The sequence below is a fragment of the Echinococcus granulosus genome (assembly GCF_000524195.1).
Source record: "Echinococcus granulosus chromosome Unknown EG_S00015, whole genome shotgun sequence".
NCBI lineage: Eukaryota > Metazoa > Platyhelminthes > Cestoda > Cyclophyllidea > Taeniidae > Echinococcus > Echinococcus granulosus.
In genome coordinates this window covers 645,216-716,869 of record NW_020170395.1, presented here as the reverse complement: position 1 = coordinate 716,869, position 71,654 = coordinate 645,216, and the positions used below count along the sequence as shown (strand labels likewise).

The 71,654-nt window shown below is 42.9% G+C and overlaps 4 protein-coding genes across 4 annotated transcripts; 2 read left to right on the top strand and 2 right to left on the bottom strand. All coding sequences in view use genetic code 11, as the record gives it.

Moving 5' to 3' along the window:
* Positions 1–3,853: 3,853 nt before the first annotated feature.
* On the top strand, positions 3,854–5,794 carry EGR_03075 (hypothetical protein; the record flags this gene model as incomplete). The annotated part of the gene is made up of 5 exons (XM_024492324.1): positions 3,854–4,064; positions 4,377–4,518; positions 4,610–4,674; positions 5,620–5,749; positions 5,791–5,794. 5 exons carry the CDS (start codon positions 3,854–3,856, stop codon positions 5,792–5,794), a joined length of 552 nt encoding a protein of 183 aa, XP_024353250.1.
* A 9,640-nt stretch (positions 5,795–15,434) lies between these two features.
* On the bottom strand, positions 15,435–17,321 carry EGR_03074 (hypothetical protein; the record flags this gene model as incomplete). Its single annotated transcript, XM_024492323.1, has 2 exons — positions 15,435–15,522; positions 17,302–17,321. The coding sequence occupies 2 exons, from the start codon at positions 17,319–17,321 to the stop codon at positions 15,435–15,437; spliced, it is 108 nt and encodes a 35-aa protein (XP_024353249.1).
* Positions 17,322–32,172: 14,851 nt separating this feature from the next.
* Positions 32,173–44,703, bottom strand: EGR_03073 (hypothetical protein; the record flags this gene model as incomplete). The annotated part of the gene is made up of 7 exons (XM_024492322.1): positions 32,173–32,412; positions 33,175–33,224; positions 35,336–35,536; positions 37,737–37,860; positions 39,075–39,135; positions 42,433–42,533; positions 44,590–44,703. The coding sequence occupies 7 exons, from the start codon at positions 44,701–44,703 to the stop codon at positions 32,173–32,175; spliced, it is 891 nt and encodes a 296-aa protein (XP_024353248.1).
* A 15,569-nt stretch (positions 44,704–60,272) lies between these two features.
* On the top strand, positions 60,273–65,351 carry EGR_03072 (Tyrosine-protein kinase-like 7; the record flags this gene model as incomplete). Its single annotated transcript, XM_024492321.1, has 8 exons — positions 60,273–60,612; positions 61,523–61,685; positions 62,600–62,808; positions 62,892–63,040; positions 63,463–63,883; positions 63,961–64,359; positions 64,447–64,620; positions 64,696–65,351. The coding sequence occupies 8 exons, from the start codon at positions 60,273–60,275 to the stop codon at positions 65,349–65,351; spliced, it is 2,511 nt and encodes an 836-aa protein (XP_024353247.1).
* Positions 65,352–71,654: the final 6,303 nt, after the last annotated feature.

Sequence of the window (71,654 nt, the reverse complement as noted above, 5' to 3'; positions counted from 1 at the left end):
ACTACGCATTCACTGATAGACGACAGAGGAGAGACGATGAGTTTGCGAAACTGGTCAATTGTTCTTTACTTCGCTTCTATTCGTCTCGTGTCGCTACTTTGACGCATTCCATATCAAACACTGTACAGTTAAGACTGTTTACGCATTGCTTTGTAATGCAAGGCAGCTTTAGAGCTCCAGCATAAAGTAACCGAACAATTCACGCATTAGTGATTCCTAAACAACCCAATCACCAACTTACATTCATTCTGCAAAGTGATTCATGAAAATATCAGCACTTTGGTCAGGATGTAAGGGAGATACGACCCAGTGGGTCCCATTCTACCTCCACCGTATTGCCGTGTTTCACTTTGAGGATATTTTTGGGGGCGCAAAATGGTCATCATTCACCCTCTTGGTATTGGCATTGGCGTTGGCAGTCGACAATCGCAAGGCCACTTGCAAAATGGCGTAGACAGTTGGTTCTACAACAAAAGTGAAATAGAAACAGATGTGGCTGGTGCTAGAGACGAAAGATTTATCACATAGGCCTTTGCGGCTGCTTCGCGTTCAATTGAGGAAGGATGGTAGATTGTATTAGTGCCCGCTGCAATAAAATTGTTTGAGTACTCCTCTGTGAACATTTTACTTGCATTACATAAAGCAGCAAAAAATCCATTTAGTTACGAATGCGAAATTAACCGATTCACCAAAATTAGAGGATGGATTTCTGTATTCTCGATGTGCACTTGATTTCTGTAAATTTTTACGACAATATCACTCTCTAAGGGTTATTGATGCCATTTAAAGCTTATGTAACTTGGCTTGCATCCATTTCCAGATCCACTTCCTGAAATTTACTCCTTTTGTGACTATCTTAGCTTACGTTTTGCAACTTTGGTGCAGTTATCAATGACCACGTCAAAATCACTTTACAGCACTCTACTTAGAGTTTTAGAAATCTTCCACTTTGTGGCCTGCGGTGCGTGAGTGTGTGATGTTATTGCAACAACTTAATTTTGTCTCTCAAACTTTCACTTGGGTTAGATTACAGAGTTTACCCCTCCATGAAGTAAGGTAAGCTGCACTTTAGTTAGCTATTCCACCTTTAAGGGATACCTCAGTGGTGTCAGAAAACGACCGACCAACGTTTTCTTGGATGTGATTGTGCTTGGAATTTTGTTATACATTTGTACTTGCACTTGACCTGGTAATAGTTACTCCATGATTAACATCCTTTGGCGATTTCCCTTAGGCAAATTATAAGAAATCCAGTATGGGAAAAAATATCCAGGCCCTTGTTTTCCTATTCTCTTATCGTCAGTTACTGATCTACACTTTGCTAAGCCCAAGACTGCAAAGAATTGGGGTGTAAACAGATTTTGTCCTCAAGATCTCTGCCTTAAAGTCCTGTGAATCACTCGAAACTTGTGTTACAAGCGCTTCAATGCAATCATTAACGACGAGGAGAACTTTAACCTCCTATGTCAATACCGGCAGCTTTGTGCTCAAAAACACGGTAAAATATTGGCTTGCCCTAGGAGTAATTTATAGGTCCTGTTGCCGTCTTTGCCTGTGTGACAGCCCTCCTGCCAATCCCTGGGGGTTGCAGGTTAACCATGCATAATTAGTCCTATAGTATGTCCGGATACAACCAACTACTGCCCTCTTTCTGCCCACACTGATTTCCAACAAAATTACGAAAGTGTGGGAATATGTTGGCTATTTCCTGTATTTGGAATTTTGGTCGGCAGGTCTTCTACTGACAGGCAATGCCAATTCAGGTGTTTAAAGGGATTCAAAATCTTTTCCAGTGAAATTAGCAGAATCGCCCACATTAATGAGCCAAGTTCGAATTCGTTTCACTTACTACTTTCTTAATGCCTTAATTTGCCATAAATACTCGATCAGTTTCTAGTTGGCCTTCCAAGACATGAATCGAGTATATTCATCCTCCTTTCTCTCCTCCTATAAAATCGCTTTTTGTATAAAAAGCATATTTGATAATGGCTCTTAAACATTAAAGGTTTTTTATAAATCATCCCCTCCGCCAAAATTATTTAAAAAGACTAATAATTCACTCAATTCAACTTTTTCTTTTCGTTATTGTTACTGCCTTTACCAAACAGAATGAAGAACATTTTTAAATCTAGGCGAAATTCTCTCCGAGAATACTATCAACTCAAAATGGCAAGTTTTGTTGATGCGACGGGAAAAAGGGCAGAATTTTTTCTCATTTTCGATGAAGGCTGTCAAATACATCGGTATGAGTCGGTACGTATTTCCTCCGCCAAAGTCGGATGAGCTCCGGTTTTTGCACCAAAATGAAGCCAACTTTGGGGAAGCCATATTCTAATAAACTTGAAGCGTTCCACGTAGATTTCCTTTCCTATCCAGCGGCCTAGTCTGGTAGGTTGTGAGTTATTTGGCCAATTCTGCATACTATATTCCCTTTGTTACCCTTAGGGATGCATTTTTAGCAGTTACGCTAATCAAAGTATTCAATCTGTCACACACTTCACTTGCTTATTGACACTTTAGTTTTGACCGAGAGGCAGGCGTCCTTACACGATTTTATTGGATTTATTTTGATACAGGGTGCTACAGTATTGTTCTATGGCATCATCATCGCCCTGATTCTAGGATTTTAAATCAGGTGGAAGACTGACGATAGTATAACCATAAACACCACCCAATTACAATGAGATGCTCTAATAATATTTTCAGCTGGATTTGAGAGGAGGAACACGAGTAAATAAACGATTTGCAATATTGGTCTGTTACTAATCCTGCTACAGAATTTTGCATGTTATTGGCATTTAATAGGGATTTTTAAGTTAACATTGCACTGCTAATTCCTTTGCCTAATTTCCGACTGAAATTAAACATCCTGGAACGCTGTTGTATCAAGGTCTTTTAACATTGTGCTAGGGCTTCCAAGCTGGTCCGCAACAAACAGAAAGGATGAGAATTTCAAGGTATATTCCCTTGCTTTACACCATCCTTCAATCTCACTTCTCAATCTCAAGCAAATCATAATAAATATTAAGGCCTCCCTTCTTAAAAAGATGAAGAGCCCTGTGGAAATGTTTGTTGAGACAATAGATATATAAAACAACATTTTTTGCTTTAAAATGGTGCATGAGAAATAAAGTAGTGCCGCGTCTATCTTAATGAAATTTTACCTTGCCATGATCTCTTTTCTTATGTTTTTCTGCTTTTTCATATAAGGATACTCACCCTTCCTGTCCAGCTTTAGATGATTCGATAACATTGCGACTGCAAGGCCTGTCAAACCTTGAAATAACTGGTCATCGCGTGTCACTTTGGCCTCAGATCAGATCTTCTGTGTATCGTATTCATGATAAATTTACGAGATGGTAGAAACGAAATCACTTACTGTCCGGACTCATTCGGCAAATACGTCTTGATATTTTAAATGGCCTACGTTTTCATAAGTGATCTTTTATTCGTTATTTTTTCATGGTTTCGTTTAGAGCTAAACTATCAAAATGGGGTAAAAATAATTAATCATTGCCATCCATACATGATGCTGATAATTCCACGACATTTTATCTTTTACTTTGGACTTAAACCCTCCCATGTTAAATATAGACTTCCGGAATCAGACCCTAGACTTATTAAACTAAACTATATTTCATTTTCCAGGAGAATAGCCAGTACTACTTTTATTTCTATTGCGTACCCTAACCCTTTACAAAATATAGTGATGATATTTTACTGCCGTAGTAGAAAGACAAGAAGCCGAAATGTCTATTGTCAACAAATTGCAGTGATTTAGCTCTACTTTAAGTATCTAAATCAGACTATTTTTTCTTTAGAGAAAGTAATTCGCTGACACATTATATAGAATATGACTTCATTGTCTGTACTTTATCGAATGAAAAAGTTTCAAGTTTTCGGTCGTATTTTAACTCCCAAGTCAATTAAGGATTCTCCGTCTGTTACTTTAAACACTACTGATTGGCTTTTATCCATAACCTTTGCCATTATACGCCCCGTCGTCTCCTTACGACCTATTTCCCTTCTGTACCACAATGGTGCAGTGCTTTTAGACCCAGCTAGTAATTGTCATAACATTACAGAACTTCTTTCATTTGGCTGCCTTTGCGTATTTAAGTCGCTGGTACTTACAAAGGGAAAAACCGTGGCACTAAGTTCACAGCATAATTTATTTCACCGAGCCCTGTGAAAATGCACCGAGTCATAAATTGCGCTTCACTTGAAATAGATGTGCTGCACTATTACCAAATTTACCGAGTGGTGGTGGGATCAAGGGGTAAAATATCCCACGATGCAATGACAAGGGAGATGCATTGGCCATGCAACACCCGAAGCTAACTTGATATATAAGCTTTACTGCCCTATTACATCAGTTAGTTTAAAAATCCTTCCATATGCGTTTCAGTTTGGAATAAACCGTGTACCGACGAAAAATAGATTTAGATTTTCCTTTGCGTATTCTGCAGTGACCATGTTTTTGTCATTTATGGGCATTTTTATATTTTTAAACAAATGGTAAGCTTTTTTAATTCATTCGCTCCTGTTAATTTAATGGAGACCTATATGCATTCTCTGGTCATTTTTGAACTACATTTGTATCATATAGCCACCGCAGCACTATTCAATATACCTTACAGCATCCAAGTTTTCTCCAGAGACATTATAAGGCTTGTAAGCCTAAAATAAGCTGTGCTATAAACTTGCAGAAGTGTCCGGGGGCTAGTAACAAAGGTGGTACAAGCAGAGCTTCATGTTAGCGTCATAACAATCGAGTCACTAAAGACTGAAACAGCGTGCAAATGCTATGATATGACTCAAATAAAGTTTATTTTATTACGAATCTTCGGACCACCGCAATAGGTCTTGATATTCCATCTCAAATTTTAACACCTAAACTTTTACAAAACACCCCGACACTAGAAAGCTCACATCACCAGCCAGCTAAACGTCTTAGGTCGGAAACATTTGCGAGGAAAAACAACGGTCAGGAAAATGAATTATGACTGCGACTTCATCCGAGCGAGACGGCAGACGATAAGAGCACCTCCCTCCGTTCTGCCTCTGTCTTTCGCTCTCCTCTGGGGTGTGGCGGAACGCTATTTGTCATGATGTTTCGCTGCTTTGCCGCTTGTCAGTAGTAGCAGCGGCAGCGGCAGCCGAAGCAGTAGAGGAAACAGTAGAAGCAAAAGGAGACGAGACTCTAGTGCTGGCGGAGGGAGAGGAGGAGAAGAAGGGGACGCCATGCCCCTTTGAGGATAGTTGGTGCATACGAGGAACGCTCTGTGAGAAGAATTGCGTGAGGCGGCGGTCTAGATCAGAGCCTTTTCATCCTCTTCCTCTTATTCCTCCTGTTGGTGATTCCGTCACCGCGTGCATGCGCGCGTGTCTCTGTTGAATCACCCTTGATTAACACATTCCATCCTTCTCCCTCCTCTGATTGTTATTTCAAACTAGGGTTATATTTTGCCCTCCTTAAAGAACTCGAAGCTTTTGACGTATGAAAGTTCCAGTCTTCCTCTTTACCACAATTCTTTTCGCCTTCCTCTCTAGTTCGTTACCTCGCTTGCTCATTCACTGGTATTAAAGTATAGTATCTGCATATTCAATAAGACCTAGGTCCAAACAATGCAAGAGAAGAAGCTAACAAACCGTCTCCAGATATGCACAATAACTTCGTATATTATGTTGAGTCAATCAAATCATGTCATTGCTGTTGTCGGTTCTGGACCAAGATTTGCGGCGCAAGGTAATAGCATGCCTCGCCAATCGGATTCTTGCTTCTTTTAGTTAATTAAATCATGCCAAACACCTCCGGGATTGGCCTTATCCCACCCCAAAAATATCTGTGGTACACTAGCATGAAAATTGACTGCCATTAATAAAGTCCTGTCCAGGTGATTAATTTTGGTACACTTTCTTTTCCTCCCTTTTGGGGGTAGGTTGTGATAAACAACTTTGATTTGGAGCATCCTCTGCAACAAACGTTTATAAACTCCAATTCACCATGACTTTTAGCAAAATTTAGAACGCTGAGCAGGTGTATAGGGAGAAAATCTATGCATGTTAGGGAAAGTTAGTAAAATCATCAAAAATTTTATTTAACACGATGATCTCAATTTCTAAACTAAACTTTAATCAGCCTCTCATAGTTTCAATAACAAAAGGCAATTTTCCAATTTTAGAAAAGGATTGGACACCTACATTTTAGTTTTAAAATGCAGACGGCTCAACTGTGCACTTTTTAATCGACCGTCTCGGCAAAGGAATGCGGTAAAAACGCTCAGTAGTGCACAAATAGAAAGGGCGGGATAGAGCACGAGGGAACGGAGGCTTTTTGAGTCTGGTTGAAACTTTTGCTCCCGCCTAGGAGGGATTCTGGTGCTCATCGGAAAGTCACTAACCCCTTCCCCCATCTCCATCCTTTTCCCCTCTACTCCCTCGCCTCCCCCCCGGCCCCTGCCTCCTCCTCCTATGCCGCCGAGGATTTATTTGCCAGAGTGGGTAGGGATAAAAGGGAGGCTCTGGTGGGAGCAAAGAGACCAGCTGACTCAATGCCGACACCGCTCCTGCTTGTGTATGCGTGCGTGTGAGTGCGTCCGAGGGAGGCAGAGGGGAAATTTATGTCAGAAGGCAAAGCGTTTCCGGCAGGACAGAGTACAAAAAGGGAAGACAAAAAGTCACCTGGAGTTTGTACACTCCAAAAGGTAGCAGTGCTCACAGCGTTGGTGGCGGAGTGGCCGCCTCCTGCTATTAGTACAGGTGATTTTTGCCCCAGAAAAATTGTTTTCTCCCTTGCAAGGGCAGAGTGCATAAGTGCGTGCTCTGCAAATAATTATACGCGACAGGTGACGTGACTAACGCGGAAGTAGTACGATTTTTGTCACAGCAATATCTAAATACTATTTTAGCCATTTAAACTAAATTCTAGCATCAATTGGTATAATTAAAGGGAGAAGAATGAGAAGCAAAAAGCCCAAACCAATGACCTTAGCAATCTTAGCCAATCACTTTGTCTCATCAAGGTCGATTGGACACTGAGATAATTTCCTTACCGTGTTATAGGACAACTCGAAAAAGTCATACTCATTTCTGCTCCTTTTATGGACTGCTCGTTTTTTTTTTTGCAGTGAAGATGGCATTATCGCTAATCAGAGGGTAGTGAAGAGGAGTGGCGTATCTTCGGTTCAGGCGTTTTCATTCCTGTACTTTTACGATTTCCAGTGCAAACAAAGTCCATGCGCATTCGGTTACTTTGATTCCCCGTTTCGCTGACAAAGCACATATATCATTTTTTACAGCACTTCACAATTTTGGTTGTGCCGTGATCCGTGTTTAGGCTGTAGAAGAATGCTGCCCCAAAGTGTGTGTTCAGGCAAATCAAACTCTCATTTCTCGTGTTTTCATGCCTCTCGCCGATGCGAAAATGCACTTTGGCACGTTTAAGGCTTTCGATATAAAAACTTGGTTGTTGTCTCACCGCCACACCACTCACTGTCACCTGCCTCCTGACTGTTAAAATAATCGAAGACAAGGTTGGATAATGTAGGTATGGCGATCCAGTGTCAAACTTACTCAAATTTGCCTTTTCCTCAAAAATAAAAAACAGGGCACTATCCTTCCAAACTTGTACTTTTTCGGCAATCCTTCAAATTTTCTAACAAGCAATCCCCTCAGAAATAACTCCAACTTCTGGGAAATTTGGCAGCAAATAAAGGGCATTTGCGTCGCTTCGATGCCTGAGGGCCCAGTGATGACAGTCCTTCTTTGGGAGGTGAGTCTGCAATAAAACTTGAGCATGGGCTAATCAAGTCCTGGACTGGAAGCGATCAACCATGCTCGGATTTGCGAGTGCCTAAGGGTTAATATTACCAGGCCGAAACAGGCGAGAGGTTGGGGACAGTGAAGAGAGAATTCGGACATGACTCATCCTTTAAGTACTTTGGAGCAATCTTGCACCGCCAGCTTTTTCCCCAGTGAGGTTTCCGTCCAAATGTAAAATGTACGTAAATAAATACTCCGCATTTTCTGCTACTTTAGCTGATAGCATCTTTTCCTCTCGCTCTCTCTACCCATTAGTTCCGCCTTGCCAGAAATTATTTTAAATCAGGTAGGCATAAATTTGTAAATCGTCGCCAATACAACCACTGCTTTGGAATGCGATTGACACTTTCAAGGCTGGTCTAGCTCGAAAACGTGGATTTGATTCAAATAATTAGGAAATGGCCCTTGAAACCACTTTAGTGAATTAAGAGTTTCACTTTTCGACAGTGACTTTTATTCTGATTGTGAATGAAACATGTGCGAGATCTGCGACAATATCAAGATGATGGATAATTATGAGCCCGAAGTAGCTGAAAGGATAAAGCACTAGACCTGGACGAGTTTAATGGCACAAATTAAGTTGTAATAGATGGCTTCCTTGCTGACATATTTTGCTACTCAGGTTCTTTGGTCTCCGCGGTTTCTGTCCATGTCTTCGTATCACAGCGGTCTGAATAAAATCAACAACTCTTCCTTACATGCATAACAAAGTTCTTTCTAGAAAGACAGACAGCAGGTTCTACAAAATGACACACAAAAAAGGCAATTCGCAGATATACTGCTTTTTCAAATCATTTAGCTCATCTCAACAATTGTTGCGATTTCAACATCCTGCTAAGATCACTTACGCCCATGCCTTATAATAGACCACTTTCCTTTCGTTCAACATTACTGAGAGGATAATTCCGACCAAGACCAGATGCCATAGAGTCAATAGTCTAATTCTGCGATTGAATTGATGGAATAATATCAATCTCTGTTACTATTTTCTTTCACTGGAGTGGCATGAATTCTCTTTTAAAAGCCGTCAGAAAAACAAACAACAAAATCGGGTCTCTTGCGGTAGGATCAAGGATAAAAAAGCGCTTTGCTTTCTACATCTTCGTTCCTTTCTCACATTGTTAAGCCCAGTGGCCGCAGTGGAATTTATCATCCACTTAACCAACCGACTGACCGACCAACAACCAGCCAATATCCAAAAAAGCCTGTCGGTAGGACTGGGATGCACTTAGCCAAAAAAGTCTTGAATAAATGCCGATCTTCCGCCCTCCTGCTTCACTAGATTTCCTGGCAAATTTCCATAGTGATCTCGTTAAATTCATCTTTTCTTAGATCGTAGCCTGTATAAAGGTGAGTGCTTCTCTGCTACGGTTGGAGTGTATGAATGCAAAGGAGTTACCATTATGACCGATTGGCCTTTTTCCGTAAGTATTTGGTAAAAGCCTCCTTTTATTGTAAGACAAGTGGGGTTTTTAAGCTCTGCCTTGTGAAGAAAAGCGTAATGCGCAGTGTTTTTTTTACTCTCGGGTATGGTAAAGGGCCACTTTTGGGCTCCGCCATTGTACGTATTCCGGGCGGTCTGACCTCCGGACCATGCCAGTGGCCTCCAAGACCTTCCATAAGTTATCAATACATATTCTGCCCAAGTATCACGTCTTCTTTTGCCTTCTGGGAAATCTCGGGACGTTACGAACGTGCTTACAGATTTCAAATATGGGTCCTTTAAATAATGCACAATTTTCGAAATAGCTGTGAAATATACATAACAATATTAAACGTCTTGTTAAATTATCTGCGGTTTTATAATCCTAATAATCTACAATCCTAATAAAAGAATTAATAATGTTAGACTGTGTATGTATTCAGTAAACCTGTTTTTGCAGACAAGGCCGCAATGGATCGTTTCTATGATAAAAACGTTAAGACTACCTCTAATTGGCCTAACCGTTCTACTTCATTCAGTCAGGTGACTGACAGCCACAGTCCGGATGTTGCATTGAACTGGCGGTTTAGCCGTGCCTCAATAACAAAACTGTCATCATTCCCTAAAACAAGAAAATCCCACGTCTATTTTATTTTTCAAACTTAACCAATCTGTCTGCCACACGACTTGGTGTAAATATTTTTCATAAGATCACAAAAAACTTGTTGCACAGGTAAGAGCTTTTTTTCGTACTGCCGTTGCGAGTTAACAAATCAATGTCTTATATTTTTCATTCGCTACATTTGTTGATAGCGCTAGTTTCTTTACGCATCTTACGGACATTTTCAAACACAATTTGACATTACACTCCGTGATGCGAACGTGTTCCTTTCTAGTCTGCGGAATTCATCAGAACATTTATCTTAGTCGTGCAGATTGTTGTTCTGATTTTCAAATGTACCTGATGCAAATGACATTTAAGCACAGAATGAAGTAAAAACAATAACAAAGGGAAGAAGAGGCTCATTGTTGTCTCTGTCAGCTTGTTTCGTGTGTCAGTTAGGCGTTTTCATTAACATTTAATCAAAAAAATTAATTTGAATGGCTTTCCCCTACGCCCCCCCCCCCCCTTCCTGAAGGGGATGGCTCACATGACGCAGTCTGGGAACTTTCGAGACAGACAAAGAAACCGCCCTTCCAATTCTGTCTGTCCGCCAGCCTATCACCTCCACCCAGACGCTTTGGGACGCATCCTTTCTGCTGCCATTTTTTTATTTATGCTGCTGTTTTTTTCCACATTAAAGGGTCGGCATCTCACAGTGCCATTCCGGCAGATCTCCACTTTTTACCGTCACCCCTCCTTCTCCCAACGCGACTGTACGCTCCAACTCCAGTTTGAGCATTTTTTATCCGCCCCAAAGATAAATGTCACACTAGGGTATGGTGTGTTTAACTCAAGTGCGGCTTTCTCCTCTTTTTCTCTCCTCCTCTGCCCCCGCCTTAGCCACCCATCCTTCTGCTACTGCCTTTAGTGTGTTTCTCTGGGAGAATGCGAAACTAACTTTTACGGTAAAAGGGTTTGACGAAAGGGAAATTCTTGCTAAATTGGTCGAGTTTGAATTTCATTCCAGATGGTACCTAGATCACAGACGAATTTACCAGGGTAAATATAATTTTGCAATGCGGAAAAAGGATTGTTTAAAGTCAACGCTAGTATATATGACCAAGTTAGGAGTTCTGCGGAAACCTTTACCCCGCCTTGCGACCTGTATGAGTAAAACACCAAAACATTGTATAATTATTTACTCTATAATGTTAAAAGCTTATTTCCGGTGTCAGTGTATGGCAAGCTGGGATGTTGGATGTCCGGACAATGATAAATACGCCTTCATTAAATAAAAGTTCAGTGTCCGTTACCTTTTACCTCTTTGTAAAGTTATAACAAGTCACCCGAAACTTTTAACACGAATATCCCATGGGTAATGTGATTCGGCATGCTTGCTACCAGCATCGAGGTCATGTAACGACTCGCTTTTTCCCACATAAACCCAATACCGCAACCACAACGTGCGCTCCTTATCCTATCCTCTCATAACAATTGGTTATACCAAATTGTACAACAAGCAAGTTGGTTGAATTTTAAAAAATAGATGTAGGTTCTTTTGGTTTAGAAATAGCAGCACTTATTCTTGTCTTTTAAAGACCAGTTGAAGTGCTCAGTCCTGCATTGCAGGTGTTAATACGGAGAACAGGTTCGTAAAGGTGGGCGTCAAACTTTCCACTCCTTTTATGGAAGAAGTCAGATCTATCCAATGTATAGTACTGCGTCGATGTGTACCTCCGGAGAGATGGCGTGCACATGCGACCAAAAGTCGGCCTAAATCCACTATGCTGTTTGGGGGATTTGAGAAACAACTAAAGAACCATTAGAAGCAAATACCCTCAAGTTAATTGTGAGAATAAATAACTTGCGTGGCATAGTAAAAGGTGCTTTTTTCTTACCAACCTAATATATTTATTACTTGAATATGGCATTTGTGAGATGTGTGTACCACTGAGGCCATTTTCCACCCACAGCTTAACTTTGCATTCACGTGTGAGTCTGTTAAGCTATTTCTTCAACTTATTTAGAATGCTTTAAATCACTTCAACAGAAATTACGGCTGAGCGGTAGTGTCATATTTGTTGATTAAAAAATATGGGATGAGGTGGTCGGTTTGCTTCTGAGACAGGCCCTGGTAGTTGACGTGCTAACAGTCGCATAAAAGTGGTGCAGCAAGGCAAGTGCCCGCCTGTAATACTTGACGCACTGATTACGCAGCTTAAACTAATCCAAACAGAACTAGTCAGTAAATTTAGCCTTAAAGTACACTTGCCTCTCAAGCGGGTACCTATCGATCTGTTGCGTTTTGACATCAAAATGTCATTGGAAATTAAATTGACATCTCAAAGTACTGAGAGTGATTTAACTTAGTACAACCAGTCTTGATCGTCCATGATGCTCTCGAAATGGGGGAGGAAATGGCTCGAAGTCCTGCGCATTCCGTTTGTGTTCGGTGACAGGGCGTGAGTAATGCGTTTCGCGGCAGTGGAATGTGCGGTCGAAAGTCATTTGCAAGCAGAAGGCGAAAAAACTACCACTTTTTTGTCCGCAGCTGTCAGGAGGCGCTAAAAAGCGGTCTGCATCAACTGACTTTGAAATTGCCTCAAAAGACTGGAAAAACCGCCACTTCGTGAAAAGCCTACATCATTTGCTACCAGTTTGTCGCACTACTTCAGTTTACTCTCTGGCCAAAAAGTGGTTTTTTATCCTATTTGAGCTTTGCGCCTGGAGCCACTTCGAACAGATGAAATGTTGATTGAGGTTTAAATCACCTAGACTGGAAAAATATCTGCTTTTGCAGATGGGAAATACAGATTTTATATCAAACGTGTGTAATTCAGCATTTTTTAGTTCTAATTCAGAGTCTTTTTAGGCAGCCACTCCAAATTTTACTCTCAAAGGATAATAAAACTTAGTACTACAATGCAAATATTTACCATTTTTAACGTAGCTTGTTTTTCCATTCACATAAACTGCTATCGGATAGTGTATTGTACAATTACGATGGAAAAAAAGGGTTGCCTTTGCTTTTAAACTGAAGTTCATTTCAGAGCGATAAAATAGGACCAAATTTTGACATTCAAAATACATGATGGTGACATTCTATGCATGGAGGAATTTTGTGGATTTCGTGTTTATTAACGCTTTGCTTGTTTGTTCAACTCTTCGTTCTGATTTTGGGGCCACTTAATGCTCCTCCACTGTACCTCTGCCTAGTGGCCTGACCTTCGAGCCAGGCTGGTAGCCCTTCAGCCCTCCTATACGTGGCCAGTAAGCATAATCTCCCCTAGTAATATGACTTCTTCCTTTTTTTGGAAGGACTCGGGGTGCTACTTTGGTGACAACTACTTTTATTTCTATTGCTAAATGATAAGCCTTAGCGTGATGGAAGATGGTGCATATGCTGCAGATAGAAGAATCTGTGGTGACCCCAACAGAAGGGCTAAAAATGACGTCTACCTTCGGCAACTACCACAGTAGAAACACTGCTTACAAGTGAAGCGATATTAGACGTGAACCATTTAAAAAGGTGCTTTCTGTGGTACCTGTATGAAGATGCCAACTAACAGAACACGCGATACCTCCTCCACATCTCTATTAGCTGAACAGAACCTTGATAGATATGTCTTGGCAACGATGAGGCGAGAACGAAGTGGTAAGAAGGAACAGAGGCGCAATTGTATAGCCCACGAAACTATTTTCAGTTCCGTCTCTTAATCTAAGACTCTACTTTTAGGTCGATGTTCTTACAGATGGTGAGGGACACACGGGCCGGCCAGCACATTTCTCATTTCCCCAACACAATTCCAAAACAGATCAGAGCCCCTTTTCCAGTGAAATTGCCACTAGGGCTTGGTAACATTTTGGTCAAGTATCTTCCCAGTTACATGGAAATTCGCTGACCGACGCGGTTGGCTCGTGGGTGTTTTTATACAGCACCGACTGCGTTGTGATGGCTTTGGTTTTGCAGGCACTCAAGCCGCCTCGAAATGCGCTTTCGCTGAGCGTCATGACATCTGGGCCATACCAGTAACCCCCAAGTCCTTTCGTACGTCGGAAATATGTATTCTGTCTTGGTGGCTACATTTGTTCGACTTCTGACAAGACTCAAGAGGGTACAGTTTGTGTTAAATTTACATTCATAAACATTTAACATCCCAACTGTTGATCAAGTTGTGTCGTTTCATCTCTCTTAACAGACAGGACACTGATCAACCTTAGTTGTCGAAAACCGACAGATAAAAAACAAGATGGAAAATTAACTTGAATGTCCGAAAACAACTGCTTCAGCCATTAATCATGTAAAACCTAGCCCGCATTTGGTGTGGCTTAATTAACACCTACAGAGTGAGGGCAAAAGAGCCCAACACTTCTTTCGTCGCACTTCGATAGCAGATGGAAATTAACAAATTGTGCCGGTTATCATTTTCCCTGACTGATTAAGCTGTGTTTCAGGGCAAGTGAAATAAAGTATGTGTTTCCTAAAAGGCCTTTTATTTCACACAGTCTAACTAGGTGCTGTTACTTCAGTCGATGTAGTCTGCACAAAAGTTGTTTCGACGATAAGAAAAATCCCCGAAACGCGTGACTCACAAGGCTAAATGTCATTCTGTGTCATCCGTATGATAATTTTAAATGTTTTCAAAAATTTTGATTTCGTATTATTTTATATTTACTGCTGCCAGAGAAAGTAGAATTTATTGCTTTCAACAGATGTCGGCTAGGTCTTTTGCAATAAGAAAGTCAAACTTAAGTTCCTAATGTTTATTCATTTTTAAGATGACGTACCAATTCGGTAAAGTAGAAGGATCTAACTAAAATCAGTGGCATTGTAATACTTTGGCTATTTGCTTAACTCTTCGTTTATGTTATGCGGACACTAAATAGCATGGCTACGATACGTTCACCCTGTTGCTTGGCATCCGTGCCCCGCCATGTAGCCACTCAGACCTTCTGTAAGTCAGTAACATAAGTGTAGCCTCCCGAGATTTCCCTGAAGACGAATAAAGATATGGCGTTCGGCCAGAATATGTATTGCCGACGCACAGTAGGGTTTAAGGCTACTGGCATGGTCTGGGGGTTAGGCCTTCCTGCAAGGGTACAGTGGGGGGAGCCAGTTAGTGGCCCGTTATCAAAACAGAGTTTAGCAAACATTAAATGTATTGCACATATTCTGTTTCAGTACTATGCCTTCTTTCGTCTTTGGAAGAGACTCATGGTGCTACAATATGCCATAAATGCCGCTTGTATCAATTAAATATTAACCTGTTTGAAGTCTATACCTCTTGGATTCTATACCACTAGTCATTAATCTGTTAACTGCAAACGATAACTTTTCACTCCTTATAAGTTAGATTTTGTGCTCTGGAGCACTTGTTGGAGTCGCCACATTTTAGAGAAGGAAAAAACGTGAAACAGAAAAATGTTGAAATAATTTTATTGTTCTGCACCTATGATAGGGCAAGCACTTAGTAGCAAACTACTTTTTGCCACAAACGACACCATACCACCTGATTCACGAAAAAAATTGCCACTAGGTGTCATTATCCTGCAAGTTCGTTGAATTGCTAAACAGTTGGGTGGTTAGACGAAAAGTTGCTGATTGCTTTGGTGGTAGAAGACGCCGATAAATTTCTCCGATTCACCGACTATCTTCTCTAGGCCTTTGTGTCTGGAAAGGAGACGGGATGAAAAGGACATGCTGCGGAACATTTTTTACCCCTTTGTTTATTTGCTTAAGTTGTATGTTGATCTATACAGGTTCTTCAATCTAAATATTACCCTGGCGTTCCGTTTGCCTTGCCTCTGCAACCTTTTTTACTTCAGTGCAGCGTCCTGGGTCCAGCATCATAGACATATGCCAAGCATTCCTTCGCCGCTTGAGACAATTAGTTTTATTAGATTTTATTATGTTGTTAAAGCCAAAAGGAGTTGATTTTAAGATTTAATTGAAAGATTTTAAATAAAATTTTAGATTAAAACAGTAAGGTATTCATAAGATGTTCGTCGTCCAAGCAACTGTATTGTTAAGTAGATGGAATGTGAGGAGACAAGCCTTCATTACTAATCACTTGCCATTTGACAATACGAGGGAACTTGGAATATATCCCTTTTATCATCCCTTAAACAGAAAAACCCGATTTTCTTATGCAACACGATTGAAAATAGACCTTTAATTTTCACCCTCGTTATCCCCTTTCCACTAGGAGTGTATTTTAAAAAAACGTCTGATAAAACTGCACCTTAGCAGAACATTGGTACTGTCATTCTTGAAAAAGATAGTCTGTACGCACACCTCGAAACACCTACGAAGTGCTGATTCCCCTCTAGGAACTAAAAAATTACAAGGCCTTTTTTATTAGTTAAGCTGCTTCACAATGACAAGTGTTTCACGTTTTGAAGATGAATCACTTAGAAACTAAAAAAAAAGACTTTTCCTGGCAGTAAGTGTTATACTTCTCATTGAGGAGGTAACAAGGCTAGACTTTGGTTTAGGACCGACTTTTTAATAGTCGAAAGCTATTGGTGTACAAGCGAGGCAGTGCATTTCATTTTTTTCTACAGCCTAATTAGTTCCAAGACAGAATGGGCCCGTCTGTGCGTAAAGGAGACAGTATCATTTCAAAAGGGAGTTGAGTTGGCGTTGCTCCCCTGCCGGCAGGGTCGAGGTAGTTGCAAAGGCAATCACATCCAATGAAAAGTACAGTGAATTTCTCACATGCTGCGCTATCCCTTATTTTTCAGAGGGGGTTAGGGTGTGAAACAAAGAGCAATTCCTCCATTCAGAGGATAATGAAGGAATCACTATAGTAACCCAATGCCTCGAATTGTGGAGGCCCCTATTTATTATTCTCTATTCAATTAAGTTGATAAAATTCTTTATTTTCAAGAACCTTAACTATTAAATTTAAAAGAAATATGCCATCTTAGTATTTTGGAGTAAATTTCGTCAAGGAAAGTATGCATAAATCTTTATTTTATTTTTAGTAATTAACTTAAATTAGACTCAAAAATACTGTGCTTAGGACGCGAAGAAAGCAATTCTACTTCGTTAAAATGTAGTGCCTCGAGACTTCCTTAAAGACGAAAGAAACATTAATACTCGGGCGGAATAGGTATTGCTGACATAGAAAAGGCCCGAGGGCTACGGGTGTGGCCCGGAGGCCTTGCCGCCCAGCGGAATTACGATTGCAGAAAACAAAACGAAGAGTAGAACAGACAGTTGTATTTTGACTGAGAAATTTAGCGATTTTCGTAAAGCAAACTATTATTCCCATTTGTTCATGACAAAATACATAAGTCCCACCTTATCACAGCAGTACAATGGCGCTTCTTAATTTTACTTTGCTATGGCATTTTTATGCAACTTTTCCATAACAGAACCTAATTCTTGATGCCCACCTCTTTTATTTTGAGGTATTTCGTCTTCCTATTCTCAGTATGCGCTTACATTTCAAAGTATTGCGACATATTCGCCATCCACACTGGCAGAGAGCAATAGGCGGTTTACTGATCTGCCTTGCCACCAAGTGTCATGCATCGTTGAGCCCTTTGACGCTGTTCAGATTCAAGAAAGTGTGATAGTTCTCTTTCGAATAAGAAGATCATCCCACATCAGTAACCATTTGAAACTCAACCACTTGGCTAGCAAATGGTTATAATGAAATGATTAGTCCATGTTTTAAAAATTAGTGAAGTTTGGCGTCACATATACGTGACGCTGTTGGCGAACGTGCTTGATGCTCATAAGTCTTGACTACAGTAAGGGTATGCTGATCAACCAATATGTGCCTGTTTGAATGCACCTCTTAGGCGAGGGGTAGTCAGTGAATGCGAACCTCGTGGTGGATGCCATCAGCCTCCTGAACAGGCTTAAATAGCCCTCTCGTTCTAGAGGTACAAGAGCTCAAAAAAGTTAGAAATTTCAGCGAGCAAATGTATTCGTCAAGGTGTAAGGCCCAAAATTAAGGATTGGACGGAGGAAGTCGCCGCACAACAGTCAGAAAGTGGCAATCAACTGTGAATTGTAGTAGCCTCATTTCACCTTATTTCCACTTAACATGATTATTTGGTCAATATTTGAGCAAACCTAGTCATTTTGCAAGTTTAATAACCTAGCCTTTACCCTAGTAGACTTATCTTTCCTGTAAAGCACATTTCCAATTTGCAAACTCTCTTTACAGTGGCTTAATACAACAGACAATTAACTCGTCCGCCGTCAGTATTACACGGAAGTAACACGTGACCTGCAGCATTGGATGGTGCTTCGCTGTACCAAGTCATGTCGCAAACTGTGTTGCATCAGTCCAAAACAGTGAAAAAGGTATAGAATTATCGCACTTTTTTGTTTTTGAGCCATCGTTGGATAGGTTATAACTTCGATGCAAAGCGTTGGTGCCACATTAGAACAATGGAATATTTGGCATGCGGTGGCCGATTTTCTTCAGCAAGCATATTGAGTGTAGGTTGCCGACTTCCACAAGGAGTAAGTCTCAGAATCAGAATTCGTTTTACAAACGCGGAAATGTATCCTTTCAGGCATATATTCAATTTGATTATTTAGTATTTGGAACAGTTGCCTTACTGCAATATTTACAAAATCCATGGGAATTGACGGGAGAAATGCGACCTCACCGAGGTAGTGGGCGATGAATTAGTGAGCTACTTGTTTCACTGGAAGTCTTGCTTCCAAGTGTGTTTGTAGCCTTAAGGGAATGCCGCTCTCTACCATTGGTAAACAAGATAAAAATCTAAAATATTTCAGAACTCATCCGTTAACACTGTTATTTTGGGGACGAATTAAACCCGACTTTACTGAAAATAGGTCAGATATGGTTAAGCAACCAATCTCAACTCAAACTAAATTCCTCATTAGTTGTTTGGGAAATGCATGCTAACATGATTGAGGGTGCGGTATTTTCACCATTAATCATTCCCATTGACTTACCCGACCTTTTGTAAATTCCATTGTACAATACCTTCCTAAAGTACACCCATTCTTGATTAATACAGATAAAAGTGGCAACTGGTGCGCATAAAACCATGAATCGCACCTGACGAAACGGTTCGTTGCATAGACCAGCGTAAAGATGGAACAAAGTCATTCGAAACTAGACTCCTTAATTACTGGTTGAAGTAATCACGCACTTGGGACTATTCTCAAGTTTACTTCACTCATTAAGTGGAAAACTTTTCATATCGCGCCACTTTGTCTCCTTCATTTGGCAAAAATGTGTTTACGCTAATCCCCAACTCTGATTGGTCGAACAGAGGCCCAGGTATTTTTGACACCTTTCAAGGGGATTAGAGGCAAAATTTAGGCGTAAGTTATTATGCATGCAGCCAAATGACACCCAACTGACAAGGCACAAAATTAAAATCACTGACAGCTATGATGCTTGAAAAAGTTGGATATGAATTGAACTTGACAACTTTGTGGCATTGATTGACACACACTCGATGCTCCCTATCGGCACACACAGAAGCTCCCTCCACCTTCAATTCTCAAAACTCAGAAGTTGTAGCAGCAGCAGCTGAAAATGGCTACTAAATATTCTAAAAAATTTAAGACAGTTGAGGCAGAGCGTATCGCGAAGAAACCGGTGTCAAACGTGAATCTCTGTAAATGCGTCTCAAATGTTACTTCTTTGTCAAAATCTGCAATTTTTCATCATCGCGTTTGGTTGATTTGTTGCAGAAGCACTTCAAAGATTGCTTTGCGCAGCGGTACTGCCCATTTGCGTTACTTCCTTTAAAAACGCTTTTAAGAATAGTGATAAGTCCGAATTAAGAAGGAAAGGCAAAACCAAAATGTGAGAAATTACAGGTTCTTATGCCGGTGGTGTCATGGGCTCCATAAATTCGATAAATAGGAGAACACTGCTGTTCTATAGTACAAAATTGCTGTTTTTGCATAAAAAGAATGGATAGATTTCAAGAAGCATAACCGCATTTTCCGATGCAGTTCTCTGATCAACTTCAGCATCCCATAAACACCCAGAAAGCCTAGTATTCTTCGTTCATCGGTGCCTTGACATCCACCGTGTGCTAGCCATTCTCGTGGACATTTGCTTCTTTATCACCCCTTACACAGAAGAATTTGACCCTTGCGCAATTTTAAGATTGATTGCTCGGTTATTATGTAGAATCGAGCCCTTCATGTCTTGTACGTTCTACTAAGAACAGGACAAGTAGGGCTAGGACCATTAATGTCAAACGCAGAGCCGCCCTCCTAGAAGTTTATACCCCTAAATTGCGCAGCTCAGAACGGTTTTAAATCCCGTCGTTGTACTGTACCTTGGATCACCTTTAGACATCCACTTGTTATACGCCTCCGTTTATGCGAAACTTCAGTATCAAATGCTCTTTGGAAGGTTTACCTGTGTCGATATATTACTAATGTACAGCCAGCGATATCTCGCAGTCCCCAAACCATGATAGTATGAAATTACCACCTGGGAATGACCTGAACAAATAGTCAGATAAATGTACTTAGTTCGTCCTCCGACTTTCGGCTACACTGCATCAGCCGCGGTTTCAGACAAGTCACCCGCCCTCACACTCTTGTCATATAGTCATCATGTCTCGCGTGTGTGTTTGTCACATTCACACTATGCTGTTGAGTTGTTGATGTCTCACACAAAGTCGTTTTTTTACAACAGCTTCTAACCGAGTTCTTGTTAAACAAAGCCCGCCCCTCTCTCGCTCGCACACTCACTCACAGTTCGTTTGGATTCTTTTTTACCTGACTCAGACATTCTGGTCCCTTCCTTGTACTAAGTCAGTTGCCGCTCTTCCGTCAAATGCAGGACCCTCACGCACGCACTCACACACGAATTCAATCGTGTGTGTGTGTGATAATTCTTGTTTATCTCTTGATGCTTTCACTTTAAATTTTGGACAGTGACCTCTCATGCTCCTAACAAAGAAGTGGAGGAGGTGATTGGACTAACTGCGAGACGAAACGCGAAGGGGAGAATAAGCCAACGTGCAAACACAACAGATTATCAGCACATCCGGTTCCTTGCTGGTTAAATCTAACCGCTCTCCATGGCGCTCTGTGTGTTAGTCTCCCACCCCCCTCCCCCTCGCTTGACGAGCGCACAATACGACCATTGACAGATGAGGTTCGAACGCGCGTGTGTGTTCTCGGCGTGTTTTCGTCCGAGTATAAATGAGTAATCGCTCCTGATTAGTCAGTCGGTTTAGTCGGCTCTCATTTACGTGAATTAGTCCTACATCAGACAAATTTGGAAGGCTGACTTGCTTTTCTCCGTGCGACAGATTCATCGACTTCAAACGACTATTGCTTTGACTACTGACTTCAGATATTTGACGGATTATTTCGTAAATGATGCAATCGCCTCAGCATAGTTTACCTTGGATACGATTCATAGCAAACATGAACTGTTTCGAAGCAATCTTAACTTTTAAATTGCTCCCTACTTGAGCATTTGTATTACGGTAGCAAATGATACATCGAAATGATATAGATTTTACCAAATGGTTGAATACACTACACATTTAATTCAGCTTTCGGCAAATTTATTTGTGAAAACATCACTTGTCTCGCACAAGAAAAGCATTTAAGTATCGTGACAGGTTCCATTGCATGTTTTCTGTAATAAAAATATTCTCACTTTTATCCCATCGTTCACTGCTTCCGATCCCTTTATCTGCGTTTTCATATTTTGATAAGAAGTGGCTGAATGTTTTAAATCCCTCGCTCCGGAAGCCTGGATTGCTAGATTTACAAAAATCAAATTAATATTGTGAAATAAGCTTTTGTCACGGAAAAAGAGATTCAAACCGTTCATATCTAGCTTTAGTGATGTCTAGCTTTAAAATTGCTAATCAGGGTTTGCTTTGCTCTCCCCAATTTTGCATTCCCCAAGGTTCACTCCTTAACTGTTACAAAAGTGAATGCAAACTCTACCTTGCAAATTTCGTAGTAAATGTTGGCAATTTATCCCTGTTGGAAATATACGGCTGGTTATCCTATCCTATCTCCTCATTTTATCTACATCCAACAGTGTCACTGTGCCGTAGTCCATGGCTCCCAGTACCGATGCTATTCACCTTGCGTATTCACTTGTCTGGGGGTAAAAGGAACATAACTTTGTATTGGAATATGAAAAATGAAATTTTAAATTATAAATCACGACCCATTCCATTCCCTTGCATCCATCTTAGAATTTCTTAGCTAATGGACTGAACCATACCTCGACCAATAAGAGTTGGCGACGTATTCTCACAGGAGGAACACACGATTCACGAATGCTGATAATTGCTACAATTTGCCAAAGCATTATTTGGGGCCGCAGTACTAGCAGTATTTGATGGGATGCAGACAAAGTGGTTTACCCTATGCGACGATTTTTTCATGATCCACCGTCTTCACATAATCAGTTGGACGTTTTTACCACTATACGCTAAGCGCTGTGTCACTTCAGCTAAGATTGCAGGTAAAAAGTAGTGAAGAAATACATTCTCAATGCTAACACCTCAGCAACCATTGTAACGCGACCGAAGTTCGGTAAAAACCTGCATTGACCTTGGCTTCGTGCCAGTCCTACTCCAATAGTACATTCCGGAGGAGCGCTTAAAACGAGCTGCGAGGCGGGACATGCCATGGCAATGGCAGCACTGTTATTGTATCTCCTCCTTCCCCTTCTCTAACCAGCAAATCAGCTCTCACTTTTTCTTTCACGCTTCGATAATTGTGTGCGTGAGTCCCTAATGGTCGTTGTAGATGTAATCTTTATCCGCTTTTAGGTGGATAGGTATCAGTGCCAAATGATGCTGTGATTAGCATTAGAGAACCACCGTTTGCCGCTTCTCTGACATACTGCATTCTTTTAGCCAAATGACTTATCCTTGTCATCTTTTTATTTACTTAACAAAGTCATTTAATACATGTTTACTATTTGGAATTACGAATAAGGGCGCAGCGTAATTCACCAAAAATATGCACTTAAATTACCAACATTCATTTCTGATTTCAGCTACCACATGGTTCATTTTCAAAGGTTAGTATCGCCTGTCAGAAGGAAATTTTTTAATGGACTATGAATTTAATCCATGGCGCCTTAACTGCCAACGTCACAAATGTATGACATGCTTTCCTCATCAGTTTGTGGTAAATCGCTGCCGTAAACAGATCAGTCCCGTTTTAAACCATAACTTAAACAGATTTTCTGTGCAGCAGATGAATTGGTAAACAGTGATTACTGATATTACACTGGAGGTAAAAAGCCCTGGTTGTGGTGGTTAATCTTCCCCGCAGACCTTAATGGCCAGAAATTTTGTCCTAGTTCACTCAACTAATGGGTCGTACTTAAACCTGGCAGATTCTGGGGGCGGATGCTAGATTGAAAAGGGTCCATCTGGCTTGTGCTGGGAGGCGGTTGCGCCTTAACCCGCGTTCGTCCACTGCAAAACATTTAAAAGTGAGTGAATTGCTAAACCTCCCTCTGCTCCACATTTACAACTGTACCTGCCTTCAAATACCCAATGATGGTTTTAGCCAAGATCAAACTACGAGATTAAAAACAACCACTGCACATAAAAAACACGCCGAATTAATGTTTTCAGCCCTCTAATTACTCCTGAATATTTGACCCACGTTTTATCTTGAGTAAACTTTGGAGCATATGGCATAAATTTTTTGTTAATTTTCATAAATCACTTTCATTAGATTTGCATACATGTTTTGGACTCTCCTTCTCCTATGGAGTCTCATTCGTATCACTATAACAGGTGACATTGAAAAGACCGTTGTATCATTTTCCGCCTACTTACTTGCCAAGCTAAGCAGAGCGAAGAGGGAGTTGGAGGGAGAAGGAGAAGTTAATAGAAAACACTCCTAGTGAAAAAGAAGGGATTCTTCAAAAAAGCCCTGCTACTGCGGTCTTGGAGATGGTGGTTTTTGAGTAAACCTCGGAATCCTCCGGTACGCCTTTCCTTTTTTATTTTGCAAAACTTGGCAGTCACAGGCAAGGAGAACTTGCTCGGCTGGGTAAAACTTCCAGCATAAATCCATTTATACAAATTGGAAATAGTACTTTCCCTGCTTGAGGCCAATTTTGTGGTAAGACAATCAACTAGTAGAAGTAAAGTGGCCCAAAATATCCTCTGCTAGTCCCACATCTGGTGGTCCATCGCACCTTGGAATCTAAACGCACAGGAAGAAGGCCATGACATATGCAGATCAAATAGCTCAGTTCAAAGAGGAAAATATATTTACACCTTTATTCATTTTTAACGACCCTTCTCTACCTCTAGCTCTGTTCTTGCCCCTTGGAAATTGGCTTCCCTCCCGACCGACTCTGGTGTTTTACCCAAGTGCCTGGTTGCTTTTGCTGTTATCTATCTGGTAATGTCTTTGCATAAATTTAATGTTGAGGTATGGAGTTTTCTGCCCTAAGGCATTTATTAGCCCTGAGATTAATTTTTTTTAATTTAAAGTCTACTAATAAACTGATATATTTTAATCGCCATTAGATTTACTCATTGACTCTGTTGGTTTAGCATGATGGATGGGGTTGTGAATTCATGGTGGACCTAGGAACTTCCAATCACTCTTAATTAGACGAAGCTAAGCAAACAGGATTTTAGTTGCGGACATCATGTGCGAGGAGTTACTTGGAAATTGCACATGAAAGATATGAAACAACTCCCAGTACAAAAATAGTTATAAGGATTGTGGACATAAATTAAAGCTCTACCTGGTAGTTGCTATATTTCTCTTCCGCAGGAGAAAAACTGGACGCAGGCACTGGACAGCACCAGGCGTCCTGCCTCAGACACTACCTTTTTGGCACAACAAGTCTGTACGCAGGATGCAGACACGCTCACGCACACGCATAAGCACAACTTTAGATAGCACTCGATGTAGCAGAAAGTAATTATGGCAATTTATCTTTTGCTTCTTGGCTTCCCTTTCTCTTTTTCCTTCCCAAATCCCCTCCCTCCTCTCTTTGTACTCACTTGAAACCCCCAACACTATGTCTGGGGTGTGCGTTTGCTTGTCCGCTTGCCTGCTGCTTCAAAAATGGCACGGCCTCACCTTTCATGGAGCCGTCCCCTCGCCCTCCACTCTACCCCTTCACAGGCCTTGAATATTTCATTTGTTCGGCTCCTTTTGTGCCGCGCTAGATGACCACACTCACAATAGCGCAACACTCCACCTCGTACAGGCGAGATAGCCCCTCCAGCATTATTTATGTCTTCTCTGTGTTAATCAACATGAAGAGTCGTGCTTTTTTCTGATAATTTATGGAATTTATTAACTCCTTTTGATTAATAAGTATGTACACACAAGACTTGGGGAATTTTTCATTTGAAAAACCTTTGAGCTCAACGAGTGGCCGATTGAAATCTTGTCTATTGCAGAATATTAACGACCATTTGGGACGATTTTTAGATATAAGGGTTGCTTAACTTCAGAACAAAGGCATACTTTTGAGTGTAAATAAGATCCTTTTTAAAAATATTGAAGGCCCTGGACTCAGTTCTTGAAATTCATCTAAAGCAATTTTGGATCACTTGTTTCCCGCTCAAATATTAAAGCCCTAAAAAAATACACAACTAAGTAATGTTTTCACCAACTTGTCAATATTACTTGCTCATGGAATACAAAAAGTGAGATTCCTAAAAGTGAAGGGCGAAAAGTTTTCCATTTCTCACGACTTTGTCATATCCTTTCTTATTAATTACCTGGTGAGTGAAACTTCCTAGTGGTTTTGGATGCGACATCGTGATATCCGTGTTTTGGCTGAAGACCTAGATTTTAAGCACTATGAAAAGCTAATAATAATAATATTGGTCGAATTTTATTAAGTGGTTATTGCTGCCTTGAGGTCTTTTGGGGAGAACTCCACTTTGAGTACTTAAATAATTGAGTTTATTCCAAGATTCTCAAATTCCTTTTTAAGTGAAAAGCTTTTCAATAGTTGAAGGGACTATCGACGAGTTGCGATGGCAGCAGTGTCAACTATCATGGCATCCTCAGAAGTGGTGCTACAAATAGCCTGAGACATCAAGTTAATGTGTCCTTCGAAATAAAAAAGTCCTCTCTCTACTTAATAAGCTCTAATAATCAACTTATTGTTGGACCCTGCAATTAATAAGTTGCTTCAAGCTTGTGTTTCTGCTAAACTGACTAATTAACACTTTCACTGTTATCGGAGCTCAACATTACGCCTCTGTGACGCGTCTCACCAGTTCATGACGTTTGTCCATGTGCAAAGTTGTATCATAAACAAGTTAGTTAAGTTTAGAAGAATGCAGTAAATAGAAAATGCCTTGCAATACTGTGGTCATTTGTTTAACTCTTCGCTTCGGTTTCTCGAACACTTAAGGCTTAGCTTTTCGAAGCCAGGAACGACTCGGAATGCTACATTGGTGGCAGCGGAAAGCAAAAGCTTTCCTGAAGAACAACTACCCTGATTTCTATCATTCAATGTTAAACCTTAATGTTACAGAAGAAGGGTGTATGCTGCATATGGGAGAATTTGGGATAACCCCCAAACAGAAGGGTTGAAAATGACGTCTAGTGCTCTGCAGGAAAGGTGTTAGCAACTGAAGCCATGCTAGCTAAGAACCATGAGGAAAAGTTCTTTAAAGAGCTGCTTACTGTATCTGTATGAAGATGTCAACGCAATGTGAACGTGATACCTCCTCCACCTCTTTAGCAACCGATAGAACCCAAAGCGGTGCAGAGCTAGACAACACTGAAGCGAGAACAGAGGCAAGAAGGATTAGATGCGATACCTTATTCTTAAGATTCCACTTTAAACCCCGTCTTTTGTCAAATGACTGCTTTTTAGTCCAGAGTTCTGACGTTTAGCGATAGACACGCGAGTTGGCCAGCACATCCCTTTGTCCCTCCAACACAATTTTAAAACAGGATAAAACTTTGGATTCAGTTAAATTGTCAAATGCAAGGGGTTTCTATTGCCCGAAGGGTTAGTTCATGGGTATTTTTCTTGCGTCACCAATCACTCTGTAATGGTCACTATGGTGGATTGACCATTGAAAACGCCAGAAAGGCGCTCAAACTGAGAGGGGTATCACGGATTTTAAAGCTCCATCCTTGCCCATCTACAGGGCAACATGAACTTCGAGTCGTGCTAGTAGGCCCCAGCCCTTCTGTACGTCTAGAGTGCATTTTCTGGCATAATTTTATGACTTCTTTCAGCACCAGGAAAGACTCGAGGCGCTACAGTCTAGTGGTAGTTGAACTGGTCACATCAGTCAATTTTCTCAACGATCCGAATAGTAAATGCGCTATTTATCCAAAACGATTAATCAATCCAATTCATATTTGATCTCACCTTCCTTTCTTCAAAAATAAATTTGCATTTTTAGGATTTTTAGACACAAAGTTTGGCTAAAAAGTTGTTTAAAACAGCAAAAGATTTTATTTGACTTTTGCTACTATTTAGTGTTAGCACTTCTTTATTTAAGTGAGTCTGGAAGGTGCTTCGAACTCCACGTAATGGCTAAAGGATTTCGCTAACTTCAAATCCACGTTTTTGGGGTCTTGCTACGTCAGCTTTGTCTTTTGTATGGTATAATTCTTGATAAAATTGCTTACCAGCGTTACTTAACCAACCTCCCCAACGCAACAAATTCCAAATATGATTGTATGTGTAGAATTTATTTTTAATACAAATTAGGTGAAGATAATTTTGTCGTGCCTTCCGTAGGAAAGATTGAACAGCAATCGCCTCAACCCAGTTACATACATTCACGATCCTCTGAGGGGTGCGTGCAATTTTAAAAATTCTAACAAACTTGATACCTGACAAAGAAACAAAAAAAATTGTAAATACCTGTTCCTTTAAATTGGACTCTTTCCATACTGTTTTACTCCCTCATTTGCGCTCCATCACATCGTTTTTTGCCAGTATAGCAGCATGATAACCTGTGTGGGAGAGAAAGGCTAAAAACTAACATTTAGCTCTTCGACTTAACGTGTGATTTATGACTTTGAACTTTGGTAAAAAAGAAGGAGAGAGAGTGAGAGAGAGAGAAATATGATTCATTAAATAATTCCGCATTACAAGTTTGCCAGGGAGGGGAGTGGTGGGGGACGGGTGGAGAGCGAGGGTGAAGAATGATTCACTGCATCTTGTTTCAAGCAGCGCTATTCCATTCTCCCCAAACACAACAAAGCTGCATTTTGCATCTCAGTTGCCATGACTTGGAGAAGTAAATCGAACGAATCGATTTATTGACTCCTTTGTCAATTTAATCAAATGAAAATCGCATTTCGTTGAAGCTATTGTGCAGTCCTCCTCTGTTTATTGTTTATATATTTCGCTTGAGAGGTGAGAGTTGGTCCAATTTTAAACGCTCAAAAGCAGTCTCCACCTCGTTTCTCCTCATTCATTTAAGTGGGACTACCGTCATTTCCGAATTTCAGACTCCCTTTTGTTCAGTGGATCGGTTGTTACGACATCCCATTAGCGCACATTAAGCGATGACAGTTGGGGCTGTCTTTGGGATAACAGTACCCCACCCTCCCTCTCCCCTCCCCTCCCCTCCCCTCCCCTCGATCCTCTCCCCCTCTCCATCTGCCGTGCCCATCTGACCGTCAAGTCTATGTAGAATGCTTAGTTGGGGAAAAACGAAGCATTAAATTTGAGAAGGTCGCCTTAATTGGGGATTCGTGAGACTTCCAGTAATTAGCCTAGTGGTGAAATTTGGAATTTAAAATACTTAAATTCCACCTTTTTATTTGGAATGCAGAAAAGGGAATTTTTCTATTGACTTATTTAAAGCACGCATATTTTCAGTTCCAGAGCGACTAATTGAATTTTTTAAATAATCAAAATTCTAGCCTAGAGTTAATGTACTTACTCCCTCTCCCTTCGTAAACATTTTAATGAAGGCGATAAAAGGGAGGCGTAGGAACAGGTGTGGCCTGCGCAACGAAGACGGAGGCCTTGTATGCCCTCAATTTAAGGATGATATCACCACGGCGTCGCTCCTACGACAGACCCTCCTTTCATGTCTCCTAGTTTCTAGAATTCACAAATATATCTGCAATGATACCTTCCAACACTGAAAAATGGGTCTATTCCAGCTCGTTTGAAGCAGGATGTCTTTTGCTGTTTTTTCGGCGAAAAAAGTCCCTTGCTTTGGCGAATTTTGTATGCAACTGTTTAACTTGTTTGCATGGAAAGGTGAACTACTTAAAGTGGTGTTAATTTCTAAGAAGTGAAAAGGAAGTTTAGTTCGTTAATCAAAGGAGGGTGGGTTGGGGCATTTTGAATTAGGCCTGTCCGATTTTGTATACAACCCATTAATAAAAATTTGGCAAAGGCAGGGGCAATAATTATTTGTTAATCTCTCGGACAATGTCTTCGATTAAGCTTTATTTTTGCTAATAAAACTGTTAATCATATATTACCTGATTTTACATATTTTATGAAATTATGAGTGGTTCCCTTTATTCAGTTTACAGTTCTATCCTTTTCATTCCTTTTTAATTCGTCTAGATCACTAATAGGAACGACTTTACTTAGGTCCAGAAGTTAGATCATAAGCATAGAATTTGGACTAAAACTCGTTTAGAAGGACCGGGCTTGATTTACACACCCACAAACACAACAGCCAACTCTGAAAGACCTAAGAGAACCAGAAGGTCCCGTTCTGCGCTAAGTTAGAATATTTTACTTTGCCAAATGATCAGGAAGTTCACTTTAAGTGGAAAAAGTCGAACAGATGGAAATACAAAAGCTAGTTGACGTTGTCGGGAAACTGGCCGCTAGTTTTTAGCTAGACGCATGTCCGGCTAAAGAGATGCCCTCTACTGAGGGTTTATTGCCCTCTACATTCCATGTAATTTCATGTTAGAGGGATCAAAGAAACTGTCCGAATAGGGTGTGGTTTGAAAGGTTCAAAAATAAACTTATATCATTAGGCTAATAGTGGAGAAATATTCCTACCATATTTCGTTTTAAAGCGTACTATAAGCTTTCCATCTTCAGTAGGGCAAATTTTGCCAACTTCTAAACAGTTTTGGGCCGCCGAGCGGCGGTATGTTTATAAGAGAACTTGAGTAAAATATTTACTTAACACATCGGCACCCAATTTCACATCGAAGACATCATAAATTTATGAGCTGAACATAGCCCAATTTTAAATGAACTGAAAGGGGTGGCGCCATGACCCTAAGATAGTGCCACCGGAATCGTGGATGCTAAAAACGTAAACTTTAAAACATTTTTCCTTATCAAAATTGAATACAGTATTTGTGAAGCTTGCTAATAATGAAGAAATGCATTCCACAAAGGGCCTTACAAGGCCATTCGTCAAATAAGAGGAATGGACCCGTTGGTCCACTTTAAAAGTGCTCCGTATTTTAGAAGCATTTAAGTAGACATGCACTTCTAAGTTGCCAGACTAGGCTCCCCCTCTTCCTCCTCTCTTTGGCAAGTTGCGAAACACTTCTGCCCAATTCTACACACACACACACACACACACACTTTCCCATGAAACTTGTAACCAGCAGTGATGGTGCTTTCACACGCGTTCAACCGCGCACGGTGGGGTGGACCCGCGGTGTGTGTGTGGTGCAGATTGCGGAACCGCACCGAACCACAGCTCTCTGAGTCATGAGTGTCCTGTTACCGGAGTGGGAGAAGGGGTGTTTGGTCAGGAATTTGATCACTCTCTGAAAGTAAATCTTTTCTTGGTGTACACGAAACCACAGTTTGGTTGTGCCAACGTCAAATGTCTTGCTTAGTCACTTCACCACTTCTTTTACTTGTTTGAAAACCTACCTTGATTCTGCTTTAGTAGTTGCTGATGCTTGCAACACATTTAGGATGCATGTACACTCTGAGGACGAATATCTATCAAGAAGCTCCCAATTATCAAGGATCATTGGGGTGGAAAAAAGCACTGAGTAGTTGGTTAGGGGAGCGATAAGAAGTCAAACGGGCAGCCGATCATTTAAAAATTATGTGTATTTAGTTGTAGTTTGTGAGCTTTAGGATTTAACTATTCCTCTTTGCTGGTGGATTGAAAATTGCTTGCGAATTGTCCCTGAAGAAAACGTCATGTATACAGGGAGGGGTATTCTCCTTATGAATGAGTTTACCATCTTGCTATATTTCTGGTCACCTACTATCTAGGTTATCTGACAACTAAATTGATGGTTGCTAAAGCATAGCTGAGTCGCATCACCTGCGGAAGCTTTGAGGCTGAGGATGCCTCCACTCACTGTCTTTACAGTGAAGAACTTACGTTTCCAGTTATGGTAATCTCTGTAATCCAGTTAAGAAAACAAAACATTCAGCAGAGAATTGCTTACCTAAGGATTCCTCTTTTGGACATGGACCTGAAAGTGAAGCTGATCTGCTAAAAATTGCGTAAACTTAGGAGTTGGTTGTTTCATCTTTCTGCTCCTTTTCGAAAACTTGTCGGCCAAGGGAGTTTTAAACAGAGATGAGTTTGTTACAAATGGAGCTTTTTAAATAGCTCACAAAGTGTAGAAAATTGAAAGAAATGTTTAGCTTAAAAGTCCACTTTGCAGAACGTTATAGCGTGTAAAACTGCCTTCTTTTCTATCAAAATTGCTGCCGTAATCAGTATTCTACCTTGACACTGACCTCCCTATGCTGGATCAAAATTCTCGTGAGTCCTTTTGGAGGAATTGTCATAAGCAAGCCAAAACGACTGGATTAACCCACTTGTCATACTACTGATCAACTATAACCTCATTTGAAAGTAGCGATTGAAGAGGCTGAGTTACACCACTTAATGTTAATGTGGTTCCCTTTGTAACGAGTACAAAGACTGAGAAGTATCCCGATTCCAACAAAGATTATGGTGTGTAGTTTGTGTCCATGGTAAAGGTTAAATCAGGTTGGAATACATTTACATTTTTCTATCAAGGCTAATTAATAAAAGACTTTAATAACCTCTCATGTTGATTAAACATGAATGAATGGGGCCCAGAGTCCATCCTTACTGGTATGGAGATAAAAACTCTATCGTTTTATTTAGCCAGAGATGGTGATTAAATTGAAGAAGGTTAATTAATAATGACTTTTTTTATTCAAAGGATCAGAACTATGCTAGAGGAGATACGATCAGGCGTCCAGGAAAAAAATTTCGTCCAGAAAAAGGCAACATCAAAGCGACGTACAGAGGCGAACATGAATGATTACAGTGATTATTCTAAATGACGTCAAGAGAGTAGGGTAGTACTGCCTGCAGCCGTTTGAAGTGACTGCTGAAAAAAGGCATTTTACGCCAGATTTTGCTTCGGAGCAGCGCTTAATCAGACAAAGGCATCTTGGGGTCATGCAGACTTCTCTCTGTTAGGGGAGTAAATGCTGGATTTCAGTGACGATGCATTTGATGGCACTTTTGGTAATTTTTTGGTGTTTTCCAGACCCTTGTTTGCGATAGGGTATTTCTGTCGTTTTCTGTAAGGCAAGTGCTTAAGTTGAAAAATGAGACGATGTAGTCTCTTCTCCGTCTTTTCAATCATGCATGAATTAAAAAGATGTGCATATGAGTTATGCATAATTCTATCAAGCTATCCATTCATGATGAAGTTAGACAGTCCTCTTTGCTTTGAAAAGCCCTTCAGAGATAGGTACGGTGGTACACAACAGTGTTATGGGTACCACGGATAGTAAGAATATGCTGAATTGAATAAACGTTTTGATAAAAAGAAAAGTAGGTCTGCATTGTAAACCTTCTGACATGGAATCATTAAGATAATCCAGTTGTTTTCAATTAACTTTTACAGATTAAGAGGTGGATATTTTGTTCCATTGAGGTAATAGCTTTAAATTCTTCCACTTGTGCACTACCCAGCACATACAGCATATACATGTCATTTTTCACCAAATAACATATCAGATCTGGAAGTCCCATAGAGAGATTTACCGCCACAGCCCAGATGCTTCGCTATTCCGATATGACACCTTCAGTTGCACTACCGAATTGACCAATTCAGCCACTACTCAATAAATAAGATGTCATCACCTCCAGACTAAGAAAGTTCTGCATCTATTTCATTGTTTCAAAGTTAACAAATCGGCTTATGGTGCGATTCAGTGCAACCGATTATCATGTTATTTAAGAAAACGTGTCACACATTTGTGACTCCGGACTCAGGCCATCAAGCATGTATGATGCTGATGGTGAACGCGTGGTGATGCTTACCAGTGTATTTCAAAATTAGTTCAGTTCGTAACAAAGGCAATGGAACGGTTTGCTTTTTCAATTTACATGCTATATGCTCCACCATCATGGTTCAGTTTTGATATATTTCCTGCTCTTTTGAACTTACTTCATCTTTTACTAAATAAAAGATTTTTAGCACCTGTTCTATTTGAGCATCTTTTTTAAAACAAATTTCTTTTTTATTTTGTCCATTGCTTCACTTCGTTCCACGTCGCCAACTGTTAAATGGCTGAGCACGTCTCCTGCCTCACATATGCCGCTGGGGAATGTAAATCCTTCATTAATGCATAATGTCTGTGCGTGTGTGGTCCCTTTTGACCTTACCTATCAAGTCCATCACCCAGAGGGTGTTGATATTGCAATCAAAAGGTATGAAAGCAGATCTAAAAGTTACATTTACAACAAGGCGATTAATTCCCTTTCTACTTGGGCGAAATGATGTTTCTTGCTTCTTTGCGCCTTCTTGTTATTATTTTTCAACGAATACTAAGCTGAAAAAGGTGAAAGGAATAGTGGCAAGATGAAATTACCGCCTTATTTTGTGGATTTGATGGAACCTCGGATCTATCGTTATTAATACAGCAAAGAAGCATTTTGCAATACTTTGTTTGTTTAGCTTTTTGTTTTGGGGACGCAGGCACTGTAGGACATAGCCATTGTTCCTCCACCCAGCGGCCTGGCCTCCGGGTCATTCCAGTAACCCCTCAGTCCGTCTGTAAGTCAACAATGCACATTATGCGGGAGTATTATGATTTCCTTTGTCTTTAAGAAAGCCCCAGAGAGATACAACATTTCTTTCCAATGACTCAATAAACTGAGAGGAATTGATAGTGCTAAAATGTTTGCAACCATTTTCAATTCTTCCTTTCTAGTGCCACCGAAATACCATTTCCTAAAGTCTTTGAGCAAAAGGGAGTGAAATAAATGCATGTTAACGCTTTCTACAAGTCCTATCGCTTAACATGCAGGATCCAAGGTGTCTCTGAGGCCATTCAAAGGCATGCGAGTCTGGCAGTTGTCTCATTACCCATTTAGAGGAGGTCGAAGGACTATAGGTATGGGTGACATGGTCAAACCTCAGTACTACCACTGTGAGAATTGAATAGTAGGTGAGTGGAAAGGCCAACATAGTTGCTCGCACAATTGGAGAGGCTTGGTGTCAGTCACTTTAGAGGAAACTCAAAATCAGCATCTTATAATATGGGCATTTGTGTTAATGAAAAGACGTCGCATTTTACACAAGTAATTCTAAGATTAAAGCATAGCTATTGCATACATAGTGTTAATTCAATTTGACATTCTTCCTTATCCTGATTGGTATTAAATAAACAGGAAAATGAGACTTCCCCATTTACTCTGCCCCTAGGGTGGTGTCTCAAGATAGATCATTTTGTCAGTCGGAAAAAGAAAGCATCAGTGTCCCCTTTTCTCCCTCCCCTCCTCTCCCAACCGTCCGTATCCTTGCCAAAAAGGAAGAGAAAAGAGTGAGAGGGAGGGGCTAGGGAAGATCATTCAAATGAGAGTAAATAGTAGAGAGAGAGAGCCATGAGCGACCACACCAACTGAAAGAGCGCGCTCCGTCAGTGTCTGTCCATTTTGGGGTATTTGCCCGTTTCAGATAACAAGACGGTAAAATCAGTTGTACCTATTCTACAAGTATCGCTGATCTTGATGGTCCGACTCTGTTGATTGTTTTATAAGGACAATTGGTTGCGGGATCGGGAGTCGTCGGACTAATTAGTGCTGGCAACAAGCACCGTTTCGCTTACTATACCTCGGAAATGGCCAATTAATAACCCCCAATCTGTGGTCTACAAATAACCCACCTCATTTTGGGTTTCCATATTTTAACACGTGAAGCTTTTTTCAATAGTTATAACTAAGAAACAGATTCGTCGGCAAGTCTCCGGAGTCCATTTATGTATTTGGTAATGGATTTTCCAGTTAACATAGTCACGTGCTTTGTAGGGCGTACATTCGCGCTACATGGGAATGGGGCACGTGAATACCAGTCAAAAATTAGCTGAGACACGTCTTTTACAAGTTCATAATTAGACGCTCTGAAGTTGTATCGAAATAGATCACTTATGATGACAAACATTCCCGTTAAGTTCTATTTCAACGGCTGAAATTCTGGCCTTCCGATCATTGATGTCATGTTATTGAAATCGAATAGCGGCTGATCGGCAGACTTGCGCCCTCATTCCAGTGAAGGAATTAAGGCTAGAATTATTAGAAATGGATATTTGACTTGCCAGTCCCTTTACCACACAATGGAACGCGCTGGAATGTCTGCTGTCTCATGGCTCCAGTTAAAAACACAATGGCTTTACTAATTCGACCTTTAGGACACTGTTCACCTGCCACAGTTGTCTGAACATCGGTGATTCCACTCCCTTCCTCAGTCCTGGTGCATATCCATCCATTGAGATGACGGTCTTTTCCAAATGATACAGACGAACCTTCTACTGGTAAAATGAAGATTTGAAAATCAGTCAAAATAACTAACTCTTTCTTTATTTGCTACTCCATTTGGAGTAACATTGCCTTTTCAAGTAACTACCAATCATGTTTGCATCGAAATGAGGTGGATTACGGCTTATTTACAGAAAGAAGACTTTACTGTCCAATTTGTTACCCGAAGATTAACTAAAGTGGGCCACTGAGATGGAAGCCAGTTAGTAGACAGAGTTGGAGAGTGGGTGATTAAGTAGATGGAGGAGAGGTCACAGGCATTGCGCATTATGGAACAGGGGGAAACCCATGACCACAAGCAAGAGAGGGTTCGAGATTTTAGTATTCTAACCGACGTAATTTGGCAGATGCGATTGAAGCTTCATACAACCGCCAACCTGGTAAGGGAATGAAAAAACAGAGCGACAGTGACAATAAAAAGCACTTGTTTCCACAAGTAAGTTGAGGGAAAGGGAAGTATGTACTCTATTTGCTGTGATAAACGTCTTTCTTAATGTTCATTGGCTATTCATACAACCGAAAAAAGGCCTTTCCCCTCACTTCCAGGGGAAATCAGGGTAATTTTGATCTAAGAAAAGCTTTTTTGAATCATGAAAACAGTAGAATTCAAACACTAGTTAACAGATTTATGTGGCTAAATTGTGAAAACCTGTTGGATCGGACAGTGATGGTGGTGTCCAGTAGCACGTAGTCACAGTCGTGATTGCAGAAAAATCACAGCAAGCAAATTGGCCTTTCCCACCACCATCGAAGAGCCGGATGGCACATGTACCCACTAGATCTGAGACTTTGCTGTGCAAGTTTCCAGAAGCAAAACGGCAAACAGAGCTTCTTTCACGACGCTACATTAAATTGGTCTAAAAAGCAACTTACAAAAGCCTCTTATACCAGTTGGAAAACGAGGAATTCCTCTACAGAATAATATTCCTTGCTAAGTGTAATATTACCTTCAGTTTGTCATGTCTTAGTACATTTATGACAAGAAGCTCAGATAAGTATCGACTCTAACTGTTCAGATGTCTTTTTGTTCTAGCATGCCGCTATCTACTTGGAGTTTAAATGTGCCCCTTCGTGCTCTATAGCATGGAACCTTGAAAATGGTACTTTGTGACATTTACTCTTCGGTAACCATCCGAATAAATGAAATCAGCTTAAAGTTGGGTCATTCGTCGTGGTGTAAATGATGTGTTGATCATTTGCAGTTGAATAGTCCCCGTTCTGTTGACTTTTGCATTTTAACATTTAAATGTAATACACAGGCTGTTTGTTTAAGTCTTGTTTTTGGTAGAGAGCCCACTTGGAGGGCTCCATGAGCCTCTGGCCCATGCCAGAAGTCCCAACCCCTTATGTCCTTTGACAGTTCACATTCTGTCCCAGTATCAAGTCTTCTTTCGTCCTCAGAGAAGTCTCGGAAAGCCACAGTAACGAAGTTTATCTTTTCCAAAAGCAAGGTTCTTCAGCATTCCACTTAAGCTGCATTTTGATCAAGAAGTCAATAAAACATGAAAGACCGATCGTACTTTTCCTTGAAGGAGTTTGACGCAAACAATGTGAAATTTTGGAAACAGTAGTCTAAACTATTAGCATTTGTATTTAAAAATATCCCTGTGGTCAAGTCCATTGCTTCCCTTAGTTGTGAGTTTGTTTGCGAGGGTTACTAAAATGCCCTTAGGGCCTTGAAAATACGTCTAGATGAATGGAATCCAATTGTAGCACCCGGGTCCAACATGACAGCATTGTGTGCCGTACAAGTCTAGACAGACCTTTATCAATGGGATGTTTAGGAGGTTAGGTGGACTGTCAACAAAAATGAGATGGATAGATTACCACAACCCAAATCTACGGAGACTGAAGAGCTCCTGTAGTTCAACGTCCAGTAGTACCAAGTCCTGTTCTGCTTCATTTTTATACTTCTTTTTTGCATATTACTATAAAGCACACAATCTGGAAACAAAGTAGTGTCCGCGTCGGCGCAATACATCAACCGGGTACAATAACTGCGCCTTCCTGGCTATGGCGTAGCGGCAACCGGCTTCATGGGCGCCATCGGGATTAGGGCAAATTTATGACGATCTTCTGCGGTGTACTGAATGATTTAGTGGCGGTAATACCAAACTCCCTTCTCTTCCTTTATTTCATTGCAACGTTTGCTCAAAGGTGAAAGCTAGCGGTTATTTGCATTCATACTCTCACCTTTGATAGAGTCGGACTTTACGAAGCAGCAACCTGTGAATCGGAGAGAAGTTGCCATTGAGCAGACATTACGATTTAAGTTGCTTGACAAACTTATTATTTGCCCTTTACTTAAATGACCTACCTGTTTTTCGATAAGGATTTTGCGATTTCTGTTTTCGCAATCTAGCGAAACTGTTCTTTCACCTCAAATCTGTTTTTAAGCATGGTTGATTCACTCAACATATTAGTCTTCATAAAGGGCCTTCTCCACAGAACAGAATGTTACGAAAATAAGACCTCATAGAGATTAATCTACTTTGGCACTTTGTTTAGTAGGCAAGGTTCCATGAAGTTGTAGGGATCTTAAATAAACGCTTTCAAGGTCTATCCTGATTCAATCACAAATGAAGTTGCTTTTCAAATCACTTTCCTGTGCAGTACTTTTACTGTCAACACTTCAAAAATAGCGTGTTTTATGAGTTAATGATTCCTCTGTTCGTTTATTCCGATTTTAGCATAATGCTCTTACAATTCTTTGTATAAAAGAGCTAGCTTACTTAACCTATTCACAGTTCAAAAAGGCTTTCCTGCCAAATGATTGAATTTTGTAAAAGAAGGCCAGTTAGAAATGAATCTACTTTGATATTTGGCACCGTCCAGTTCTAACAATAGTAGTAGTCCGGGGACCTGGGGGTACATTAAACCTCTCCTGCAAAGGCCGATCGTATTTCACTTCCCTTGCCCTTTGAGTGTAACATTGTTTGAGTAAAGGAATGCCTTATTGTTTAAAAAGGACTTTTGACAATGTATTCTTTCATCTCTTTGTAAGTAATGGCACTGCTCTTAGAATTTCCCATTAATCCTCAAGGGAGGATTTAAAAGTAAAGCCTAATGCCACACAAAAATAGCTTAATGGGACTTTCTTCGTAAATTGTTTTGAAAGGATGAATGCTTGGTCAATCCTCCATCGAAATGATTCAAGCAAACGTCCTACCTGAATCAAGCCTCGAGGTTCATTTAGGCTTACGAAAAGTAATTTTTGATCCCTCAGTCCAAATTACTTCCAACATCAATTATCCCATAAATCTCGAGACGGGTTGTCTTAACTTTCTTTGACGACTTGTGTTGTAATTAAAAAGAATTAAATTACCTCTACCAAGATGTAATTGCTCAAGTTTTCTAACTAGGGTTAAACCAAATACTGGGAAGGCCGTTGTTCGCGCCGAGCTGGTATGTTTTTATAGCTACAATAAGGTAGAGATCGGACCTCTCTACTTAGCTAAAGCCAACAGCAGCATCGGAATTAATGCTGACTTGCCTATAGTGGAGAAGAGATGTTTGGACTCTTAAAATTACCATTTTTTCCACAAACTCCCATAAAAATCTACCAAAAGCTAGAAAAAATATTCCATTCACCCTGCAATGAAGTGATATGCGACAAATGGACACTGATTCAACTCGACGGTCTGAATGGGGAACGTGAATTACACATTCTTGAACTAATTACCAGTTCTAGTGGACACGACGCTGTGAGCCAAGGACCTCACCGATGGAGTCGGCGCCAACGGCAGCGGGGCAGCGGACACATGCAACGGAGGAGGTCGACGCACCGTCGGCATGTGCGCGATATACTCGCCACAAAAAGCTCCACCATATCTCTGATTGGCGTTGTGTATGTGTGGAGCGATTGCATGCACAAGGGGTGGCACCCACGCACCTCCAGCCCGAGTGCATCTCGTGCACGCACACACTCGTGCGGAGACCTGTGCACGCACGTACCTACGCGTATACGTGCGCGCGCGTGCGTGTTCAGCTATTAATGTCATTCCTCTTTCTCTGTCGCCCTCACTTCGTGCGTCTTTCCGGCTCTGGCTCTCTCTCTCTCAGACTGCTGGCTCGCTCTCTCGTTCTCTCGCCTCTCGATTTGTATGTGAAAGTGTGTTTGCATTCCCGCCTCCCAACGCACTCCATCCCACTTGCGCACATGACGCTATGACCTAGGATTGCCTCGCAAGCCAACATAGTCACAGTCATGGAAATCCCGGTTTTGTGTCTTCTCTGCTTGCTGCTCAATATCCTCGGTGAGTCAATACACCTTCATGCGTATATTGCCCCTGTTTATGGGTCTTCTGTCCCCATTGTGGATAAATGTGGGTCTTTTTGTGTGTCTGCTACTATGTATACGAGTGCATAAATTTTATTACTGGGGCAGTTTTATTGTTCTTCTGGCGTACGCCTGCACATTTACACACACACACACGTTCACACACAGGCGGGCGTTCCGCCGTCGCGGCCTCATTTGCAGACACGCACACACATTTCATTGAGAATACATCAAACAAGTCATCATCATTACACAGCCCTTCCACATACCGTGCGTGCACACACGATAATAAAAGTCGTAATGCCGTAATTACGTGGAAAGACAGACGAATGTAGGTCGTAAAGCGGTTAAACAGCTGCCAATTCGACGCAAAGTGGGATCTGTAGGCCAAAAGACACTTATTTCCCACTTATCTGATTTGCTACCTGATGCCCAGTGAGGCCGTGGCCGACACATGGAAGGAGAGCGTTCTTGGCCAACAGCGGTTCGATTGATTGGCTGGGTTGTACAAAGACAAGGAATAGGCGGGGTAGCGGTAGGCGAATCACGTCTGTTTTAGAAGGGAAAAAAGGGACAGGCAAGCGGACGGTACGATGCTCCGTCTCTTGTCGTTTTCACTCTCCTCCTCCGCCCATCTTGTTCTTTTGCTTCTTCCCTTGCTTTGTCGTACTGTGCTATGGCTTCGCCAACACTGCCGCTGCCTTCTCCATTTCATGTTGTAGTGAGTGCTTTTTTCCCAGCGCAAGGAAAAATAGTCGCCTGCAGGTAGTTTTTGTGCAGACGTGAGTAACTCCTGCTGTCTGGTAGGATGACTTAGTCACTGGAAATGGGCACAGCAGTAGGAACAGCATCGGCTACGAGCTCACTGGATCAAGGCACCACATCTTTGTCAAAACATTGTTTTGTTGCATCCTTTCGGTCTACCTCGGCTTCATTTCGATTGGCGGGAGGGTGAGGAAGCAATCTCACTAATTACCTGGCTTTTGTTCGCGAGGCGGGGCTAGCAATAAGACTGCTACTTACGGTTTAAGGAGTGGACGGTAGTAACGAAAATGTCCGCCTCTCCACTCTAAGTCCAATGTCACAAAATTTAAGAAACTTTACCAGGCAATTTGTGCCACTGGACTGTATCTCAATTCTGCACTTAAATATTCAATTTAAATTTGGGTCTACCAAGTTTACAACATGTGGTTGTAGATGTCAGGAGGGGATGCGTAAGCGTAGTTGGAAGCTTTTCGGTAATTCCGTGCGGTTGTGAGTAAAGTCAAGCGTTTTCTATTTCTGCCATATACCACCGCTGCATCTCATTCGCTAAAGTGGCAGCTTCGAACAGCGTCGTGTTGCCCCACTTTCGACGTAGGAGTGGAACCGAGAGAAGGCGGTCCCCTAAACTCTTGCTTTTTGACTGTTTTCCATCTGCCTGAGAAGTGAATTTTGATCCTTAGGTTTCTTGGACTTGAATGATGTGGCAGCAGAATTTACGGGTTGGCAATTGCATTAATCAACAAACTTCAAAATTAATAGAGGCAGGTTGGAGGCGTTTTAAATCACTGAGTTCTGCCAGCTTGTCCTCATTTACATTAAATCAACAAGTGTGCCTTCCGGTTTGCACACCAAACTGACAGCCACCTAGACGGGCGTATGCGCATTTTTTCGGCAACCCACAAGCTGGCGTCCTGTTTGTGTATCTATTCTTCTGCCTTCCTTCCTTCCTTCCTCCCTCTTCCCCCTTCCGCAACGATCTTTGAAGCGTAGTTCCTCTTTCTACCACATCTGTCCCCTTCCGATGGAATCAAAGACACCGTTCCACAAGCGTCCAACTTGGTTTTTGAATTGCCGGCTTCCGTTTTTAAACCCTTTCAAGGGCTTACTACTCTCGGCGATGGTTACTTTCAGCAGGCATGTCCAAAGATCCTTCTTAGTGGTAGCCCCTCCAACTTTGTTGTATTCAGTGTGCAGCGTATATTCTAGCCCGATCTTACACCGTTGTCCAAACTATGGCGCCCATAATAATTGTATTCCCGAGTTAGCATAACACTTATGGATATTCGTGTGTAGTGGGTATCTCTGCGTCGTCTGCCCTGCGGTTTCGGGAGACCCACGTTTCTCCACGCTCTCTTCTTGAACCAGAACCGCCACCGTGTGGTTCACGTAGCACGACAGGGGGGCGAAGAGGAAATGCAGTTCAATAAATTCGCCACCGGATGCATGCATTTGTCTTGCGATTTGTAGCAGATGTGCAAATCACACTTATGTTTTTCGTGCCCACACTCTCATACAAGCACACACATGGTTATGTCAGGTGGACTTGTCTCAATTACTGGGTTCAATTCCCACCATAAACGTGTTCTGCGGTATTTTTTTGTGACTCGCACACACTGTGGAATCACACATATCCTTTCAATCATTCATCCCAGACCACCACATCATACACATTCAAAAGAGTGAGATTCCCTCCTACTCGTAGAATTAAGGTGCAGGGTTCAAAGAGTCACACTGACCTCGAGGTTCTACCCTTAATTCCATTTTTGTCTAGGGGTGGAATTTGTAGCAATATGATTAGAGGCAGTTGAAATACTCAATACAATGAATTCATCCCTTGAATCTCACTTCCTTCCGCAATAGTCTCGAAAAAAGTACATGGAATGTCTCATTATAACCCCTTCGGTATGAATTTCGTCAATACTAAGTAGTGGTCGATTTGTTTCTACCTTAAGATGTTTAATAACTTTTCAGTGTTTTCATACCTCCTATTTAGGGCTCGAAGCTTCATTATGGCTCGCAATTTTAGTGTGGGAGAATAGTCCTCATTTTACGGCTTTGTTAACGCTCTGATATTTCCATAAATTAGAAACGGGGGTGTTTGCTTTGACAAAGGCTTGGGCAGCGCGTATGACAAATGGACGCGCTCTTAATGCATACATCCGCGGCCCGGCGGTGAAGATTGTTTTGAGCATGGTGGGAGGTGGGAGGGGGAAGGTTGACAGAAAATCCTGCGCAATTTTCGTTTCCGGTTGATGTCCCTACCTTCAAAAGCGCGCTCACCGCCCCACTGCAATTGCCTGGAGTCGTTTCGCTTGAGTGTGTCAAGTGTTGAGCAGCAAGTGCGGCGTACCATCAAATTATCCACCAACTCCTCGACCTAGCAACTAGGCACAAGAGAATGAGTAGCTCTCTATGACTCAACGCGTCATACAGCAGCCCTCCTATTAGACATATGGTGCTTGATTGATGACCAGTAGGCAAAAGAACTAAATGCCGGTCCTTCATCCCCCCACCAACTGACTTAGACACCAATGGCCCTGGCTCGATGAGTACGTATACTTGTGTATGCCAGTATTTGAGCACGGTTATAACCTGATGCCTCGAAGTTTCCCTTAGGCGCAGACACAACTCCTTCTTTAGTGATTTGGAGGTAAGTAATGGGAGGACCGCCTTCCAAAACGGCAGCAGGAGATGAGATGATTCACTATTCCGTTTTTTTCCTCCCACGCATCTGTTCCCGTAAGGATCGAAGGTGGTAGTATTAAAAGAGAAGCAACTACCTACACCCTATGGTCTGAAAAGACGTTTTGTGACGCAAGTCTGAATGTGGAACAAAAGGGCTAATTCTGGAAAGGCTCATGCAATTTCTAATTTCGATGGTACTTCAACTCTGGGCGCTGAAGCTTATCCTGTGTCATTCGTTCGGAAGCTGATCACGTCTCTTACTAGCTATTATCACAAGGCTGGATTTCGGCGAATGTGCGGACCTTCCGAACATGTTAATCGTCAGGTGGGTTTATGAACACTGGCAAGCGTCGGTGTCGTGTGTGTGCCGCTGTTCAGAGGCGCCTCCCGAGCCACGCGGTAATTTGACAGACACACCTTGAGTGAGGGGAGGGGGCTTAGTAGACCTCACTTTTACTTTCTCTCGGTCTGATGGCAAGTCCATCAAAATGCAAATATGCCGCGTTCAGTCTATACGGTTTCGCAGTTTGTCACTCCGCGCACACACACAATGCAGGGTGTATTAGACCCATCGGTAATAGATTTGACTTACCACCTCATTTTGGGACGTCTGATTTCCATTCCGATTCATTTGAGGCAGTAGACATGTACACCTGCCACCAGATTGAAGTGACTGTCAGAGTGAATGTGAATCCTAACTTCATCTCTTCAACCAATGTTTCGGGTTATTTAGTATCGGTTCTAACAAATGAGAAATGTCGCATTGAAGCGCAACTTGAAGTTTGGACGCCGGACGGCTGTAAAGAATGCTGCCATGGTAGGAAGGATATTGTGCGATAAAACGCATTTAATCAGTCTACTGACAATATTGTGTAAGCAATGCTGAGCAGCGTAAGGAGGCCACAACGAGAAAGGTAGATTGTTCATGGTCGTTTTAACTGCAAGTGGACCCGCTTAAGGTATAAAAGAAGTGCCACTTACTTCCTGTGGCACAATGTGGCCTCCCGATTTATTTGAATCGCATTCAGCAAAAGATTTTCACGAAGTTAGTCTCCATTAAGTCCTTACACCGAACAATGAGGCGAGCGCGTTGCAGCGGTGAAGAGGATGCTAGGGAGTTAGTCACACTTCGTCGGCGGACTCCCTGATTACCACGCTTGAGCCGGGTGTTCAAGGCTGGTGGAAGCGTACCGCAAGGCGAGGCATCGACTTTTCTGATTTTTAAAACCGCTTTGAATAATTGTATGCTAAAGAAGCAGAAAATCCGATCCCGACTGCAATGGATTGTCCAACGGGCATCCGACTCGCTGGATTTACCATTCCAATATTTTTTTCTCCATCCAACTTTTGAGTTTCACCGGGTGCAGCAGAGAATCCCGAATGAACTCGATAATAAATGGTAGGCAAGGCGAAGAGGTCTTGTGATGGCATTAGTGCCACTGCAGTAAGGGAGAGATAGATGAGCGTTTGTTCGCTGATAAACTGCGTCCGAGGGCTCAAATATGGGTGTGAGGGGAAACGGTGCCGTGTCCTTTTATTCAGGCTATGCTCAGGGGACATTCCTGCGTACTTTTAAGTACGTACGTATATAAAAAGCCCTTCAAATTCCCCCACCATAAATCATATTCAAAGGGTGTGTGTATGTGGGTTTTTGACAATGGATAGCTGCTGTACAGCCACGCAACCAGCATATTTATTCCCCTTCAATATTGTTCAGGATTCCGCCTCGCACCATTTCACAGCGTACTTGCCCCGACAACTACCTACTAGAAGGTAAAATCGAATTTCGGTGTTCAATTAAAGGGCTTAGAATTTTCTCGCCTTGTCGGTGATGGTGGTAGCAGAAGTGGTGGAAGAGGCAACAGCGGCAGAAATAGTCAGCCTGAACAAAGTTGCGCAGGTCCTTTTTGCTAGGAGGGGAATGCGCAATTTCTATAATTAGCGTCGACAGTCAGATGAGTAATCCTGATAAAGATGACCGCTGAAATATAGGATTCCTCTTCCCGCTCCGCTGGAATCGAATTCATGACTTTTAGAATGTCGGGTCATGATTATGAACGACCTGATTTGCAAACATCTGGAGGGTAGTTGAAATTCGTTCCTGAAATCTTTTTCCTCTGAACTATAAAAAATGAGCAAATTTGCCAAACACGTGCAACTGCTTTGTTAGGCAAGTAGATTTAATTTGCTGAGCTGTGCTGCTTTTGGTCATTCGCGTTCGATTGGGCTCACTTGCTCTCCGAAGCGACAGCATCAACAACAGTTTTCGCCCCTCCTCCCCTCTCCCTCTGCCTCCCTTTCCCAATTTGGAGAAATAGCCATGCGCGTGTCTGCGTTAGCTTGCTGCTGATAATTTTGGCCAAAACATCGGGAGCTGTCTGTTGAGCTTAACTACTACGAAGAAAGTTGGCGAGTAGACTTTGCTCCCTCATCAAATTCGCTGCTGTTGTCTACTCTGTCCACATTCATTACGTCGCCTGTCCGCAGGCCCACTCGCCTGCTCCCTCCTTACTCCACGTGCAAACGCGTTTTCTCCACCAAAATGGTGGTAATAATTTATGCACTCCTAGCTCTTCCAGCCTCTGTTCTCCCTTGTCCCACGGGACCAAGGAACGGTAGTGTTCTAGCCTTGATGGAATGAATGGCTTACAGTAACATCTATCTGTGGTGGGAGAAAGTAGAACACTGGTGTGAGATCTTAGTATGTGCATCATTTGTTTACATCGGAGCTTATAACCAACAGCGCCAGTGAAGGTGGTGTTGACATGTGCATGCTGCCGAGATTTAAGTGAGAAGAGGTAAAGAAAGGAAGGCAGTTACGCTAAGGAGAATTGCACGCACGAGTTGATAAAAGGAAGGAAGGAAAGAGGCCAAGAAAGGTGGGTTGGGTTGTATGCACCACCCAGACGGCAGCAGTGGCGGTAGCAGCACCGTCAGCAGTCTTGCCCCCAGAAATTGTGATGGGGGTTCACACTTCACTCCCCTTTTGGTCATGAGCCCGGTGTTTTTGCGTGGGTGTGTTCCTCCTGCTTTCAGCGTGTTGTGGCCTGCCTACCCGCCCATCCTATTAATCATGTGGTGCACGGTCTATGCGTTATTTTTCCTTCCCGCGACATAGAATGATTGAATGGACGTATACGCGTATGTGCGTACTTGTGTGGGTTGTGGAAGAACATACGGAAAAGCTGTGACAAGTGGGGCGAAATGTTGTAGCAATCGTCGAGGGCGAGAGATTGTACACGCTGATGATGCCTGGAGAAACGGACCATTGCTACTGCTGCCAATACTACCTTCCCAACAGCTACACTACTTCAGACAGCAGGAGAATTTCATGTTGGTAGAAGAGCTTCAATACTTAACTGGGACCAATTTAGCTGTTAGGATAACGTGCACGCGCTTGTCAACCGCTAATACTGCGACGTGAGCTGGTGGTAAGCAGGTTGCAAAAAACATCGTCGTCATCATTGCACACACAGAGCTGTCATTTTTTGACATCTTCGAGAGTAAGCACACACGCGCACACCAGCAACCCGTTTGTCGGGGCGGCGATGAAAATTACGATTAGCCGACTCCAAGGCGATCGATGAGCCACCGCTGCTGCCGCCGCCCGCCGCCCGGCGCTGGAGTTTAAGTTCAATCTCGACCCACAAACTGCCACTTAAGGTGTAAGGGACCAAAACTGGAATCTGAGTCATTTGGAAAAAATGACAGACAATGGCAGCGTCTGCCTCACGTCGCTCTCGCGGTTTGGTCTCAGAGTTGGTCGTCGTGTTGCGCAGACGCGTACGCGTGAAAGGCAAAAAGTGTGCTCTGCCATCTGCGCAAAGTTGGGTAAAAACCACCTCTTCACAAGGCACTTCTGTCATCGCGCGGAGTCAGACCCGCAGACTGACTCACCTCGTGTCATCTACCAGAACACTTGTGGCTAGCACGTGGCGCATCCACGCCGGACTGAGTAGATGCAGCCGCAAGTAACTGTCTTCGTCTTCCCGTCAGTTTGCACTGTCGAGGAACGGGTCACAAATCATTTGGGCTTCCGCTTGGTACCAGCCATAAATTGTGATGTAGGGGCTTATCGAGCATTTTTTTGCCGTTGGTGTTTAAAAAAAAAACCGCGTGTGCAGTGCAATGGACTGGTGGGAAAAAATAGTGCTGACAGGTCGGCGACAGGCCGTGTGGTATTTAGACCAAACAAGCAATCATATAAAACGATTATGCATGCACGTTATCCATGTGACGCGGTTGATCTATGCGTCGTTTAAGTGTGCGCTTGTGTGTACGCGGATTGTAAATCATTCCGTCATGAAAATGAAGGTGTATGTGTTGGCCCGCGGACGTGTGCAATGCGGTGCAGTATTGTGGCGGAGTGGGCATCAATCACGGTGGGAAGTGCAGCTCTCGTTGTGTATTAGTAACGGACAGCAGTCACACGCAAGTTAGTGACGCTTTAATATCTTGTCACCCAGTGCTTCGGTCAGCGAAAAATGCTAGTCACCCGCAGTAAATAGACAGGCTAAGGTCGATCAGTCGCCCACTAGTGCGTGCTCGACACGGGATTGGTTGCCAAACTTGGCAGCTATTTTGAATATCTGTGTGCTAGAAGAATAACTTGTGAAACAGCGCCGTTCCCTTTTTAGTCTGCCTGTGTATGAATTATTCACTAAAAATAGGCGTGTCGAGGGACGGCTATTCGCGTGTTTCAACTCTATCCCCTCCTGGATGCTCTTATACTTGCCGACGGTCACGTGATATGGTCCCTTTAAGCGTAGAATTTGCCTGGACAATCCCCCTGGGCGCTGCAAGAGGTGGGAGACAAACAAGGTCATATTGCTTGTTCCATTGGGTGTTTCAGTATTCGTGTTTGATACAGCTATAACACCGTGTGCATAATTGCAAATTACACCAAATTAATAATTGTCCAAGGACGACTTTTACGCCCTTCTAGATTAATGGTTCGGCTGGGACTGTGTGCGTCTAGTCTGTCATTAAGCTGAGAGAGTAAAAACTGTATCAGACTGACCGCTGTTCCGTAAATCATAAGTATTCCGTTTTTTGGGCTTGCAGTAAGCATTCCTGGCTCGGGGTTCAGAAACTAAGAGAATCAGTTAGTGTTTTCGTGCGTGCTGATCATAAACCCGATATCACTCTCCGATCCCAAAGATTTGTGTGTGTGTGTGTGTGTGTGTGTGTGTGTGTGTGTGTGTGTGTGTGTGTGTGTGTGTGTGTGTGTGTGTGTGTGTGTGTGTGTGTGTGTGTGTGTGTGTGTGAGAGTATTTGATGACTGCTTGTGATGAACATAGCAAATGAATGTTCAATGTGAATGTGCTCTTGAATTCCTACCTACCTAGTTTCCTTTTTGCCACTCAAAATCACATAAATCAAATGTCGAAAATAGTATAATATAATTTTTTTTGCATTTTTTATAAATCTTTCTTTATTTTTAACTCAGATTTCCTAGTTTGCCACTTTCGATTGCAGAGGTTTTGGTTCTTATTATTTATTGGTCAAGTAGTAGTCCTCAATAGAATTTTAAACAGTGGAGAAGTCTGCTTTCAATCTGACCTATTTGGGTAACTAACACGACCCCATTTTCATTTGTAATTGTGTGACTTAATTTGATCATATTATAGAAGCGAAAGACCCCGTTTTTTGTGCCGAAGCCTCTTATGGCAAGTGCTACTGATTACCTGTAAGTAAAACATATGTCGTGATAACTAATAGAAATGCAACGGCTTAAACGGCTTCATCTGAGCGCATGACTCAGTGCTTTCTGAGAACGTCGTCTGAAGTCGGAGAGAGTAAATTGAAGTTGGTAAAAAATTCTTGCATTGACAGCTGAAACACCTAAGGTTTTCCAACTTGTAAGGCTATTGTAAGAACCTAAAAGGTACCTGTTTTAGTCGCGGTGCCAATTGTCCGCTTATACGGTTGTGTTTGTTAATCAACTCCTCCGTTTTTTCTTTGCGAATAGTATTACTATTTTATGTTGATTTGTCAAGGGCGCACCGCTAAAAAGTAAGGTCATCCAAGTGGCGAAAATTTCCCAGTCGGTTTGGAAATGCACAACAACTTTTCCCCCGCTCCTGACGGTGGCATAAATAATCATGGCAGAAAATAATTAACTTCTTTTTGTTAACTCCACGAAGCAGGGCTGGATTCATATATCTTTTCTTTTTTCCTCCAAGGTTACGTTATTTATCATGTCGACATGGGATTCCGGGAATCCGAAGTGTACTGTGGCATACATTAGGTGGACGAATGAACGAGCGCGCTATATGAGACGATCCTTTGTGTGACTAAAATTTATGCTGCAATATTTGACATTTTCCTGGCTCTGGAATTCTCTATCTAAGCAACTTATTAAAAGGGATTTTATGCAAAGTATTTTTTGTGGCGAATTTCACCCGGCACGATTTGATTGAGCAATCAACTAGTCCTGAGGTGTTTTATTCCAAATCCGTTCATTTCTTCATAGTAATAGATAATACTGTTTTTTGTCTATAAATTAAATCGGTTTGTAAGCAGAAAATTGTGAATGCAAAAGTGGACGTGTAGGAATATTGTGTTCATTAGAAACGCAGGTGGTTTAATGGACGCTAGCACAATCAGCAGAAGGTTCAATGAATTGTGATTTCTGGAGATGCTTGTGTAGGGGCGATCGGGATGGGGCGAAATGCGAAGGTGCTTTGAGAGGCCCTTTTCGTGGTTGTGGTATTCAAATATTCATCTAACTTTCAACCGTATAACTCTTATTTGCAGCCTTTTGAAGGACAATAATCACAAATTATTCATTTCCATGCTGGAATTTGACCGCATCATGCTTGTTCACTTTTTCAATGTAACTGAAATTTGATGAATAAGCCAAACGAGAGCAGATTCACTAGCAACGCTGTCCAAAGCATTCGCTTTTATTCTTTCTGGTAGTTAAGGAATAGCAATCCATTTCACACTCCTTACCCGGTGGTCGACGTAATTAAAACCAGAAATTTTGAATCCAAAAACAATATCAGTACACCATTTTGATTTTTGGCGAGGCAAAATTTGATTCCAAACATACAAGGGTGGGTTCCCCTCTCCACTGCTTCAATGGATTATTTATAAATTACAACATTCTAAGATGCACTAATGGTGCACTTGAGCAGCTCTCTCGAACTAATCGTCGAAGTACGTCTCATGCCAAATGGACGGTAGACTGAGTCTCACAATTGGTTCCATTAACTTGCTGTAACGAACCCACGAACCCACTTGGGTAACAGTCATGCATTGGAGACGGTTTTAAGCACACAAACAAGAAAGAGATGTTGGATCCACCTTCGATAGAGCCTATTCCCACCGGTTATGACAGAAGTGAGAGAGGAAGGGCGATAATAATGAGGTCAAACGAAATTTGATCTCTGATTAGAACCCTCTTGTCACCGCCGCCATGCAGTAACGGAGTAGAGGCACTTTTTTAATCCAGAATTAATCCCGCGACTGTGTATCGAGGTCGGATAGACAAGGTGTGTTCTGTCTGTGCCTCGTGAAGTCAAGTCTGTATATACAAGTGCGGGTGCAGCCCAACCAAGGAAAAAATGTATCTATGTCCAATTCGGTTGTGCCTCCGGTACAGCATTTGTACCGAATTTCTCTAGATCTGTTTTTCTTCTTTCCACCCCATTGTCGACTAACGGCTCCTCTTTCTCCGCGGCCTTTTAAACTAACACTCAAAAACCCACCACCTGCACTCATCTCAATGCCATATGGAGGTGTGTGAATGTGTGGTAGAATGATACTGTGTTGTACCCATCTCTCTCCCCGTCGCTGCCGCTGACGCTGCTGCCTCTGCAAGGCACACAATTGTTACATTATTTGTGCTCTCAGAGAACCTAGCCACACGCATGTGTGGATGGATGCAGTGCCACCTTTGGTCACTGCTTCATGAAGCGGTGTCTTTGAAGAAAAATTTAAATTTGGGCTCAAGATGAGCACCCTCTTAAACGGCTTTTTACTTGAGAGATGCTTTGGCTCTGATTTACCACTGTATTACCAAAATAAATATCTGTTTATGATCGATTTCGTGTTTAGGACGTCTTTATTGCGGGATAATTGTTTACCAAGTGCCTTTTACAGAGTTTGTTAGCCGATTTAAGGAGTTAAAACCTCTCTTCTTTGAAACCTCTTTCCGAGTTAATTTTAAATTTCTTGGTTGCTGCCCTTTGCCCGGATGTTTTACGTCTAGTTGCGCACTCCATAAGGAGATGCATCAGATTTTGCAGAATTCAGCGGATAATCTACATCTACGGGAAGTTAAATGTCCTACTCTGTTTTGAACACCACGCATTTTGCTGACGAGACTTCAAAAGGCATCTGAGCCTTGAATTTGTCGTATTTGAGGTTTGCAGTTGGTAAGTTGAAACCTTAGTAAAGAACCATAGTAGCCTACTTTTGAATGTTATGTGTGAACGAAAAACGTCCAGATGTAGTGGGGTGGGTCATGCTTCGTCGTCATCTTTCTCTCCACCAATCACCGCGTACTCACACGATCTCGAATCGGCCGCCCACCATCTGATTGGCTAGCGGCAGTGCAGTATGGCGCTTTGTGTGCAAGCGTATACGCTTACAGCCGCCAACCCGACATCAAGAATGAAAGACAACGTCGCTTTACCGACATCACGCAGCGACTCGTTCGCTCCCGCGCACACACACGCGCGCACACGCACGAGCGTCCACGTCTGCTAGGCCGTGCGCTCCCTCCACATACACACACACAAACACAAACATCCAGGACGCATCACACGCACTGACGGTCTCTCTGCCTCTGCATCTGCCTCTGTTCCTGCCGCCTCTGCCTCTTGACCGTTCTTCTGCAGCTACAGTCTCTTGCGCTGGCGCGAGGGTTTGTGTGCCTATGTATGAGTGCGACAACGCCGACGAAGCAGTCAAAAGTTTAGCCACTGACGCCACGCGATGTCACCTTACTGGATTTTTATTACTTCGGTAGTCTTTTACTCCTCCCGCCTTCTTCTTGCCCAATGTAAGTCATCGCTCCTCTGTCTCATTTCCTTAAATCTCCCTCTTTCTTACTGGGGTGCATTAATTATCGCATAAAAGGAGACACTCTATTTTGCTTGGGCATGATGAGGCACGATTTCTCTCTGATGTTGGCGACCGCAATGTTTACGACTTCCTCTTCTTAAAAGTGCTCTGTTTGCTTTCGAGACGGGGTAAGTGGGGTCCAATTTTACCTGTGTTTAATTGACCTCTGATTGTTTCAGTTGTTGGTTACCACTTTCAATCTACCACCTCCACCTTATTGGTTTAAACGACATAGTTTATAAGTAATCGAATATCCACTTTCGTTTGATATGGCACACTACCACTGGGAGTCAAAGGCATTTTATGGGAGGAACATTACCATATAATAGTTCATCTGAAGGCATTTTGTGAGTCGTAAGTTAAGTTACTTCCGTTTTCGCTATCTTCACTGGCTTGTGCATGTGCGCTTGTATGCAACACTTTCGATTCAGACCCTCCATATCAACTTTCCTTGTTTAACCAGATTCAAGGACAGGCTTGTGGCCGTGGTGGGGCTCACCGTAGGGAGAGCCTAATGCAAAATGGTAATAAACCAGCTCTATTGTTAGACGAAATCGAAAGTGAAGGCTGTGAAACTCAGACCTGGTCGCATCAGTCACTACCTTGGGCGTGAACATTCAGGAATTGGTAACACAACCCTATTAGATTCGGAGAATTAGACCACACTTATGGTGATTCTGTAGTAAAATCAATTCCAACTCATGTTGAGGGCGGTCAGATGGCCGAAACAGGAATCACACAAAGCGGTGCTACGCTAAGTGGATGGCAGGCCTTGAATATTTTGTGAAAACAATTCCTAACCACTTAAACATTAGTCGGGGAAGGTGATGCTGCTGCATGTCATTTCAATCCTAGGCGACAGTAGACGGCAGCAGTTCAAGTTCATTACAACATCTTTAAGACGAGCACATCGGCTTCGTCAGTGTTTGCAGTGGACTGATGCTCGTCAATTAACACAAAAGTTGAATTACAATAGATTTTGACGATTAGTGAAATCCTTTACACAGTACTACTGGACGATAGCACTGCTGTATTGTCGAAATGAGCAATATTGGTTCGTCTGGCTAGCAGCATCCATGAGATTGACATTTTGAACCGGTGGATGCCAGACAATTACGTCAGGGTTCAAAAAAACTTCATTGCACTCTTTCAACACTGCTAGTCCTTCTGCTGTCACCTGCCAGTGAGGCACTAGTTGGAGTAGTGAAGCAGGGTACGTGAGAGCGGGAGAAGGCTCGGTGAATCGCATCAATCAACTAAAGGGGCAGTGGGCCTGTGTACGACGCCACCTATCGAAGTAACGTCTTCAACCTAGTCCCTCTCCTCCCCTCCCTTCTCCTCCTCCCTCAGCCTTGAACCGTTTGCGCACACGCAGGATGGCCGGCCGAACGAACGGACGAGAAGCTTCGGAGGAGTCTGGGAACGGGGTCGTCTAAACTCTGCATTGTTCCTTATATATGCTCCACTTTCGTGGACATACAATCCACTCCCTAAATGCGACCTAGTAGATGCGTTTTTTCATCCGTCGCTGAGACGTAGTTTACATTTTATTCCTCCTGCTCCCTTTTACCACCAAGAGAGGAGAGTCGATGGTGATTGCGCCTGTTCATTTATCTTGCCTTCTGCTTGTAGTGTGTAGGCTAGGGAAAAGCCACAAACGTTTTCGCATGATGTCCGCCCAAGTGTGTGCAAGAGGAGGACCGGTGGCGGCGCAATATTCAGTCTCACCACTGCCGTCACCACCGTTTGAATTTTTCTACCACTTTGTCTGTTTCTTCGGTTTTCACATCCTACCTTTCCCCGTTGCAATTTTTCCCCTAATTGGAGAATGATCTGTGGAGTCTCTCTGGCCCTCGAGGAGAGGATGAGGCGTGTACATGGGTGCTTTAAAATTCACCACCTTTGTTTTACGTGGGAGTAAAATCCCAAATGACTCATCAAATCCCTGTCTACTGACGCTCAGAACGCACCCGTCTCCCTATGGGATCATGGGTAGGCTATCGTTGAAAAAGAAGTTAATTGTTCCGCCCGTGTTCTGGTATGCACGCATACATGCGTAGATACGCAAAAACGCCATATGGGGAGGCGCGGGAAGATTTACTCCTTCCCCTTGAGGAGATGAAGTTGGTGTCTGCTCTCGCCACCTGTTTGTACTTCGGTCGCTGCTTCTGATGCTGCTGTTACCGCTGCCCCTGCAGGCAAATTCGATACAGTGTGTACACACAAGCGGCGGGCACACTTCGCAGTGTGACAATTATGTGTGTGTGGGTGTGTGTATCAAATCGTCTCCAAACCGTCACCGCCATTCGTGATTCACTCCTTGTGCCTGTCGGCGCAAGTCATGAAGTGGTTCAATTACTCCTCCCTGTCTCCCTCGCCCTAGCTTTCGCGCACTTCGCAGGCTTTTTTTCTATGCTTTATCAACACGTCAAATTAAATTCATGGTCAAAAGGGTGCTTGCACTTCGTTCCATGTCTAACTCAAAGGCACAAATTAACTTTCACTGAGCTTGAGTACGGCTGCGCCATTAGATCTTTGAGCCTGCAATCTTTTGAAAATCGGGTGTTATGCGTGAAGAGAGAGATGGTGCACGTACTGCGATCGTCAGTGTATTCGTAGCTTTATTTGTGTAAGGGTGTATACGCGTGTGTACACAAATTATGCTATTCGAACACTGCGATTTACGCGGCGACGCCACCATTTGTCTGTCGACAATGGTTTCGAGTTGCTTTGTTTAGGTCAATCCATATCCTTTGCCCTTGCCCATCGTTCCCGCCTTTGTAGAGAGGCTTACGCTTTTGGCTTTTTTCCTCCGTTCTCAATTGTATCGTCCCAACTGCAGTTTGGTGTCGACCAATAAAAGGCTGCTCTTAGGCCCGCGCATACGCCACTTTGATTGGATCATCATCGAAACGCAGTCCCTATTCTGTGGACATGATCCCTGTTTCCCACTGGTAGTTTATTTGCTCCTCGACAATATATGTAATTTAGCCAATTCATTCCCTTTTGATTAGGCGTTGAGTTCTGAAACCTCTGGATGCTTTTTTGGAATCTAAACATCGACCGCAATGGGTGGGTATTCATTTTAATTTATGCTGCCGAGTGGAGGCGGCATACCTTGTCTTTGTACATTTAAAGCCCCACAATCCCACTCACCCACAAAACCCTGGTTGAAATACGTACTGCAGCAAAGCAGTTACTTTTGACACTTTTGCTGCTGGTATTTGCTAGTTCACTCTCGAAGGCGAATCTTTTACTGATGTGGTCACCGGATTAGTTGTTACTGTGCTAAAATTACCAGCTCCTTTTTGGTTCTACCTTGAAATGGGGTGAAGACAGATCGGGACGGCCCTCTTATAATGCATCGTCCTCATAAACAGAAATACGCGATTTCGACAGGCTTTTGAAAGTAAACATCGGATGAAATCTCGACTTCGACTAGTTGTAGGACTTGGGTTCATAAAACGGGGTCCATTAAACGCACAACAACATACGAATACATCAAACGGGTTCGGAATTGAAGGTAAATACAACACTAAAAAGTATGTAACGGCTGTATTTTGGGATGTTGTCAAGGCGTAGATCATTCCATAAACGTTGAATCATAGTACTATAGTTATTTCTGAGCCTATGATCAGTAGCATAGTAGCTTAAGCAGAGACCCATGCCAGAAATGCTGAAATTTCATAATGTTCAGTTGCCACCCTTCGTGTTGTTGGAAATTGAAGCATCTGCTAGCCAAAAGCTATAAGTAGCAGTACTGGAATGTCCCTCAAAATCCACTAATAAATATTTAGTGGCTCATCAGATTGGGGCTGAGAGGAGTGCTTCTGATTTGATACTGGTGAAGCTGATTGAATTTTTGTTCTGCAAAAGGCGCCTCAACGGACAGTTTCTACTTCACTCGGTCGCCAAGGGACCAGGACGTGGAGGAGGGTCAGCCGTTGCGATTGGAGTGTGCAGTGCAACCGAATGAAGACATACACTACTCCTGGCTCCAAAATGGTGTTCGCATCGACCTTGAGAGGCAAAGTGGTCGGCGTTACCTCGAGGGTGACTCCAATCTCCGTATCCTCCACGCTGATCGCGAAATCGACCCCGGACGCTACCAGTGTCAGGCACTTAACAAGACTTCCAAGTTCGTTAGTGCTAGTCGTGAGGCTTCCATCAATGTCTACTGTAAGTTCTTCACTCCCAGCGTGTATCGTTTAGGGGCAATATGTCCTCATAAAACCTGGGTTTAGGTAGAGCAACCACTTCTTCCAAAATCATTAAATATGGAAGCACGGAGTAGCCTTCGCCATTGCCTGCTGTACGCCTTCCTCCTATCACAGTACGTTGGTGAAACGAATGAGAAGCATAAAAGAAGGCAAACAGCTTACTCACCATCCCACCGCCATTGACTACTCTTCTTCCATCAAAGGCCTCGGAAGGATTATTGAGAAGACGGAAATTGTTGGATGCAAGGGCAGTTGAAGAAAAAGCGTGTCGGACTACTACCCGTCACATCTTCATGAAGCTTGTGCACGCAGAGTGCTGTTGTGGCATTCTCCAAATGTAAAAAAAGGAAAGGAGCATCTGTCTTTCGGTCTTGTGCGTTCAGGGCGGCCCTCCTCATCACTGCGGCGGCTAAATGTGAAGGGAAGAAGGTCCGCATTGTTGCAAGATTAATAGTACCTTTTCTCTCGGTGCCCCCTGTGCCTTTGCGTGTGGATGCCAGCCGAATGTCACACCCCATTTCTTCCGCACGCAATACACCACGAAGGCGGTGGCAGAGGCAGCAGCAGAAACAACAGCAGCAGGAGGCAGTGGCGGCGGTAGCAGCGCTGCTAGCGTTTTGTGTGATTAATTTATTTCAGCTTCGGTCCCAATGCACGCAAACACACTGGCCGGCCAGCCATCGTGCGTGCGCGTTTGTTCTTTGAAGCAGACGCTAGCGTGCGTGGTGTGCGCTTGTGCTTGTGATGATAGATGAACTGAACAGCTCGCATTTTTGTTCGAGTCAGTGTGTGTGTTTGATGGTTTAGGGGTGCAGTGAGAGAGGTGAGGGAAGAGGAGGAAGGGAGGGAGGGTATGTGCGATTGCGACCTTTGTTGGGACCGAAAACAGACGCCGGATGATTAATCGCACATGCATGCACACATCCACACGCACACACAGTACGCAGATACGTACACATTTATAGTAAGATACATGGACGAGGTCAGAAATCCCCTCCACCTATTTGTCTCCCCACTTCTCCGACATGTTCGTTGATTTATTGGGTCTAGATACCCTCTTCTTTGTATTGCAAACGGTTTTAAACAAGAAAGTGGCCTCACGAATTAAGCCATTAGTAAAGCTTAGTTCACTCTCTAGAAAAAAGACTACCTCTCGTCTCAGCATTGATAACAGAAGAAAAAAAAGAGTTTTGGTATTTGGGATTGGGGTGCGACGGTTGGAACTATATTCGGACATTGTCCAGCGTGGACTTACAAGTTTCTTCTTGCAAGAGTGGTTAAAGGTTCTTTCGCTAAATCAGCCGCTCGTTTTTTGCAGGTAGACGCCTGAATCATAGTAGCATAGTTCTGAATACTCAAATGTTACTTAAGCGTTGGAAAGTGGTGCGGGATCAGTCGCATATCGTGTCGCATTGAAACGATATGCTTAACGCGCTTGTCTAGAGAAGGAAATATGTTGTGGATTTCAAAGGCTCCTAGACTGGCTAGCGTTAAAGTGGGCTTGTTACTTCCTGTGGGTGTGAGCCCTAATGGTCATTTTCGCCTTTGCTTTGGAGGGATGGAGCCAGAGATCGAGGTGAGGTTGGTGCGACCTGGACGTCTAGAGGACATTAGACTGGGTGAACTGGTGGAACTGGCCTGCGACGTCCGGGCGCACCCACCTGCGAAGATGAACAATATCTTTTGGTTTCACAACGGCAATGGGAGACTTCCCAACATGCGGACCCTGCCCAACGGCAACCTCCTAATTGACAGCTTCGGCATGCAACATGTAGGCAGCTTCCACTGTCGCGTCATCCACGCTGCGGGAAAGGTGGACAGTCGGCCCCCCTTTGTCATCCAAATGACTGGTAGGTGACTCTTATTAAAGTTATTCTAATAAGAAGGGAAAGAGTCGTTTTAGAATATTTTCTCAATCCTTCCAGGTGCAGTATCAGCAAAATAGCCTCGTGAAACTTGTACCATTCTTAAAATTGCGTGTAAATAATGATTTGGTGTTTGATATCGGTGACAAACCAAAGCAGTTGTTGCTGCAATAACATGCCGTCATGACCTTAGGGGGACCTTGATCACCACAGCCACGAGGGTGTTTCACGGCTCCAGTACAACACCGGTTGTTATCAAGTTTTGTCGCATTTATTTAAAGCAATCGAGGGGACTGGAAAATGCAATTATTCTTTAAACAAGAATGGAAGTTCTCTATCTACCTTTTTGTCCTGAGCCAGACCAATCTGTCTGTAACAAAATTTGGCGCAACCAATTACCATAAACTGATGAGGAATGCTCCGGGCTCAGGTACGAAAATTGAGGAGTCATATAAGTATGTTAAGTAGTGGCTTTGTTCCCTTTTGTGGGCTAAAAATAGATGTAATTAGAATTGGCCAATGGGATTTGGGAACAGACACCCGTCACTCACTTTGTTTTCACCTCGGCAATGACGCTCATGTTAAGTTGAGGCCTACACAATGGGATACCAGAAAGGTCCCAATTCACTGAGTTCTATGGAACGCAAACAACATTCACCTTGAAAAGTCCATTTTTGGTTAAATCTGTCTGTTTATAACACACTTAGGAAGATCAGATGCACTTTTTCACCTCAAGTGTTTTAAGGATGCACTCAACTAGCCCCTTCTCCTTACTCCCTGATTTAGCTTTAAGATGGCGAAATTTCGATACAATGTCATGACACTATTTATTTCTGTGGGTGCTATAGGTCGTGGGTCTTTGAATAGCTTTTCTACCGAGCCATAGAAAGGTCTGGAAATCTATCGGGAGAGGTGCCGCGTGAGGAGAGCCCCAGGCCCTCAGTAAGGAAGATGAAATGTGGGGAACTTGATAGCGATACATCTTTTCTTACAATACACTCGTCAACAATTTTCCCTCCATAAGCGGTCAAATAATAGTGTAATATTCTGGGCTCAAGTGATAGCAATTCGTTAAGCATTTGAGGAAGAAAAACAACGGTTCTCTGCCACATGCATCCGTTCCCTTTCGGGTCTTAAGCATCACCATCTGAGGAGTTGTCCACATGCTGAACTATCTTAGAACAACCTGCTTCTCTTCGTGATTTGTCAAAGAAGAGATAGTGACTTCTGAGGCATCTAACGTGCCCTAACTTTTCAAACCTATAAGTATTTGCTAGTTATCGCTTTTTGTTCAGCGATCTCACAGAAGTACTCGCCTCGTGCGGTCTCACAGCAGGTTATGCGCCCATTAGGCGTCCATGACCAGTCGCTCCGCGCTCTGCATGTTCGTTCACAGGAATGACTGCTTTGTTGTGGTCTGGAAACAGAAGCAACGGTCGGGATTGTCACTGACAGACGTATGACTGACTGTCTTCAAAATGCTTGCACTTCTCAAATGCTTTATTAGTGAGCTGGTGGACATCTCGTCCCTACTGTGCTTACTTTTTTTCTGTAGACACGAGCAGTCGCGGATTCTAGAACTTCGTTGTACGCAAGAAATTATATAACCCTCCACACACTGTTCCATGCACGCACTTACTACTACTTGCCTGCCATCTTGATTAAGGGTGTTTTGGACTGACTCAACTTATACTGGTTACTGGTAATAGAACATACTCGCAGCTTATTGGTGCGCCTCGTACTCTCACAATAAAATTCTCATTAAGCCCAATTTGATTTGGACACGTCTAATAGTAACCTGGTAATGTGACAGTACACTCGCCTCAATTTCACCTTCACTATGGTTGCAGCCGAAGATTCACCGAGAGTGAACACAAGTGTTTCAGGCAAGGCCTTCCTAAAGTACGCATTGGCGGAACTGTCAACGGAGCTGATGTGTCCGCGTCCACCAGCAGCGCCAGAAGACGGTCCAGTGATAGTGGTTTGGGGCTTCATGACACGGCTGGGCGAACAACAGCAGCCCATCACCTCCCTGCCCTCCGTGCGGCCGATGGGTGAGGCCGACTCCATTCTCATCATTGATCGTTTCAAACCCGTTCACGCCAACTTCTATACCTGCGAGGTTAATGTCCCTACCACCTCCGAGCGCTATTTCTACGTCTTTCAGGTCTATTTGGCGGGTAAGAAATCACCTCACTTCTCACTTCTACCTCGATGTCCACCTTGGAATCGCCTATCAATCTATTTCGAGTCCATGAGTCCATCAGTCCAATTTTTCGTCTTTTCATTCATTCTGATGCCATCGATTCATCTACTATTCATATAGCCATACGTTCTTCAACTCATCTCAGATTCGTCCATTTCTCCATTTACTGAAACACCATTTTTCAGTGGTTTTAATGTGAATTTTAAGAATGAGCTCGGAAGTTTTCGGTGGATATAAGAAAGACTTTTGCATGTACATATTCCTTTTTGCATGGCAACCTCAAACTACATCCTTTACAATGGCCTTAAATGTCATCTCTCGATCGAACCATGCGATCTAGAATTCACCCATTAACTAATCATGGACATGAAATAGATTAATTTTTCCATACTTTTGCTTATAGTTCTTTTGGGATAAGTTATACAATTTTTTAGCGTTTTCAATTCTAGCTACCAGAAGATCTGATGGTGCATATAGCCTCGTTATAGAGACTCAGCGTTCCCCACGATTAAAATGGTACTTTGAAGTTTTGAACTAAGCATCCATTGATACGAACACTGGACTTAAGATTTGTTCAGGAGGGATTGGTGCCTTCTATCCTTTTTAAAGGAGAATTTTTCGCATGTCCATTGAGAAAAACACGTCTCATAAAAGTGATCAGGCTTGCGGCGTAGATTTAACAGCCTCGCCTCATTTTACGTTTGGTAGAACTGCACGCAAGTAGCGAGGTTTTTGGAGATCATGTTTTGCCAATCGCATCTTTATGGCAATCACTGATATTTAAACACGCTCTACCAGTTTCCCATTTTGAGCTGAACATTAAGCGCCTCTCCTCTCTGCTTTGATTAAGCGGTGGGTTTCTTTTTGCTGTTCTTTCCCTGTAGAACTCTTTACCCCAAAACCCTCTAACTTCGCACCCCGTCCACGACAAAATCAGCCGCTGGCGATTCGGTTAGGCGAGAGGCTGGAGCTTCGATACTACGAGGATCTGACTCCCTCGCAGTCCTACACCGCCGAGAACATTTCTAATCCCCCTCCACAAATTGAGTGAGTTAAACTGTTTACAGGAAGGCGTTGTGTTTGTTGTGTCAGCTGCCGCCTTTTCATCAGGATGGCGGCTAAAGCTCACGTAAACGCGATTGGTAAATAGTCTTTTGGAGATTCTTATTTAACGCTGCTGGGACTAGGGTGTGTGGGAGTGTCAGAATCACCCATTACACATTCAGAAAGTGCTGTTTATGTGCAGGGAGCAAGCGGAATATATTTTCCCAGTATGTGAACAGTGTGCGTAAAGTGATCTCCTGCAGCCTCCTCCTGGTTATGCTAGCACAACTTAATCGGTTGCCTATGTGTTCAAACCTCTGGAATTCCTGGTCGCTTTGCCTGAATTCAAATAGACCACCTAGTCTAGTGTTAAAAATTTCCATAATACTGGTGGTACTTTTAAAGGAGGATTTGTCAGGCAGTAATACATGCGGTTTGCCTCAACTTATTAATCTTTTACAATTATCAAAAATTGTGAGGAGAAATCAAGTGAATTAAAATTCAAAGCTGTTGTGTTTTACAAAAACCTCATTCGGCCACATCATGCTTTTGTCACCCTAGTAAATAGTAATTTCCATCAGTAATTCATGTGTTACGTTAAAATGTCCAAGGCGTAGTCGCTGTTCAGGTGAAATTCTGAGATGTTCCAAATGTAGAATTCTCCCTATTGGTGGGAGTCATAGCATCACGCTGAAATGAAGCAGAAATCGACTCAGCTTGCCTTATGGTGTTGTCCAGTAGTCGAACATCCATGCATGGGCTGGTGTACACAGCTGAATGATTACTTGAATGATAAATACTTAGAGATATTATGTTTGCCTCATTGAAATTCCATTTTTTGTAGCCATTAAATAGCAGCTGTAGGAGAGAAGTTCATTTTTGGTTGCCAGTGCAGGTAGTGTGTTTTCCTTTTTTAGATGGTTCCGGCTGTCATCAGGTCACGAGGAGCCCACAAGGATACTCCCGGGATCCAGCACTCACGTGGGCGCACATATGCGAATTTACGTGAAGAATGGGCGGCACTTGGTGATCAAGGACGCCAGGGAAGAGGACAGCGACGCCTACGAAATGGTTCTCTCTAGTGTCGCTGGTCGTGTCTCTGTGCCCTTCCAGATTATGGTCTCGTGTGAGTACATCGTTCTGACATCACTACCATAGTTTCACGCCTCCACAAATAGAATTGCTTATTTTTACCTTACTCCATTTCAGTCCCTCCCGAATTCGAACCGGCGAAAGAATCACAGACTTTAGACGAGGGTGAACCTCTCATGCTCAGCTGCCAAATTCGACGACGCGCCATTCCTGGAAGTCGAATTTACTGGGAGAAGGACGGTCGACCCCTGGTCAACTACGGAAATGTGAGATCCTAACTACCGCGCAGTCTCTCTCTTCTATTAGTCCTACTTCCAGAAAATGACTATGAGACCAGAAGTAGCAGTAGTAATGGTCTTTACGGCCCACCTGTTTGCTGCAATGTTATTGCTGCCATTAGTCACTCCCTCTAACAGAAAATTTTTGCACTTTTTCCGTCCCTAAAATGTAGACACATTTGTCATCTTACTATTCTCTTAGCTCCTTGAGTGTGTTTTCACCCTTGATTCCATCTGTCGCTGTGCTAAAAAGGGAACACACACGGAGTACTAATTAAAAGCGAGTGTTTTTGCGCCGATCATTCCTATCCTCTTGCTTGATTAAGTTCTTCAAGATAGAGGATAAAGGCATTCAAGTGAAGTTTCGCATACCAAATAAAATTACCCATTTTTGGGGCTGGTAATTCTAGGATATTTTGGCGGAGGGTGATGGCGAACTCTTGCGTCTACCGCACGTGACCGTGGATCATCAAGGACGCTATCAGTGTTTCGTCATCACCGACGGCTACCCCAGGAAGTTCCCAGGTCAGATGCAACACATAGAGATTCGCGGTCGGCTGCAATTCGTCCGCGAAATCAAGGAGCACTTCCTCGAGGTAAATGTTCAGGGCAAGCTAACCTGCAAGGTGCGTGGTTACGGCCAACTCAATATAGACTGGTTTCGTAAAACTGTCAACGGCCTTGAGTCCATCCAGAAACCCAACCAGGTTGAGAATGGTGTGCTCATCTTTCAGTATGTTCAAAAGCAGGATGCTGGAGAGTATGTTTGCGTGGCCAGGTCGAACTACCGAGATGAAGAAATCCAGATGAACGTCAAAGTCATCGTGGGAGGTAGGACACTTTTCTAGGAGCAAAGTCTAGCCCAAGCCTAAACCAGAGGAAGTTAAAGTTTTCGTTCCCACTTTCAGAGAAACCACGGATCTCTGACATCAGCACGAATCAAACTATCCAAGAGGGAAGTCGTCTGGTGTTGAACTGTAAGGCATCCGGAGATCCTCGGCCACAGATAAGTTGGATCGTAAAGAGGCCGAACATTCGAGATCCCTTCATTTACTCTGCACTAATGTCGGGCCAGACAAATACAGAGAGCATTTTGGAGAATGTCTTCGACCCCGGACGGGCAGGAGTTGAGGATGCAGGAGGCTCTCTAATCAACCCCGGACCCCTTGACGATCGAATCCAAGTTCTCCCCAACGGGAGCCTTGTAATCAATCAGGTTCTGTTGAAGGATGAGGCAGAGTACATATGCATTGCTGGCAACAAACATGCCATTCAAACTCGTCAGGGTGTTCACGTCAGTGTTCTCAGTGAGTCAAACAACCATCACTATTGATCACAGAATTATCATTTGTAAGTACTCTTCTGAATTAATCTCACCTTCATCTTGCTTTCAGCTCCTCATGAATATGTTAAGCTGGAGCATGGAGAGGAGACGTTGAGTCCGGGCATGGCGAGGACAATCGTTATTGTTGTGAACTGCGCAATTGCCTATCTAGGCTTAATCTTCGGGCTTACAGTGTACTGCAGCGTTAGGTACTTCAAAAATCGGCGTCATCGAGCCCAGAATGGTAAGCAACGGTCTCTTCTCTTTCCTTCTAGTTGTGCTTGAGACAGTAGGGTCACTGTTTTTGATGATTTTATAGCTAAGACGCCGGAATCCGGCCACCTGATAGCTCAAGGTGGACCGTCCCTGACTCAGGACAACAACTGCGTGCTCCTCCTCAACGACGAGATGATGACAACAGGTTCTCGAGCTCCCACAGGTTCACCTAACGATACCTCCGCCACTGATTTGGGGGTAATGCAGAACTTTAGCAACTACCGTAACAATGGCAGTGCCAAGACCTACTCACCGGCAAACAACTTTGTGATGGGTAACGATGGCCCGCCGCCACCCTCGCGTCAGCTCTTCCCTCCCACCACCGCAGTAGGAGGTGGCGGAGGAGGAGGGGGTGGGGCCAACGGCACTGTGTACCCAGTTAGTGTGACCAGCACGACCACTGGAGAGTCCTGTGGCTCTCGGATGGTCGCTGCGCCACCCCCAACCCCACTGGACTCACGATCGCATCGGAGCGGACTTTCCTCCTCTGGCAACTCAGCCAGTGCCTACTCGCGGTCTCTCATCAGCGGCGCCTCGAACAGCACAGGTCCTCCACCTCCGCCATTCACTGGTGGTGGGGGCGGTGGTGCCTACACCGTCCACGGAAGCGGCGGTAGCGGGAGCATTGTACTCAACGGCAGTGCTCTTGGTGGTCAATACCACCACCCCTCCGAAATGATGGGCGTCTACAATCACTGAGTTGAATAAATACGAGAGGGCGGTGATGCAAGAGCCACATCGAGAAGAACAATAATTTACTATTGAGTAGGTTACCCACACTTCGCCTTGCACCTACTTTACAGGAAAAGTCAGTTTTTGGTGCTCTGTTTATGCCTGTGGATAGTCAGACCTGGCAAATCTACTGGGTTTTGAACTAGAGTCCTCCTCTCATTGTGCGACCTTGTCGCAGATGTTCTTTTCATTGCATTTGGCGAGCGATACTAGTAATTTATGACCTAAAATGCACACTTGCCCCTTAACTTCAAGGTGGGTTAAGGGGTATGGAGTGCTTAGATCACTTAAAACAGTTTATATAAATCTTGAAAATCCGTGCATTAATTACGCGATTAATCGTGATTTTTGACTTTGCGCTGGTAAAAATTACAGTTAAGAATTAATAACGTTCATGCAAGAGCTATTTTGGACTAACTCAGGGAGTTGCATTTTCAAATCGCAGAGGAAGCAAAACTGCAACAGCCTGTTGAACAGCCTCTAAAAGAATTAATTGGTCCGAAGATTAAGGCTTTTAAAAGTGGTCAGCACAGCTATTACCTTTCGATGCGCTGGGGGAAAGTGTTATTTAATTTTCGACTGTTTTTTATGGAACCAAAATGCTTTTTAGGTAGAATGAATGAAAGGGGAATGTTTTGTGGAGGAGATTGCAGAAACCAGACTGCAGAACTGATAATAAATTAGGGCTACAGCGACAGAGATTAATCATTAGCATAGCATCTGCGTGAGAGGCGGAGGGACAGCGCTATTATCATTCATCTAATAGCGTCTGTGGTAGACCCTTTAGGTCTGGTCCTCATAAGCCATTTGTCTAGACGTATGCGCACACAAAGCGCATTCATCATTATTCGGAGGCAGAACAAATGGCTTGTCATTGTGACGCGCGCTCACACACGTACACACAGGAAGCTTTTTAACGCGAGGATCGACACCTGGTTGGGTCGAAGTGATGCTCTTCCCTTGTAGATTGCCAGTTTACCTCCCTCTCCACTGTTTCCACCGTTCCCATTGCCGCATCGACAATTCCCCTTCTCCTGCCCCTGATTGCTCCTCCTTCCCTCCTCGACCCTCTTCAGCCTCTGCGATAGAAAAAGGACAACAAGCATCATTCTGATCAGATTGTATCAGCTCGGACCGAGACGTTGAGCCTTTTAAGTGAAGCACCATCTTCCCCTTTTTTTGCACCTCCAAGAGATGACAAGCCGCGCCACGCTCCGCTTCGCTCCCAAAGTTTTCGAGTCACGAATTGTCTGCTTCAGTCGCACAGCAACGACTGTCTCCTTCCCTTCTTATCATCTTCTTCATTATCTTTTTAAGTTCATTGAATAGTCAAGTTTTTTTCCCTTGATCGGGACAAGCGAGGAGGGCGAAGTGGGCGGGAACACAAAGTGGTGCGATTTTACTAATTTTAAGTATATATATTGACATAAACGATGTGTTTTTAATCATACACAAACACCGACACACTGCATTCTAAGATGCCACTAGAGAGGTGGCAATCATCTGCCAATAAAACAGCGTACCGTGTTTGCTTTCCTATTGAGTCTTCTTACATTATGGTTGCGTGAGGGTCATTCAAGTTAAACCCAAACCACTTGTTTTACCTGATGCCACTGGACCGATACCACGTAAGGCAGTAAGCAGAGGCCGTGTCCCATGATGCTGGTGGCCCTGCAGGCGTAGTGAGCCGGTCTGACTCAGCCATCATCCGTCGGGGCGGCGAACGACGTGTGCTAATGAAGTACATTGCGAACAAAGGCACGGAAGTCGTATGGTTATATCTTCAGAAGACAGACAGTACGGTGGTGGGCCGATAAGCCACTTATCAGTGAGGACTTTCGAATGTGATCGTGTGTCTACCTCAGCGATGATCCTGGCCAATGGCGGCTCCCGGCCTGCGTCCTCGGCTCGTGCAGCATGTGAGTGACGCACAGAGGTCAGTTTTTTCATGCAAGAATAGTTATAGCAGTCATTCGGGACTGTGAAGTTATGTACTGGATGTCCAAACGATTGCCTGGGAAGGTCTAGGGCGATTTAGCCGCACTGACAGATATTTAAGCGCTGGATTTGTTGTGCAGGGGCTGTGAGAAAAAAATTCAGATTACACTGAAATGACTGTAAACTGAGGAGGCCTGGTTTTATTGGATAACCTTAGTACCTTTGGCTCAGTGGCAGTGTAGTGCTCTTGCACTCTTAGCGAAGGCTTCCCGTCAAGTGCCTAAGGTTGGGCAATGCTAGGAGGATGGCAGGCAGGGCAAATCCAAAAATCACGCGGATGTATCTAGTGAATTCAAAACACGACAGGAGTAGTGTGTTTACACCTACTGTGCGATTATCCCGATTCAATCATGCATGTTTGAGAAGATAGTGGCGCTAGTACTATGCATAGCACGGCAGATCTTTCCTGAAGACAAGACGACCTCGCCAGCAATTGAATTTGCACGCCACTGAGATATCTGACTGCAACTTTGCTGATCTTCCTTGGGAATTCCACTGGATCTGGATTTTCGCCCTGTTTGGGAACTGTGTTAAGGTGAGGGGAAATGTGCGGACCATTACGCGTGTCCATCGTCCAAAAGGCAGAGTTATATAATATTATAAAGGGTTTGAAATAGTTTTGTGGAAATAGGGCTTTGCGTCTGGTTCTCCTTGCCAATTTATTTTCTCTTCAACACTGCTTGGCCATACCTATCTAAGTTTTATCCAGCCAGTAGATAATTGACATATTCATACAGGTACCGTACACAGCTCCTTAACGAGCCTTTTCAGACCGTTGACGGGTAGTGCTACCTGAGTTAGTAATACCATTCCTGTAGAAGACGGGACTAAAGTAGTTGCTAAAGTTGGCCGTCATACTCAGTCCTGCTGCTAGGGGTAGTCATAGGTTCTCTCATCTACAGTATATATCCATCTTTCGTTACGCTAATGTTTAGCTCTCGGTGGTAGAAATCAGGATAGTTGGCCTTTATAATTAGGCACATTTGCCTCTACTACCGACGTAGCATCCTGAGTCTTCAATGAAGTTAAAAAAAGACAAAATACCAGGACAGAATGTGCTAACGATGTTCGGAAGGATTGGAGAGCTAATGGCATGGCCAGTAGGCCATTCCACCCACCGAAAGTACAAAGGTGAACCCTTAATGTGCCTGCGGATCTAAACGAATAACTAAGCAAATGATAAACGTCTTCCACTATGGTACTGGTTGTATTTATAAATGTCTGTTATTATATCGCACCCTGGCATTCGTTTCATAAGTCATTTTGGCACGGTAGTGCTATGATGAGAGATGGCGCTTTTGGTCGAAGTCAATCCACATGGTACCTTGCAAGGTGAAACTGATTAACTAAGGGGTTGGAGGAGCCTCCCACGAATTTTCCCACTACAAAGATCTTCCAGTTAAAATTTAATCGGTTTGGATACTGAGCAAATACTTCACAGGCCTCGCTTAAGAGATTAAGAATGCAGTTTGATGTAACGTGCAGAAATTGCAGGTTTTAGAATATTAAATGCGCAAACTTGTGCTACAAATGGCCTTAGATGAATATCAGCATAAACAAATGAAGTTTATACCCTCTCAGGACGATGTAAATTGAAGTGCTTTACGGTGAATTAATGAAGCCAGTGGTTAGGCCAGCAAGACGGATAGCTGTTGGCAGTAAAGGTCAGGGATCAAGATGTTGCTGACCGCAACGCTCATCGCTCCCGATCGTCGGGTATGGGAGGGAGTCAACGTTTGATGGGGGCAATTTAGCCCACATTTGAAAGATTTCAATATTGCTTATTCAAAAGATCCACTTTTTTAACTTGCTGCCGATTTAACCCAGAATGGTCGCAAAAAACGGCGTCCAATATTCTGTGGTACTGAGTGCAAATAAACAATTTAGTACCAACTTCATGAAGCTATTTAGAATCCAGCTGTTTATTCACTTCAAATTTCAATTGACTAAAATCAGGCTAGCGAAATGCTGATTAAAAACTCACATTTCTATAAGAACCGGAAACCGAAGTTCTTTATGGGGGAAGTAATGCAGATTTTCCACTTGTCAAAAAAACGTATACGACATCTGACCTTAACGTGATGCGAGGTGTAAGGTCACCATAGCAAATTTTGAGACTCCCTGTTTGATGAGAACCAAAGAAATGTTCTTAAGCATCGACAGTAGTTGCTTTATTGCTCAGTTGTCTTTTCCCCTCTCTCTTTTCCCTTTTTGGTGAAAACGTTTAGATTACAGTGACACTCCCATCACCGCTGTTGCAGTTACAATTACTGCCTTGTCAGAATGACTTCCGCACCTTAACTGTCGGGTTTCTGTCGGCCTTTATGTGATTACTTCACGCTTAGAACCACAACAAATGGAATGAACGTGTTTTCCTAATTGGATGGTTTTGATTAACGGTTTTGTTTTCTGCCCTCATCGTGCATGTATGCCTGTGAGAGTAAATTGATAACCAGAATTGTAGACTTGCACAAGCAACAGCACGTAGTAGGTATGATTGCTATTTGATTTAACAGTCTGATTATTCCGATGACTTTGTCGTCTCCAAGTCTGCCTCTTGAAAGTTGTACAAGTAGCAACAGGATCAATTTCGAAACCTCGTCCTTCACCGCCTCGATTATTGGGAAGATAGCTGAAAGATGTGAAATGGCTATATAACTTGTCTGCCTAAATTGCATCATTCTGAGAAGATAGATGCTATCCTAAATCGCGTTGACTCGCTGTCTGCTATGATGTAGACCCCTGTTGGCTAGACATCTTAAATGAATTCAGTGCAATCGAATCTCAAAGGGCTTTAAATGCTTGAAATCAACTTTTTTTGCTCAAGCTTCCATGGAACTTCCCAATCGCCAGTTCCGTGTGGCGTCAAGAAGCAGTGTTGAAGCTTCTTTATAAGCTAGTGTGGTTTTTTTCAACTTGGTGACGACCGACTACGATAAAGCCATTCCGCTGCATCCAACTTAGTACAGAAATGTCCTTTTAAAGCTTAAGCTCGTGGGGCACTCACAGTTGAACCCACACAATTTGTTGGACCTGAAAGAGGTGCCACTGCCGCCAGCAGGTGACGGCGAAATTTACATTTTGGTTGGAATCGACACTCTTTAGGTTTATTCGATGCTAGAATAGTGCTTATTGACCTGGATGACTCTTCGACGAGCCGTGTCCTCTCAAGACTTGGAGAACACTGCTCTATCCAAGAAACGGGTATCGAATAAACATTCCCCAAGTGAAGGTGCCTCCTGCTGACAAGGGTAGTATGAGATTCCTTTGTTAACCTGATGGTCATTTGAGCTGCGCCTCCATGTTCTGTCGCATGACATTCCAAGCGTTTGAGGATATCTCGTTCTCTTGTTTTACTATGGCCTCAAGGCAAGCCATTTTATTGGCAAATGGACGGACTAGGTATCTGGATAATTAGTTTGACAAAATGACCCTTCTACATCAATGGCTACAAACTGAGTTAGTCCCTAGTCAACAAAGTTGAACAAATCCCTAAAGTCCCAAAAGAAGAGCTGCTAAAGAAGTGCTTGACGGAGTTCTTTTGTAATATTTTAGAAGTGACAATAAATCGCCCGGAGGCAGGCAAAGCATTATATCTTGGTCATCAGGCCCTAGAAACCAAAGGGAGTCAGCCTTGAGTAGACATCTTTGGCTTTGTCGTCTGGCCCTAAGAAGGAAAGCCCATTAGGAGGCAGCTGCTATCTGACTTTGCTTCTCTATATAACTCCTTGAAGATAGCAGCTTCTAACGTGCTTCCTCATAAGCTACCCGATTGGGATCTCTCTCCCGTGAAAGCCAGTTATGGCGATGAGATGGTATAATACAGGATTACCCATTGGGATGACTTCCTTTGGAAGCTACAAGAAATAACAAATATTCAGGTCGATCCTTGTCTATTGCAAAACTGCACGCTTCAGGTGATGTATCAGGAAGCGACTGTCGCACCGTAATTCAATCACTCCTCGTCCAAGATTGCGAGCGAACAATGGAAGTCATACTGCTTCCTCATTCTCGACCCTGGGAAGAGCTTAACTAACAGTAGCTTATATTTTATTTGATACACATAGGTAGTCCCTTCCTTTATTCTTTTTGTCAATGTTTTTTTAAATGCCGGTGACTAATTTAGTGAATGGCTCTCACATCTTTGTTATTGCTGCCCCATCAGACTGGTATTTTAACATTACTGTCAATTTTCTGCAACATTAAAGACACGACGGGGGTATTTTCCTGCGTGGATTGCTTTGCTGTCCGATTCCGTGATCGACTCTCTCG